The 56,424-nt window shown below is 37.9% G+C and overlaps 6 protein-coding genes across 6 annotated transcripts in view; 3 read left to right on the plus strand and 3 right to left on the minus strand.

Moving 5' to 3' along the window:
- The window catches only part of LOC135764984 (uncharacterized), a 5,707-nt gene extending 3,698 nt beyond the window's left edge, over positions 1-2,009 (plus strand). The window contains exon 5 of the mRNA XM_065275658.2: positions 307-2,009. Within this exon, the coding sequence (XP_065131730.1) occupies positions 307-1,511 (1,205 nt within the window). The 3' untranslated portion in view covers positions 1,512-2,009. The remainder of the gene's footprint in view (positions 1-306) is intronic.
- Positions 2,010-2,721: 712 nt separating this feature from the next.
- slc10a7 (solute carrier family 10 member 7) lies at positions 2,722-8,115 on the minus strand. Its single transcript, XM_065275692.1, has 12 exons — positions 7,926-8,115; positions 7,235-7,317; positions 6,946-7,082; positions 6,470-6,545; positions 5,159-5,197; positions 5,042-5,077; positions 4,806-4,889; positions 4,258-4,423; positions 4,113-4,164; positions 3,921-3,994; positions 3,681-3,826; positions 2,722-3,260 (listed from the first exon to the last, which is right to left on the minus strand). The coding sequence occupies exons 1-12, from the start codon at positions 8,023-8,025 to the stop codon at positions 3,243-3,245; spliced, it is 1,011 nt and encodes a 336-aa protein (XP_065131764.1). The 5' UTR covers positions 8,026-8,115; the 3' UTR covers positions 2,722-3,242.
- Positions 8,116-9,707: 1,592 nt separating this feature from the next.
- Positions 9,708-11,569, minus strand: LOC135764992 (nuclear protein AMMECR1-like). Its single transcript, XM_065275667.1, has 2 exons — positions 11,427-11,569; positions 9,708-11,063 (listed from the first exon to the last, which is right to left on the minus strand). Exons 1-2 carry the CDS (start codon positions 11,524-11,526, stop codon positions 10,141-10,143), a joined length of 1,023 nt encoding a protein of 340 aa, XP_065131739.1. The 5' UTR covers positions 11,527-11,569; the 3' UTR covers positions 9,708-10,140.
- A 1,606-nt stretch (positions 11,570-13,175) lies between these two features.
- itchb (itchy E3 ubiquitin protein ligase b) lies at positions 13,176-34,695 on the plus strand. Its single transcript, XM_065275630.1, has 24 exons — positions 13,176-13,330; positions 15,495-15,584; positions 16,890-17,031; positions 17,334-17,458; positions 20,181-20,315; positions 20,399-20,444; positions 20,623-20,798; positions 20,904-21,099; positions 21,207-21,302; positions 23,475-23,649; positions 23,760-23,823; positions 24,137-24,221; positions 24,360-24,488; positions 28,008-28,080; positions 28,182-28,253; positions 28,338-28,426; positions 28,508-28,667; positions 28,860-28,993; positions 30,921-31,061; positions 31,460-31,580; positions 31,733-31,837; positions 31,930-32,026; positions 32,855-32,927; positions 33,171-34,695. The coding sequence occupies exons 2-24, from the start codon at positions 15,515-15,517 to the stop codon at positions 33,268-33,270; spliced, it is 2,604 nt and encodes an 867-aa protein (XP_065131702.1). The 5' UTR covers positions 13,176-13,330; positions 15,495-15,514; the 3' UTR covers positions 33,271-34,695.
- Positions 34,696-35,154: 459 nt separating this feature from the next.
- Positions 35,155-44,573, minus strand: znf341 (zinc finger protein 341). Its single transcript, XM_065275655.2, has 16 exons — positions 44,495-44,573; positions 43,356-43,463; positions 43,050-43,240; positions 42,682-42,831; positions 41,357-41,578; positions 41,067-41,229; positions 40,898-40,991; positions 40,451-40,662; positions 40,218-40,378; positions 39,846-40,054; positions 39,674-39,770; positions 38,441-38,573; positions 38,228-38,339; positions 38,086-38,156; positions 35,834-36,064; positions 35,155-35,708 (listed from the first exon to the last, which is right to left on the minus strand). The coding sequence occupies exons 1-16, from the start codon at positions 44,523-44,525 to the stop codon at positions 35,476-35,478; spliced, it is 2,418 nt and encodes an 805-aa protein (XP_065131727.1). The 5' UTR covers positions 44,526-44,573; the 3' UTR covers positions 35,155-35,475.
- A 729-nt stretch (positions 44,574-45,302) lies between these two features.
- e2f1 (E2F transcription factor 1) lies at positions 45,303-53,822 on the plus strand. The gene is made up of 7 exons (XM_073813031.1): positions 45,303-46,579; positions 49,000-49,102; positions 49,336-49,555; positions 49,792-49,942; positions 50,519-50,635; positions 50,770-50,983; positions 51,963-53,822. Exons 1-7 carry the CDS (start codon positions 46,340-46,342, stop codon positions 52,208-52,210), a joined length of 1,293 nt encoding a protein of 430 aa, XP_073669132.1. The 5' UTR covers positions 45,303-46,339; the 3' UTR covers positions 52,211-53,822.
- Positions 53,823-56,424: the final 2,602 nt, after the last annotated feature.

Here is a 56,424-nt window from a genome sequence, read left to right on the forward strand (position 1 = left end):
AATGCACGTTACTTGTAATGCGTTACCCCAAACACTGCTAATCACTTATGAAGAGTCATCATTAACTACAACATGACTCATGAATTCATTGTTAATAAATACATTAACTAACAAACATGTCATGTTCTTCTTAATGATGATTTTTCATTAGTTTATGATTAGTACATGGATTAACTCAGTATTAGTTCATGTTTAAGTAAAAATACATTTATATCTTAGTTCATTTGGACTCTTATTATAAAGTGTAACCGATTTATTTATGTATATTTATATCTGTATTGTTTTGTTTGTTTGTTTCTTGTGCAGCTTCCATATTGGAACAAAGAGTCCAAAACATCTCACTGTCCACACACACAACCACATCTACACACACAAGCACACTCGCACCATATAACACACACAACAATATACTTACAACATTTAACACCCACGGCTCTACACACTCACAATATAACACACAGACCAACACACTTGCACCATATAACACACAGACCAACACACCCCCAACCTTTAACACCCACACCTCTATACACTCACAATATAACACACACCCAACATTAAACACACACACCAACACACTTGCACCATATAACACAGAGACCAACACACACCCAACATTTAACACACACACCTCTGTGCATTCACAAAATAACACACACACTAACACACTTATACCATTTAACCCACAGACCTTAATACATGCACCATATACCACACACACAAACACACCTGAACCATATCACACACACACAATCTCACCTATTAAGATGCACACATTGATTGACACTCAAACATCTCAGTCCACTTCTACACAACCTGTCGCGGTTACTCCGTCACTCCAAAACACCTACAGCTCTCCAAACACAAAGACAACGAGTCACATTAACAACACACAAACGTTCCCCGATCTCCTGCTACACACTGACATAGACACATCATCAACCCAACAAACATTACATACTCACATCCCAAACAAACACAACGTCCAGACGTCACACAGCTCTCACACACATCCATCTATGACCTCACACACCGTTAATCCGTTCCTCCATCCCAAACCCTCTCCGGCCTCTCGCAGATTCCCGTCTGACCTCTTCCCATCACAGAAGCCTACAAAGGCTGCCGTCTCCTTATCCCACAGACCTCGAGTCTCTTTAGGTCTGCCTAGAGATCTTCTCAAACCACCAGACCGTGCCAAAGATCCGCCTGGAGCTCCAGAGAAAGGAGGAGAGAAGCCCGAGCGTGTGCCCAGCCAGAGTTCACCTGAGCTGGGTTTACTGCTGGGCCTCTCCACCGCGCTGGGTATGGCCATAGCTGTGGGTCTCAGATACCTGCAGAAGAAACACTGTCGCAAACGGACCGCCATCTCGCTTAATGACCGTAACCATGACAACAGAGGCATCATTCACGTGCAGGAGTGCGGAGACCTGGTGCAGGTGCGCAAAATCCGACAAAACAGTTTCCTGGTGCTGCAAGCCGAGTACGACCTTATAACACCGCCAGGAAACTAAAGAGATTCACATACACTGAACATGAGCTCTAGTGAGATGTCTACATGTATTTTACTCTTTATATGAATAGACAAAGAGGCAGAGAGCGCTTCTGCATTACGATCAAATATATCTGTCATGTTAAACAATCTGAAATCTATAGATTAGCAACATTAAGCAATCTGCCTGATAGGATAATGTATGTAGAAAGAAAGTGTTAAAAGTTAAACATTAATAGTTTTCATGTGTAATAACGGTAAAACAGGGTGGAATTCATTTTATGTCTATCAGAGCTTCTTATACTTTCATACGTTACTGAACTAGTTGTTAGTATACTTCACTTTAGACTTGGAATATTTGTGTGTATTCAGTACAAATGAAAAAAATCTCAAATTATGATGCATTTTCTTGAAGAGAAAAAAAATAAGTATAGTTTTTAGATAAAAAATCTAAATTTAAATTAATTTGTGCTTAAAACAACCACAAAACTTTTTTTCTAAATAATTCAAGAAAAATTTTCTTAACCCATTGGCAGATTTATTTGCTTGTTTTAAGCACATATTAACTTAATTTTTTTGTTTGTCTAAAAACTACACTTATTTTCTGCAGTCATTTTGTTCATTAAGAAAATGCATCTTAATTTACACTGCAAAAAATGATTTTCAAGATTTTTTTTTATTTTTGTCTTGTTTTCAGTAAAAATATCAAAAAAATCTTAAATTAAGATAAGCAAAATGACCCAAGAAAATAAGTCTAGTTTTTAGACCAAAAATATAAAATTTAAGTGATTTTGTGCATAAAACAAGCAAAACAAATCTGTCAATGAGGTAAGCAAATTTTTCTGTTCTTGAATTTAGTGTTTGTAAAGTATTTTTTGCTTACCTCATTGGCAGTTTTTTTGCTTGTTTTATGCACAAAATCACTTAAATTTGATATTTTTGGTCAAAAACTAGACTTATTTTCTTGGAGCGTTTTGCTCATCAAGAAAAAGCATCTTAATTTAAGAATTTTTAAATATTTAATTTTTTTTCTTGAAAATGTTTTTTGCAGTGTATATATTTGTACTGAAACAAGACTAAGTAAATACTAAGTAAGAAAGTCATTTTTTGCAGTATGAATTTTAAAACTGTATTAGATTTAGTAAAAAATGATTAAATCCATGTTTTGTGAAATGATGGCTGCAGGTGTGTGTGTACTTGTGCTTAGAATAACAAAACTCTGAAACATTGAATTGATGACAATATTTATTGTCTCTGGTAACATACCGTCGCACAGCAAGATCTGTTTGACCTTTTATTGAGGTTTACAAAGCTTTCCACCAAAATAAACACATCAATAATACTGTATTATTGTTAGGTACCGTAAATGATAAACTCTAAACATTATTTCCTTTGTATTACCAGTGCATTTAATTGACTCTCATAAGTTTTTCTACTGCAAAAATATCCCAAGACCCAATGTAGCCACATACTCAAGTTTGCATGTAAGTTTAAAAAAAACAAAAATAAACAAATTGAACAAGTCTTGAGTGCTGCTGCCGTAAGAAAGATTGTACACTTCATATAAAAATAAAAATATACATTCATTTATGTTTATATAAAACTGAAGGAATCATCAGTAATGAGGTTACTGAGGTGATAAGGCACACGTCATCCTGCGGTCTGAAGACCAGAACGGTCTGGTTTGGTCTCATTTTTACTGGTCTGGTTTGGCTCAGCCAAGTTTTTCACAACTTCTAATAAATAACGTCCTTCACATGGGTATCACGGTCTGCAAAAAAAGTACATTAAGAAAATTAAAATATGAATTTATCTCATTATTATGAGACTGTAAGAGACTGACTACTGTAAGGATTTTATTTATAGACAGTTAAAAGCTTTAATTTATCACATTTCAGATTAGGTCAGGATTTACTTTGATTTTGCGTTGAATCAAAGTCTTATTCTACTAACCCTAACCCCTTAACCCCTAATCCTAACAGTCTAAGATATTTCAGGATCTGTACACAGGCAAGTATATTTCCCTACAATAAAGGTGTGCGTCTGATGATGTGGCACCATTCTCATATCACATTTTACAGAAAACTTATTAATAAATTATTTGAATTATTTTATTTTATTAATAAGTTACTTCTGGTATATCCTCATTTCTATACAGGATAGTTGTGTGTGTTTGGCATTCGTGTGTTACCTTCTGTCTCCCAGTCATCCATGTTTTAATGGAAGGCAGTAAGATGCTACCCAGCAGGATCTGAGCGGGATGATAAATCAACAGAGGCACTGAGATCAGAGACAGGTGCTCGTACCCCTCAAAAACGATCTTCAGCATGGGGATACCTACAAATACACAACAAAACAACACACTAATACTTATCTACACAACAAATAATGATTGTACAGTAGAGTTACACTGTGTGTGTGTGTTTTATACCTAACGTGAGGGATTTGTGTGTGGCACAGAAGATAATGGCCACTGAATCAGCTGCTGTGAATCCAGAGGATTTTCTACAAACATCACAAAGCACATAAAAATTATATACAACTGTAGCAGTGACACAAAGACACATAAACACACAATGGTCACTGTCAGATTAATAAGTGTGTGTGTGAGGGTGTTTCTTACCTTGTAGACAGAATAAATATAAGAGACATGAAGCTCAACTGGATAATAAAAACTATGAGAAAGAGAGAGAGAGAGAGGGATTATTATAATCTTATTTTAGATCAAGAGCAGGAAAAACTCAAGTGTTTCATGATATGAGTCTTACTGATGAAAACAACGAGGAGCAAGCTCAGATGATCCAGATCTATGTTTGGGTTGGAGAAGGTGTCACAGAAGGTTGTGTAGATGATCATGAGAAGAACGACGCTGCTCACTGCCCCGAATGGAGGTTTCCGACGGTCCAGACACTCTCTTAGGAACCTCCTGCATATCTACACAAACAAACATCATATACTTCATATAAGAATGTATTTTGTATTACCTTGCATGCATGTCTGCTTATGACAAAACAAAATGTTTATGTTTATATATGATATAGTTTATTAATTTCCAAATAATTCCCATAAATTCAAGTTTCTAATTGGGCCCCAGATTATGTTCTCATGGAAAGTTTCTGGAATGTCAATCTGGAACTGCACAGACTTAATTGCCCAACAAACAGCCAGAATATAATTTACATTTTGTGGAAAAAAGTAATCTAGGCATGATGGTGATTAAAAAAAATAATGTGTGTATTTAAGTGTGGAGCAAAACATAAACCTGATTAACCCCATCGGGCTGATATATCTGAGTGTATATATCACACAAACTCACCTGTCCGACTATGAGTGGGACAACAACAGTCATGAAGAGCTGAGAGAAGATGGATGTGAATGGGACTGACGAGGAAGAGCCCAACTAGACATATACAGATATTACATTATTAACACATAACCAGAGATAACTCATATTATAATTTCATAGCCATACTGCATGCTTATCAGGATGTTTGGCCATTATCATGCTGAACATCATATAATAATATTAAAGAAGAAAAAGAGTTTCCTTACAAACACAAGCAGCAGCAGAGGAGTGACCACAATTCCCTGCAGACAGAGAAGACTTCCATTAGATCACATGACACATATATTCTGTCTTACATTAGTAACATCACACATCATACTCACCAGGAAGCTCCCAAACGCAGAATTAAAAATTGCTGCAGCCTATAGAGAACACAAATATTAAAATAGAACTGCAATGTTTCTCTACTGTATTTTGTTGTGGTGAGGGTAAAGCTGACATTGTGGTGATAAAATGTGTAAAGTTGTGATTGTTGTGGATTTTTTAAGTTATAATTGTTGTGATGGAGTGTGACTGTAAAGTTGTGACTGTTGTGATGGAGTGTGACTGTAAAGATGTGATTGTTGTGATGGAGTGTGACTGTAAAGATGTGATTGTTGTGAAGGCATGTGTTCGTAAAGTTGTGACTGTTGTGATGGAGTGTGACTGTAAAGTTGTGACTGTTGTGATGGAGTGTGACTGTAAAGTTGTGACTGTTGTGATGGAGTGTGACTGTAAAGATGTGATTGTTGTGAAGGCGTGTGTCTGTAAAGATGTGAATGTTGTGAAGGCATGTGTTCGTAAAGTTGTGATTGTTGTGATGGAGTGTGACTGTAAAGTTGTGATTGTTGTGATGGAGTGTGACTGTAAAGTTGTGACTGTTGTGATGGAGTGTGACTGTAAAGATGTGATTGTTGTGAAGGCGTGTGTGTGTAAAGATGTGATTGTTGTGAAGGCATGTGTTCGTAAAGTTGTGATTGTTGTGATGGAGTGTGACTGTAAAGTTGTGACTGTTGTGATGGAGTGTGACTGTAAAGATGTGATTGTTGTGATGGAGTGTGACTGTAAAGATGTGATTGTTGTGATGGAGTGTGACTCTAAAGATGTGATTGTTGTGATGGAGTGTGGCTGTAAAGATGTGATTGTTGTGATGGAGTGTGACTGTAAAGATGTGCATGTTATGATGGAGTGTGACTGTAAAATTGTTGTGATAGAATGTGACTGTACAGATGTGATTTTTGTGATGGAGTGTCACTGTAAAGTTGTGATTGTTGTGATGGAGTGTCACTGTAAAGATGTGATTGTTGTCATGGAGTGTGACTGTAAAGTTGTGATTGTTGTCATGGAGTGTGACTGTAAAGTTGTGATTGTTGTCATGGAGTGTGACTGTAAAGTTGTGACTGTTATGATGGAGTGTGACTGTAAAGTTGTGACTGTTGTGATGGAGTGTGACTGTAAAATTGTTGTGATAGAATGTGACTGTACAGATGTGATTGTTGTGATGGAGCGTGACTGAAAAGTTGTGATTGTTGTGATGGAGCGTGACTGTAAAGTTGTGACTGTTGTGATTTTATCTGGTTGTAAAGCTGTGATTATTGTGATGGAGTGTGGTTGTAGTTAAGGAGTGTATTTGAAAAGTTACTGTGATATTTCACCTCATTTCCTCCTACAGCTTTAGTTAAAATGACAGCAGAGGAGACGGGAGGAGGCATACAAGCAACAGTCTGCAACCTAACACAGAGACACATATTCACACCTTAATGAACAATATCAAACACTCACAACATTTAAACTGCCTTAATTCCTTTATTTCTCATAGTATTGACACACACTGGAGTAAAGAATGCTCTTTATAAATACTGGCCCCACCCTCCCATTCTCTGCGTCATTACGCAACTGGAAATGTGTGTTAAAGTTTAACTAAAATTAAACAAATTCGTCTGAGTTTTAAGATATTTCTTTCTCTTTTTTAGTGGAGGTGTGAGGGCTTCAGCTAAATATGACGACTCAAACACAGAGAAGCTCTGAGATCCTGCAGCCCAAAACCTTCAGTTCATTAACAGTGACTCCATTCATCTGAGCCATGAACAGGTAAAGAGAGAGTGTTTGTTTATGAACATTAGGGACGTACCCTTTCAGAAGCCAGACGTTGATCGCCGTCAGGGCCAGAACTTTGAGAAGGAGCCAAATGGCGATGGGGAAAAACACAAGTGTGAATGTCTGGACGAATAAATGCAACTTTACATGCATTAATGCACTTGCTAACTCCTGCAAGAGAAAATAAGATTAGTTTAATCAAATAAATCATCCCTAACACACACACACACACACACACACACACACACACACACACACACACACACACACACACACACACACACACACACACACACACACACACACACAGGTACCAGACTAACCTCTGTTTTCAAAGACAGACCACTGTTAAAGAAAATAACAGATACTGCAATGTAGGTAATGGTGATCTCCGGACGAAGAGGACCTAGAAGAGAACATGACCAACAGAATAAAAGCATGGGAAAAACTTAAGCATTGCATCAGATGTGAACCTGAAAGGTTGTTGTTACCAAGTTTTTACACATGGCAATAGTATTGTTTCTTAAACATGTAATAATACATTAGTGTTGTATGAATGTATTCATCAATCTTCTTAAGCATTTAAACTTGTTTTGAACTTTCAGACAAAACCAAAATTAAAAGTTTGTCTTGAACTGTGAAGCTTTTGCTCTGAACAGAAGTGACAGTGTTTACTCAGATCCGGGTGTTGCAACGTGTCACTACATCATGACAGGTAAATGACACATGAGGTTAACACAACCATCAACCTGTTACCTCCACAAACCAGATCCAAAACAACACATTTAAAAATCTAACTCAATAAATAATACCGAACAGATCATGATGTACAATGTATAAGTTACTAAGCTGAAATGTAATGAATTTCCAAAGTTTGAACCCACGCAAATCCAAATGTGTTATTCACCCACGGATGCCACTAATAATGCTTTATTATGAAGTGTATATGAACTGAATTTAGGAGTTATATCAACACTAGAAATGCATGCTGAAGTGGGGGTTTGTCAATCTCACCTCCTTTTACTCCCACGAACGGCGCGAGCTTGGCGCACGTGATCACGAGGACGATACCGATGATAAACCATTCTTTACGCGCGCGAGCGATCAGACCCATCGCCCATTAATCCGGACCGGACCCGACTCACATCCAGAACAGACGAGCATTAGAGTCCGTCAGCATACAAGCTTCATTTCCGGACACATATGCGATACCGTAACAGCTCAAGTCAATGCGCACACGACTTGGGAATCTTAGAAAATTTTAGAAATTTGCAATCAGACCAAAAAATTTTTGTTTTTACAAGAAATTTCCAGTTGGACCGTACCAGAGGTTTTCATAAAAACCATAGTAAGCGAGCTTTTCATACATTAGTATTTCATGAATGGACGATGACGAAAGGTGAAGGAACTTTTAGAATGATTTTCCGGTACCGTAACGATCCGTGTCAGAGCGCACACACAAACTGTACACATGTAAACACTAATATGACATGTTGTTTGCACTCATATTGTTCTATAACTGTGAATGACTCATTTATACATGGTTTAAAGTACATAACACACGGTGGCCTTTTCTCAATCCGAAGGCTGCTGGAGGTCGCATTCGTAGGCTGCATACGTCACCAAGTCTTATTTTAAAATATCAACAATTACAAAGTTACAAATAATTCTTAGTTAATCATAAATGGATGTATTATGCTTATGACTTGCGAATGTAATGCTCAGTTAACTTAAATAAAGCAGGCTTGATGACGTATGCAGGCTGCATATGGGACCTCCGGAGGCTGCACCCGGAGTGGTTGTTCGACTTCATGTGCGCCGCAAGAACAGACAGGCGGATGACATCACAGTACCGCGAGAGCGATTCGACAACAGATTAACCCGTATGATTCTCGAAACTATCTCGCGGTATTTTGATGTCATTCCCCTGTCAGTTCCCTAGACGCAACATGAAGTCGAACAAGCCTTATGTGTATTCATGTTATTTATGTATTACTTATATTTCTATAATGTTGTTACTTTATTTTTTGTTACTTTTGTATGGGCATGCATATGATTTATTAATGTATGTGTTTGTGATAAAAAATAATATTTTCACATTTTTATATTTATGTACGTTTTGCACACTTAGCGTCTGAATGAACCACCACTACAACCATGGGTGATCCTCTGTGCCACAGGACAAGTAGAGTCTCCACATGTATGGCAGGAATTGCTGAGTCCTGTACACATGTTGGGGCTCTTCTCTTCAAAATTGAAGCTGCAGTCAGGATACGAGGACATACTGGATGATGCCCAGCAGCATCGCTAAGGTCCAACCAGAGGTGGGATAAAACATTGACTTCACCTCTGGCGCAGCAAAAAGAAAGGCCCTTGACAGGTGCATCAGTGGGGAGAAGAGCACACCAAGAAAACACATAAGTGTTGGGTTCGCAAGGTCTTGTGGGCATCCATCAACCAACTTTTCAAAGATGTCATCACTGCTATTCAGTGGTTCCACTTCAGTTGTGTGGGACTGAATGGTGGACCTTCAGCCAGTGATTCATGGTTCTGTGACAGGTGTGCCCAGTGAAACACATCCCAAAATGTGACTTTTAGTGTTACCTGATATCACTCTGCATTTTTTATTTTATTTAATGTTCTTTAAACATTACTTCTTTTGGTTCTTTTTTAAATAGCTACTGTCACTTTTGCCTCTATTGGAGTTTGCACAAAAACGACCAGTATTTAGCTGAATAACTTGACTTTTGTGCTTGTGTTTGCACCGATGTAGCACAGCACTGTACGCATGTGTTCAGTGCTTGTACATTTTTACCTCACTTGTTGCCTTAGATTTTTGGTGTTTTTCTGTCATGGCAACTTTACATGGTTGTTTGGATTTCATCCAGTTAACACTGAATGTTTTAATTCAGTGATTTTACACGTATACATTATTTGCACTCATTGTTGCATGTGTTGTTACATCTGTATTTTACAAAGTCACTTTACCTGTTGTGCTTGTGTTTGCACCATTTAGTTCAGCACTGTATGTACTTGTTAAGTACTTGGAGGTTTACACTTCCCTTGGTGCCTTACCTGATTTTTTGTATCTTTTATTACTGATAATGTAGAGAAAATGTACATCTTTATTTGTTGTGTTTGACCGAATTACTACTGGAGGTTTAAATTTAGTAATTTTACAGTCATTCATCATTTGCACTATCTTTACTTGTGTTTTTATATCTGCATTTTACAATGCCACTTTTTCCCCAATGCCGTTCTGGTAGTGATGGTGTTGCCGGTGGGCGATGTATTCTGCGTAGCTGATTGTCATCTTTTCACTACGGTACCTGGTCAACTTAATAGTCTTCCTGAAGTCATTTGTGATGGGAGCTTTGTAACCTCCCTTTCGAAGTAAGGAATCTATGGTCTGAATGTGGTTCCATCCTCGCTCCTTCACAACCTGTGGCAGGTAGGTGGCGGTGCGCTTTAATCCGTTTTCATTCAAATATTCTATCCTAATGCCGTGAACCCCCACTTCCCAGTCTAGATAATCACCAACATCCTCGAAGTTGCTAAGCAGAGACACTGAGCAGAAGAGGCGGGTCAGCTCGTCCCTCGTCGTGGGTGGAAAGCGGCTGTCTTTAAGGGCACTGGTGAGGGTGTACTCCCTGAGTCCTGAGTTCAGGTTCTTGGCAGAAAATGTACCTTTACAACCCCTCAACCGCTTGTCCCGGCCGATTTTCCAAGTGACAAACAGTGGGTAAGGGTCGTTTGTAAACCTGGGTGTTCGAGGAGGCTGGTATCCGTATAGATGGCAATAAAGCACGTCGAAACAGAAGCAACACATCTCCGCCGAAACAACCATTTTCCTAGCCCCGCTCCCTGAGCCAGGTCCGGGACCGAGGTTCGGGGAGAGGCCGGTTGATTTATAGCCTCCTGGAGTTGGGGATAGAGCATTGGTGTTGCTACTACTACTACCCCCTGGACACCCCAGGCCGTTCACCCGATTTACGTTCCCGGCCACAACAGTCGACGACGACCTGATGCCCAATTCCGATCCACAATGTCCGGTCCCGGAAACCCCGCTTCTCGCCCCGCCGGGACCCCCCGCCCCAGGGGATCCCGACAACTTCTGCTTCTTCACCCCGCAGCACCCGGCCGCCATCCGCTCTGAACAGAAGTGACATTGTTTACTCAGATCCGGGTGTTGCAACGTGTCACTACGTCATGACAGGTAAACGACACATGAGGTTAACACAAACTGTTACCTCCACAAACCAGATCCAAAACAACACATTTAAAAATCTAACTCAATAAATAATACTGAACAGATCATGATGTATAATGTATAAGTTACTAAGCTGAAATGTAATGAATTTCCAATGCAATAAGTTTGAACCCACGCAATTCCAAATGTCTTATTCACCCACGGATGCCACTAATAATGCTTTATTATTAAGTGTTTATGAACTGTATTTAGGAGTGATATCAACACTTCAAATGCATGCTGAAGTGGGGGTTTGTCAATCTCACCTCCTTTTACTCCCACGAACGGCGCGAGCTTAGCGCACGTGATCACGAGGACGATACCGATGATAAACCATTCTTTACGCGCGCGAGCGATCAGACCCATAGCTCTTCAATCAGCTTTCATGAGCAATTTGGTCCCCCCTGGCAAATCGTCTCCCCTACGACCCCGATTGGTACCTAGCACTTATGCCTGGTCAAAAATTTGTCATTGCGATATCTCGTCTGCATTCGCAGTCTAGCAATCTAATTACGTTGTACAAAATAGAAGCATACAATTTAAATAAAAGTTAACAAAAAATAATATAATAAACTTATACTATATTATGTTATATATCATGTTACAGACACGTCAGTACTTTTGTGTCATCATCTGCTTTACAAAAACAATACTTTTATTTTTGTAAATTATTAAAATACCTCACAGAATGTATTTTTAAAAGTAAAAGTGTAATCATGACTTATAAATTATAATTTTAATGTGTGATTCAACTATGTAGTAATCATGTTTTGTATAAGTAATTTGTTAACTTTACACAGTAAAAAAGTGGAAAAGGTACAGTATATAATATCTAAATAATAAAATGACACAAGCAATGTGTAGATCTCCCACCTATAGACTCATTTATATACTACTATATGAAACATATCATTTAAAAGACATCAATTGTAATGTGAACAACGTTCTTACTACATAAATCATAATGCGATTTTGTAGGAATTATAATAAGGCGCTAAGAAAACTACCCATGAGGAGTTTTTTTCAGCCAATGGAATCATGCGAGGGTCCTAAGGGGGCAGAATTGACATCACAGTACCGCGAGAGCGATTCGAAAACAGATTACTCCGTATGACTCTGAAATGATCTCGCGGTATTTTGATGTAATGCTACTGTAGACGCAACATGAAGTCGAACAAGCCTTATATGTATTCATGTTTTTTTATGTATTGACCGAAAGATGGCGATGAGAATTGTTTCACTGTTCACACAATTTTTACCGTTTTACCTCTGTACTAACTTTAAAACATTGAAAAAAACTTAAAAACATAGGCATGACTTTAAAATAGCACTTCTTAGGAATTTCATGTGTTGTAGCAGTTAAGTCACTGTCGTGTCGCTGTCAATATAAAAGTCACTTTTGATAAAACCCTGTTAAATAAATGCATGCAGACATTTGAAGTTCTCGAGCTACATATTGACGAGCTATAATCTCTGCATATGTATATAGCATAACTAGGTTTATGGTAACTATGTTTGTTTGTGCGTGCGTGCGTTTTCTCTTATCATAGTTCAGAGAGTGGGAGGGTTTCAGAGTGGAACCTTATTAATACAGAAATATCGTGACGTGAGATGGGCGCGGTTTAATGGGAAGATGTTTAAATCTACATAATATTTTACTATCTTTAAAGTTTTAGTTTAATGATTTTTTAGTTTAATGATTGCTATAAATAGTCTCCCAGGGCCGTTATTCATATATAAATAATTATTATTCAGACCACAGCTGAAGTTGACGTCACGTGGTACTTGTTGCTTATCTCGGCGCTTACATTTTATTGAAATGACCAAGGCCGTTTTCTATATACATGCATTATAATTAAAAGGTAGAATACAAGTGTCATCAATAAGACTAAGTACGTCTATTAAAACAGCTAGCTAACAACAGCCTTGTTTTGGTAACACTGTGTAGAGCGTAGAGTGGCAGGGCTAGTTTCCGAGAGCCATGGCTGGTTTGAGAGTGGGCATGCTGGTTTCAGGCCGGTTTGAGAAGAGCTTCTTTGATGACGCGCTGTCGTGAAGATGGCGGAAGTTCGTTTCCTAAACTGAACCTAAGTCGCTCCGTGATTCTATTATAAACTATTTCAGGACGGATTAGTTCGGCTTTTCATCACAGCCTCGTCGACAGATTCGGGTAAGAGACGGATAGTTGGTAGAGAAATATATCTGTGTTGTGTTTTACTGTGTGACAGTGGGACGCACCTTGACAGCCCGATCAATCAGTCACAACGTTTTAATCTCATATAAATGACTTAAATGTGGGATTTAGAGTCACGGGATATTATCACCATCTGTCAGAAAGTGTATGTCTGGTTATTGATTATTGATTATGATCAGCTTACATTAGCAACACGTGACATGTTAAGAGGCTTTCAGGTGTTTAGAGATCAACTTCTTCATGTCATGTTTTGGTTGAATCCTTAAAATGTTTCCCAGTTGAGCAGGTATTTCCTGAATCCTTTCAAAAATGTACTATGGTACGCATAGTTTCATAGCTACAGTTACTGTAATCATTTAAAATCATAGTAAATAATGGCGCAGTTGATAAAAGCTTCATTCGTATTTGGGTAAAGTCTCTCTTCTGGTGATTTGTCGTGGTTATTATCACACACATTAATGACATTTTGAGGGAAACCGAGGGTACAGTATTATTATTGTAAATAAATCTTAATAGGATTTTCTTGAAAGATAAATGTTTCCATGTAATTTGCCAAAATAATAGCACTATAATAGTACTGCTAACTGCTATTTCGTCTAAAAAATCTTCTTGCACAGTTTAAAAGTGAATACAGTGTCATTTGAACATGGTAAATATGGTATTTTTAGGAAAACTATTACCGTAGTATAGTTTTTGTAGGTGTTACTTACATCATATTTTTGATGATCTGTTATTGAATATGTTTGTGTTTAAAGGTGTGTTGATTTGTCCCTTAAGAAAATTAACCATGGTTTTACTACAACCGAAAAACATGGTTACTAGGGGGTAACCCTACTGAAAATACCAGCTAAAACCAGCCTAAGATTGTTTGGTCAGTTTTTTAAGCTTGTCTTAGATTGTCAGGCTGGGAGACAAGCTTACCCACCAGCTTGACCAGGCCAGATGACCAGCTTAAACCAGCTAAGACTAGCCAACCAGCTTCCAGCTTGGTCAAGTTGTTTTAAACCAGTCTCCCAGCCTGACCAGCTAAAAGTGTCCGAAAGCCCCCTAAAACCAGGCTGGGAGACCAGCTTAAGCCCTATTCACACGGGATTAGTATTACCTGGTGACCTCTAGTGATTTGTAATAATTTTGGTGGTTGTCTGTGATCTACCATGTCTGTAATTTGTAAAGTAAAAATTTCCTGTGCAAATTGGCATCTCTGTAATTTGGCCAGGATTTGGTGGGGTCGTTTATCATTTTCAAGACCTTTGTTACCTGTGTGCCTTTTTATTTTTAACATGGGTTTAATTTGGATAAAAATGTGTTTTCTTTTATTTTTCTGTTGTATTTGAGTGTTGATTGAACTGGAATGTGATTTTGATATTAAAGGAATGACAGACATCACTTGTGAGAGGCAATATAACCTTCAGAAGTGTTGTGACTTGTCTTTGGGTTTCTGCTGTGTCGTCTCTGTCATGATCATTGGCCTGGAAGCTCGTTTTTGTTGCACGTGTTTATTTGTGTCTCTGGGATCGGCCGGACACACGATCACTGATGAATTATTAACCTAGAGATCAGTTCAAGTGAAAGTTTACTCCGATCTCACTGATATCTCCCTTAAACACTTGCATCAGATCATCTTTTAGATGAAGTTTTGTGAGAAGACTTGAGCTTTAATATGAAAAGCAGAGTCACAGCTAGTAGTTATGACCGATGATGATGTTAAACTAGTTCACATCATTTTAATGTTGAAGTGAATGTTTGTAGCCGATTGCTACCAGGACTTGAGTTTAAAATCAGTGAAAATATAACATTTGAACAAAGTGCAGTGAATCTGATGATGACCAGGTTTAAATCTGATATTCAGTAGACATGCGGTGTAAACAGGTTTAATATAAAAGTATAAAGACATTTGAAGTTTATGAGGTTTAAAGTGTTCAGACAAATAAGCACAGCTTTCAATTTTACTTTCAGATTTCCCAGCGTTTGACGTAACGTGTTATTCATATTCACACCGGCTCTTCCTGTTAAAGTCTAAATCTGCTGAAGTGGACCGAATAGTTTGTTAATGGTTGATGTCTAGCTTGAATGAATTTGCTGTTCTCATCTTTTTGTTCACTTTATTTTATGAAGTGCGTTTGTGTTTGTTTTGCTGTAGGTCTCTGTGTAACTCATGCGATGGCCTGCGGTGGAGTTAAAGCGGCTCCTGTTAATGGCTTCCCTATGAAAGCACAGCTTCAGATCACAGGTGTGTTATCTACATACACGCCCATAAGAAAATTAACCATGGCTTTACTACAGTAAAATCAAAAAAGTTGGTTAGTGTAGTAAAACCATGGTTTTATTGTAATCAATTAGGGCTGCATATTAAAGGGGCCATGTCACAAGATTTTTTTAAAGATATCAAATAAATCTTTGATGTCCCCAGAGTACATATGTAAAGTTTTAGCTCAAAATACCCCACAGATAATATATTATAACATGTAAAAATTGACACTTTGTAGGTATGAGCAAAAATGTGTGTTTGGATGTGTCCTTTAAAATGCAAATAAGCTGATGAAATGCAAACACTGATCGCAATGATGGTGGTTTGTTGCAATTAAAACTTAATTGTGCTGTAAATCATTTTGTTTTCTCTCTGCACTAAATGGCAGTGCTGTGGTTGGATAGTGCAGATTAAGGGGCGGTATTATTATAATAAAATCTCCTTATGACATAAGGAGAGCCAAATTTCAATGAGCACATTTTTTATGTGCCTGTAGAGAATGGTTTACCAAAACTAAGTTACTGGGTTGATCTTTTTCACATTTTCTAGGTTGATAGAAGCACTGGGGACTCAAATATAGCACTTAAACATGGAAAAAGTCAGATTTTCATGCCATGGTCCATTTTAATTGCAACCAATCATTTGCAGAATAATGTATAAATACACACACATGCATGAATATATTTAAGAAATATTTACATACATTTTTATATTTATATATAATTTATATTATATATAAATATATTTTTTCTTACAGTATACGTGTATGTGTGTGTGTATTTTTATATACAAAATTATTATATTTTATATATATATTATAATTATTATTATATAATTTTACCACAAAAAACATGGTTAATTTTCGTAAGGGGGTCTGTAACGGCCTGATTCATCCATTTACCCCTGTAAAAATAAGATAAGAAATAAGAAAACACATCTGATAAGAAAATTGTAATGGTGCCATTATAAAATCATATAAACAGAAGATAAACTAGTTATTTGATCTAATATAAAATACAAAAATTATAAAAGTATTTTTGTCAAATCTTGTTAAACTACTAAACTACATTAAATGGATGGACTACAGTTGTCAAATGGTAAATTTGTTTAATATGTAAACAGGCTTAGGAATTGTTTTGATGTGTGTGCGGTTATTTTTAGTAAAACAAAAACTTTAGTCTAGTCACCCGGTTTACTATGGTAAAGATTAGTGCTTGCAAAATCATGACATGTTGTTATACACCAATCATTGTGTGTGTGTGTGTGTGTGTGTGTGTGTGTGTGTAGTGATCTCAGCCAAACTAAAGGATAATAAGAAGAACTGGTTCGGTCCCAGTCCATATGTTGAGGTTTGTGTGGATGGTCAATCCAAGAAGACAGAGAAATGCAATAACACACATTCACCCAAATGGAAACAGCCCATCACTGTGTAAGTGTTGATTTATTTCTCATTGACTTCCAGCATCTGTTTTTATTCAACACACACAGGCTCAGTTTTCAGCCCTCTCTTCAGATTGACTTTAATCTTGACATGAAACAATGATGTCATCAGAATTCACTATTAATGTTATTATAAGTGCTGTTTGTTTAGGCACACATCACTGTTGTTATTGTCATGCTTGATTTCAGAGGGTTTTTGTAGTTAAGATGACGTCTGAGCAGAATATCAGTGTGCTGTGATCTCTCTCTTGTATGTTTCTAATAGTTTTGTATGTTGTGTTTGTCGGTCAGGATTGTTACTCCATTCAGCAAACTGATCTTCCGTGTTTGGAGTCATCAGACATTAAAATCTGACAGTCTGCTGGGCGTGGCTACGCTTGATATCAGCGAGACGCTCAAAGCTCATGACATGAAGAGTGAGTTTCTTTAAATAAACCTCAATGCATAATTATACTCACTACACCTTTAGTTTTGTTGAATCAGCATTTCTAAATAATCACAGAGAAAGAGATTAGTTAAGCACTGTATGTTTGAACACAGATATGACCTGGTTGACATCTGTGATGTCACATACACATGAAAATAAGTTTACAGACACGCCATCACAAACACAACCACACCTTTAGAGTCAAAGACAGGCGTCAGTGAAGCCCAGGGCCATTGAGTTTCAGGCCTGAACAGTCACATTGTGAACGCTGCATTGATTCTTACTTACATAAAAAAATCACAGTAAAGGATTAGTTCATTTTCTAAAAAAAAAAAATCCAGATTATTTACTCATCACCATGTCATCCAAAATGTTGATTTCTTTCTTTGTTCAGTCCAGAAGAAATTATGTTTTTTCAGGAAAACATTCTAGGATTTTTCTTATTTTAATGGACTTTAATGGACCCCAACACTTAACAGTTTTAATGCACTTTAAAATTGCAGTTTCAAAGGACTCTAAACGATCCCAAAAGAGGCATAAGGGTCTTATCTAGCGAAACGATTGTCATTTTTGGCAAGAAAAATAATAATATGCACTTTTAAACCACACCTTCTCATCTATCTCCGGTCCTGTGACGCACCAGTGCGACCTCACATTATTGCGTAGTGACAAAGAAAGGTCACGTGTTACATATATGAAATGCACATTTGTGGACTATTGTAAACAATAAACTGACACAAAGACATTAATTAGTATCACTCCACATACAACAACGTCAGAATGGTCCTCTTTCTCCACACTTGTAAACACTGGGGCGTAGTTTGCATACATCATCCGTGACCTCTTGACGTGATGACGTATTATAAGAGGTCGCATTGGTGCATCACAGGACCGGAGATAGACAAGAAATTGTGGTTTAATAGTGCATTTTTTTTTCTTGTCAAAAATGACAATCGTTTCACTAGATAAGACCCTTATGCCTCATTTGAGATGTCTCCTTTGAAACTCTGTTGAAAAAAAACTGTCAAGTGTTGGGGTCCATTAAAGTCCATTAAAATGAGAAAATCTTGGAATGTTTTCCTCAAAAAACATAATTTCCTCTCCACTGAACAAAGAAAGACATCAGCATTTTGGATGACATGGTGGTAGTAAATTATCTGGATTTTTTCAAGAAAATTGACTAATCCTTTAAATGTAAAATGTAACTTTTGTCCTGATCAGTAGAAAAACATTTAACAGTGGTTGATGAATAAAACACACACCTGTACATCAATCACGTCAACGACATCTTTTTTTTGTTTCATTCCTATTTTCCATCATTGGGGTTGGGGTTAGAATTACTATCTGTTACATTTAAGACATCCAAACCTCAAATCTAAACCCAAAAATGGTACAAAAATTTGGAGGTGTAAAATTACAAATATAGTAATTTATTACTTTGTCACAACCCCCTTTTCCATCCTGTACCATCTGCATTCCTGTGCTTACTGATAGTGATCAAAGACTATTGTCAGAGCTGTTTATCCAATACAGTGGGGGTTAAAGGTGGTCTTCTGATTGGTTATGGTTAGTTTGAATGTATCATGTTAGGCTTAGTCACATGGTCAAGAGATAAAGGATAAAGGTCACGGTTTTCATGAGCTCTGGGCTTTTGACTTTTGTTTTCTGCCCTCTGCTTTTCTTCTTCACCTGAGTTCTTGGGTTTAAAGGTGCAGTGTGTAATTTTAAGAAGGATCTCTTGACAGAAATGCAAAATAATATACAAAACTATATTATCAGGGGTGTATAAAGACCTCTCATAATGAACCGTTATGTGTTTATTACCTTAGAACGAGAACTTTTTATCTACATGCACTGAGGGTCCCCTTACATGGAAGTCGCCATTTTATGCCGCCATTTTTGTACAGAAGCCATTAACGGACACATTTTTTTACCAAGTTGTCTCTGACGATGACATGTTTGTCCAGTGCCGGCTACCATAGCTTCTCTATGTGTTTCAAAAGCGAGGGGTGAGCAGTGGACTGAGCCGTTGGTTGCAGTTCGCGACCTCACCACTAGATGCCGCTAAAAATTACACACTGCACCTTTAAGCCATTAGACCAAGATTCCAGTTCTTAATGGTGATTCTCTTTCTTCTAAACTTTCTTTCTTTCTCTGTTCTCTATACTATCAGGTAATATCTCACATACATTGGAAACAGATAATTGAACTATGTATTATTGACCATTTCATGCATTTATAGTGTAACCATTTCAATTGTAACTTTAAGTCAGTACTGTTATTAAACCTTTTCATTTACAATGCTGTTGTTTAGTTTTGATTTAGTGTTAATACTTAAACGCTACATATTGTAATTCAATATATTTATATTCTAGCAATGCTCTCCCACATATTTTGCTATTATAACTGCACTTATTTCCGTCGTTGGTATAAGTTACAGATATAAATATAGGAAAAGCCAATACATAAAATGACACAAAAAGAAAGTCGTGGTAAACATTTGTGCTGAGTGACACAAAAAAAGCAGAAAATCGTGCCCATGAACACAAAATGAATAACTATATCACGAAATGCCTTGAGGAGGTAGGGTTGTCTCTACATACAGCAAACTCTTTCTCAGATGAGTTAAAGACAGGTTAAACTAAAGTTTGATGTTTAAATCAGAGATTGTTATGTTTCTAAAGCATCCCTGGGTTTTTGTTTCCCATCAGTTTGTGAGGTCGTGCAGACGCTGCAGCTGTGCGCAGACAGAGATCAGACGGATATCGTTGGTGATCTGTCAGTGTTATTAGACGGTCTGCAGGTGGATGAAGAGATGTTCCTCTCAGCAGAAGCCAACAACCAAAGTCAGTCTCATAATTAAAGTTAAATAATAATAAGATGATTGACTTTTTCTTTAAAGATATTCATGATGCTGTTTATTTTCCAGGCACTTTAAATGGGGATTCAGATCATGCAGATGACATAAGTCAGAGGTACGCTCAAGATAATCTCACAAATGAAGAAATTGCATGTATATCTCAATGGCAGATCACCTGTCAATCATGTTCTAACTTGATTTATTTTTGTAGTAGTTTAGGGTTAGGGTTAGTGGCAAGTCACATGATATGTTGTTTAAGATATGTCTTACAATACATTGGATTCTCTCCATAGGAGCCGAGATTCTTCTCCATCGGTGACAGACGCTCCCGAACCACCGTCTGCTCCAAACGGGCGAGTGAATGGCATGGACTCGCCTTCGGGATCATCCAGAGGGTCACGACCACCGAGACCACCCAGACCCTCTCGACCTCCACCTCTAGCCCCACGCAGACCTGCGTCTTCACCAGGTACCATACACTTGTTATGTGATCAGTAACTCTTCTCTAATTGCATTTATAGGTTACATTTTGTTAAGTAGCTGAGAACCGTAACAATATTTGATTCTTTTGCAGCTCTTTCTACTCGCTCAATTCCCGACAGCAGTGATTCATCTCGCTCAGACACTCCGGTTCGTAACCCATCGGGGGGCGGAGCCTCTGACTCTGGTCCGCCCCCCACACAGGAGCAGCCCGGTAGTGCAGCTTTCAGCATAGGCCCCGCCTCCAGCAGGATTCCCAGCATGGTCAACCCTGGACCTTTGCCCCCAGGGTAAGTTATTCAAATTATTGAACAAATATTGTGATTCATTATTCGTTTTGAGATTTAGCTTTATATCAGCGTGGTAAAGCCGTATCATTCACTGTTTGGGTTTGTAGTTGGGAGCAGCGTGTGGATCAGAGCGGGCGTGTGTATTTTGTCGACCATGTGGAAAAAAAGACAACATGGGAGAGACCAGAAGCTTTACCACCAGGGTAAGAATAGCACTATATTACTTTGGATACCTGGACGTGTGCCTTTATGCTCCCCGTGAGGTCGCTTTCGACGCTTTCTCATGTTGCACAGGTTTATTGCCGTTGTCCTCCATTTTCTTTGCAAATTGAAATCGTGAAACTACAGTATATGCACGTAAAATAAAAAAAATAATATTCTGTATGGCTTTCGCAATGCCTACTGCACTTTCAAAATATTTATTTTCTTTTTATGCTTGTTTGTGAGTTTTGTCACATCTATATTTTTTAATTGTTTAATTCTTTTAAAATGAATAGTGTACATATTTGATTAAAATCGATTCCCTATTTTCGTTTTCTAAACTTTTTTGTCTGATCGAGTGTTCAATCTATTTTCGAACGAAAAGTGACAGCTCTACGACTTATAGTCCGGAAAATACAGTATTAGAAAAAATGATGTTTGTGTTTCACTTTTAGTGGTTTTACCAACAACGGCCACTAGATGTCAATGGTGTACGACATACTCTTGTCACAAATTAATAAATGACTGTCACTGCATTATTATTATAACTGCTAAAATGGTTTGAAATATAAAAACTACATTCTTAGACCTTTCCAACCATATATAGTTAACTCAGGTGTCCTGCTCACAGGACAATGCCAGTTAAGGGGTTAAAGAATATACTTTGCATAGTTTGCATGTGTGTGTTTAAATCGTAACAGATCTCTGACCTCTCTGTCATGCAATATGCTGGATCTCTCTCTCTCTCTCTCTCTCTCTCTCTAAGAGGTGTTTTCGACTAAGGATTTTCATAGTCGAATCTGATTCGTTAGATTTTGCCAAGTCATTGTCTTTCCCATTATAAGAAAAAGATTAACAAGCTATACTACAGCTAAATATTTTTTTTAAACAAAAAAAAATTAAAGAACAATTTCTCAACAAGAAGGCTTTTTAAGTGCAAATTTACAGAGCATGGGTAAATACAGAACAAAGCCGTGTTTTAAAGAAATTAAAAGTAAGCAGAGAAGTAGAGAAGGCAATGAATATTTATGTATGGCATTTTCAATAGTATATTAGGAGATCAATTAATGTGTATCTATAAAGTATGAAAACAAATAAATCATTATTTTGGCTAAATTAAGCTGGATAGATCATTTTTAGTCAGAAAGATTTGTCATCATTTCAGAACAAGTTAAAATGAACTTACATTACAAAACAACCTACATTATATCTGAGTGTTACTTGGTCAAAAATATGTAGAAATATAGCCTATGCGAGTAAATAATTACAGAATAAAAATGTTTGTTCTGACTGAACAAAAAGCCGTTAATTAATCGGACTCTCTGCAACATAGTGGACGTGCTTAAACAGTCGAGTCGCAGGTGATCATCAATGTTTCTAATGTTTCACGCAGATACTGTTGATGAAAAACTTTCATATCTTAATGTCCAGGTAAGAGTTAAGTGTTCAGTCAGTTAATAATAAAGCCACCGGCGTTTTGGGCTGCAGCTCTGGAGTGGACGCTGTATACTAAGAAAAAACCTATAAAGGTTTTTATTTTAAGTGGTTTTGATGCTGGTAAGCAATCAGTTATATTATGGCGCTTTGTATTTGTGTTGATCAGTTAAATTAAAGTAATTTTATTCTTTAAAACTTTTAATCTTTAAAACTCTACACTAGATGCAGACGACGCTACAGTTATTCTATCATCTTAGTTTCACTTCTGCATAGTATTACATTTTGAATAGAAATGTACGAAAAACAAGTTACTCTCTTAACTCTTGACAATCTATTTTACCTCTATTTTAAGTATGATGTGAAAAACAAGAAGGTATTATAGCCATATAGGCATGGCTATATATGAATTTAACGTGAAAAGCGCGGATGTTGCAGTTACTTGTTATCCATGCAGTTAAACTTCTCAGTGCTGCTGCTCATTGGTTACATAACACTTCCCTACTATTCGACTATGAGGTGCATAGTTGAATCAGACGTCTCTGAATTGAATCGTCGAATCCTCGACTATAAGAAGTCATATATATACAGTATATCATGGACTAGAAATAACTTTTGTTGCAATTTTATGAAACTATTTAACAAATCCTGTGATGAGAGTAATTCATCGATTAAATGATTTTTGACAGAATCGGTAATAACTGTTAGTTTCTCTAATCATCCCTGTCACTCTTTTGCAGTTGGGAGCGTCGAGTGGACCCTATGGGTCGGGTTTATTTTGTGGATCACATCACCAGGAGCACGACGTGGCAGCAGCCCACAATGGAGACGGTTCGTAACTATGAGCAGTGGCAGCACCAACGCAGTCAGCTGCAGGGAGCCATGCAACAATTTAACCAGAGATTCATTGTTGGGGTGAGGAAAAGCAAATTCAACACATAAACAAGCCATGTTATGTTATTTTATGCTTAATTGTGAAATATGTCATGTTGTTAATGAACATTAAAGCAAATGTGTTGTTACAGGACCAGGCTACAATCAATCAGAATAAAGAGTTTGATCCTTTGGGTCCTCTGCCACATGGATGGGGTGAGAGACCACCATATTTTACTTTCTCTATAAACTGAGGCTTTTTTAGAGTAGCGGACACACTTTTATTATTCTGGTAACCTTATTATCTGCACCTGCGACTAAAATTAACCACTACATCCTTCAGTGTCCCAATTTAATAAATGAGAAAGACGCTCTGTCTGTGTAAACCAGCCGCTGAAAATGTCTCGCCTGCTGAAAATAGCTGAGGATGATTTGCTGGAGACCACGTTTGCAAAAGTTTAATCTTGCTTTTATTATTTCCTAAAGTCATCCTGATAATCTTTCCTCCTTCTCTCTATCTCTCTTATAGAAAAGAGAACAGACTCGACTGGTAGAGTTTATTTTGTTCATCACGCGACCCGGTCGACACAGTGGGAAGATCCACGCACTCAAGGGTCAGAACCGTGCTTTCTTCTTTCTGTGTGTTGTTTAGTCTATTACCCGCTCTATTGGGTCACACCATGACAAAAGACCTCCAGGTGTGACTGATGACCCTTATTAAAGTCTGATAATGGCTGTGTTTCTCTGTGCAGTCTGCTAAATGAGAAGCCCCTGCCTGAGGGGTGGGAGATGAGGTTCACGGTCGATGGAATTCCTTATTTTGTAGATCACAATCGGAGAGCCACCACCTACATTGATCCACGGACTGGAAAATCCTCTCTGTGAGTGTAAAACACAACACACCCACACATGTATCATTCCCTTCTTAGAGTGATGTTATCAGTAGGTTATTTAGGGGCTGTTTACACTTGGTATTAAGATGTGTTTTCATCGATCGGATCACAAGTGGACGAGAGAGACACATTACGTTTACACCTGGTATTTAAATCCGTCTCTTTTGTCCACTTTCGACCGCATCTGTCCTGAATACTGTGAGGGGGTGGTCTGTGAGACGGTGGGCGAGTCTCTCTGCTGTCATTCAAACGCGAGCGGGAGTAATTATGAGTTTATATGGACGCAAACTTATATTATGTCGGAGTCCGCTGCTTGTTTAGCAAGTATACTTGCTGCACAGTGTTTTGTACGTTTATTTGTTGGAGCTTTCTCTGAATTTTCAGCGCAATTGATGAAATAAGATCGCGCAACTTTCACGCTTTCAAAACGAAACTACGGAGAACACCCCGCAGTAGTTTTATCAATGAAAGGCTAAAAATAGCGCTTTCACCGTATGTTCACGGCAGAAGTCAAAAAAGACGTAAAATTAGTGTTTAATACCTCAGATTAGATAAATGGGCGGAGAGAAGGCGGTCGCGTGTGGCTGTTCGAGCGCATTCAACCACATTGCGTTCCGCAACTCCAAAGCGATCCGATCGAAAGTGGTTTCGACTACCTCTGAATGTGGTTGAAAGTGGTCGAAAGTGGACGCGTTCAAAACGTTTTGAACACCGTTTACACCTGGCATTAACGTCGTCCACTTGTGATCCGATCGACGAAAACGCATGTTAATGCCAAGTGTAAACAGCCTCTTAGTGTTTGCATCATGATGACATCAGAGGTTCTGTGGGATTAGAAAGTAGTATGTGCTGTGTCAAATTCAGTGTCACATCAGGTCGAAATTCAGTGGCACACTCTCAAATTTTGGTGGCAGTCTGGAGCCCTGAGCTATGTGTTTCTGTGGCATTATGATGTCATCATCTGTGAGGTTCTTTAGTGTTTGAATTATGATGACATCAGCTGTGAGGTTTGATCGCATTATGTCATCAGCAGTGAGGTTTTTTAGTGTTGCATCATGATGACATCAGCTGTGAGGTTCGATCGCATTATGATGTCATGAGCAGTAGGGGTGTGCAAAAAAATCGATTCACATTTGAATCACGATTCAAGCTTTGCCGATTCAGAATCGATTCATAGAATCCCAAAAATCGATTCATATTTTTTTGTAATGCCGTGTTACTATTGTCCGGAAATGAGTTTATCTCAGTATTCCCATAGATGGCGCTGCGTCGTATTCAATCTGACGCCTGCACACTCTTGTCACAGTGTTTCCCACACATTGACTTTACTTATGGGCACGCTGCCCAGTTATATTAACAAGTGCCCAAGTATTTCTGGCGTCAAATTTTGTCTTTATTGTTTTTCCGTGATCATGACACTCTTTAATAATGACATTTTGTGTGCGACATGATGAGTTCGGTGTGCGTTCACGTGCTCTCTGTTTCTCAATGAATTATGCGACTGCGATGCGAACAAGCTCGTGTCACATTGTATCCTTCATGTTTCTGAACTTGAGCAGATTTTTACCATTAGAGGATTTGACCGAGCACCTGTGGACCATATGGTTCTGGGTTTTTATTTGAAATGGTCAGTCGGGTCTGGGTCAGTCATAGTTAAATTACTTCGGGTCCCAAGTCTGATTAATATTGTGTGTAAAACCCGAGTCGCACAGAGAATGGCCGTGAGTGCTACCGCGCTAAAGCTCGCGTGCAGTTTCAGCGTGCCGACGGTTTCTATGGCGATAACAACTGGCTCTTGTTTTGAAAGTCACGACCACGCGCTGGATGCTAATGTTAAGCCTATTGCACTGAACAGGTAAAACTAAAGCTGACTCAAGAATTACAAAACGCAAAGCTGTAATGTAAAGTCCCCTGTCATTGGGACAGCAAGCAGACTTTTGAATCTGAAATAATGAGTGGATTTAGCCTTTTTTAATCGGCAAGAGAGAAATAGAAAGAGAGGCACTTTTCCTGCTTCTGCTCTATCTAATAGACATAATAACCATTATAACACCAGTCACATTTATAATCTATAGACCTGCATGTCTATCATTTATATACTATATTATTGTATTTAATAGAGTTTGATAAAAGGGGTCATCTAATTGCTTCATAACAGTTTTTATTTTTCCATAAAGACATAAAGTAATATCAAACTACATTTAATTTGTTGTGTTTCTTTTCTTTAAAATTGTATATCTACTGCAATCAGTCACATAGGAAACAGTAAACTACATTTACATACTGTGAATCGTTTTTGAATCGAAAATCGATTTTGAATCAAATCTTGAGCCTAAAAATTGGAATCAAATCGTGAAATTTTCTGAATCGTGCACCCCTAATGAGCAGTGAGGTTCTTTAGTGTTTGAATCATGATGACATCAGCTATAAAGGTGCTTTAATGTTTGAATTATGATGTCATCAGTTAGATTCTGTCTCGTTTATAATTTCCTGTCATATTATGATGTCATCAGTGGTGATAGGACAATATTTTGCAGAGGCTGATATATCAGCGGAGTTTTGGACTTTTTTAATTTTTTCAATCGGCCAGTAAATTTCTCTATTACTTAAATTTGATTTAGTGTCACTTAGTGTCATTTAATGTAAAGCCAAAGTCTGACAGAGAGTAAAATGACCAATCATTATTCACATTTTAACATGACATCATGTTGTGTCACACACAACACCACAGTAGTTCAACACACAAACAGTACTGTGAGATGTCAGACATTAATTATGTCTTGTAAATATGTTTGAAGTACTTTAAAAGGGTATGTTTATATATGTTATGCATAACAAATGTTTATTTAGTTTCACTAATTTCCTGTTTGTCTTTTATTTATTGTAATAACATTTGTGTTATATCAGCCATAAGCTTTCTTAATATTGGTTGGGTTTCTTAATGACACCGGCCATACCCCCCCCCCATATCGGTCGACCACTAATCATCATCAGCTGTGAGGTTGTGTCTTCTTATGATGTCATCATGACTTCTCTGATATAACACTTGTTGGCTGATGGCATCATTGTTTAAATCATCTCGTTAATTATTTCATGAATAATTCCGGACCTGAGTGATGCATGTTGATTTATTTTGTGCTTTGAGACCCAGATGAAATCTCTTTCAGACAGTCAGCATGTGTTAACACACAGTGAGTTATCAGATGTATAGCAGGTAAAACCGGTTTGTTTGTGTCAGAGGAGCGAAACTGCTGTGGACTGCTCAGGAAAGACAACACGCCTCTTACTGTTGAGTCAGGAAATGTTTTCATTGATCTACATTAAAGTGTTTTGATGAAAGATAATCCTCCACGTCAGAAGAATGTTCATGTGAAAACAATATCAGCTGAAATCCATCACAAATAAACATCTGAACTCATATCTTATATAATAAATACTCAGGGTGGGTTAGATTAAATGATGTTTGGATTGTGTTTTTAACCTGAGATTTGTTTTGCTGTTTCTCAGTGAGAACGGCCCTCAGATCACATACGTACGAGACTTTAAAGCCAAAGTTCAATACTTCAGATTCTGGTGTCAGGTGAGCACCGCCTATGATTCATTCAGTCATTATCAATGTCAATGATTGTTTTTGATGATGTTTTATTTCAAATGTCTTCTCTTTGTTTTTTATTTCTATAGCAATTAGCAATGCCACAGCACATAAAGATCACAGTCACTCGTAAGACTCTGTTTGAAGACTCATTCCAGCAGGTGCTCTTAGATTTTATTATCCACGTGAATCTCTACATCAGCACAATCCGTACGGTGAAATAATGCTCTCGTGTGTCTCTACAGATCATGAGCTTCAGTGCACAAGATCTCCGCAGAAGACTGTGGATCGTCTTCCCTGGAGAGGAGGGGCTTGATTATGGGGGCGTGGCCAGGTAGATCCAGATCACACCACAAACATCGCTCCATTTTTCACAGTTTTAACAGGTTTGACAGTAATTGTGTGTTTGCTGCAGGGAATGGTTTTTCCTGTTATCCCACGAGGTGTTGAACCCCATGTACTGTCTCTTCGAGTACGCCGGGAAAGACAACTACTGCCTCCAGATAAACCCCGCCTCCTCCATCAACCCTGACCACCTCAAATACTTCAAGTTCATTGGTCGTTTCATTGCAATGGTAATCTTTTCTCTTCATGTCTCTTCTGTGCTCTTTGTCAGATTGAATTCAGGATAAGACCGATATAAGTCATTTCATCTTTACAGTCTTTTCATTGTGGTCACTGTGTAACATAAACATTATAATGGCTGAAATATATCTGCATATGTCTTTGGATGTTAGACTTTTTGTTTTTCTATGTGATTCCCGCAGGCATTGTTTCACGGGAAGTTTATCGACACGGGCTTCTCTTTACCGTTCTACAAGCGGATCTTGAATAAACCTTTGGCTCTGAAAGATCTCGAGTCCATTGATCCAGAGTTTTACAACTCACTCATCTGGATCAAGTCAGTTTATCTGCTTGCCTTGTTTCCTTGTTTTGAAACTACTGCCCTGTTTAGTGAAGCTTGTGTTAATAATATCAACTACATAGTTTATTTACATAATCATTTATCAGCTCAGTGTTTGTGTCTCTGTATTGCCATTCAAGGTTTTATTTTGCTTTAACTTCGTTTTGCTTTGCAGATTTACTCCAAACAGCCTCTCTACTAAAAACAAAGTTATTTAAATGTATTGAAATGGAGCTGTTATATAAAACTAAGATCTTCCTGTTATACACTAGTCAACATTTGAAGTGGATCAAAACCTTTCCTTAAAGTTGTCTCAAAACCAATACCCAATACTCGTTCTGGTCTTGGGACAAATTTGATGAACGTTTTTTATCCACTTCAAATATTGACTAGTATATTTAGGGCCCTATGATTTCAGCGCCGCAGAAAACACAGATGAATATAAAATATAAAATTTACTCTATAGAGCTGAATTTGGCACATTTTGTATAAACAAACTTTTAAAAGCCATTATAACTTATTTGCAAATATCAGTTTGTTGAAGTGGTATTCTTAACCAGCAAATAAAAGATACCCGGTGACATGATTACACACTGTCAACTATAAACATTCATTCTGAATAGAGAAAACCATGTCGAAGAGACCCTCTGATACCACAAAGTCTTAAAAAAACTAAGAAATTAAAATGAAGACCCTCCTCACATACAGAGGCTGTCTCTAATAATGGCCATCAAGCAGTTTTTGATCTCTCTTTTTATTTTTACTGTTCACTTAATTTGACAACACTTTGACTGACAATAAGATTCAGTGATGGATTATTTTGTAAGCATTACCAAAATATTAAAACATTACAAAAATTTACTTTTAATGGAAACCATTAATAAACTACGGAGCCCCTAAGGGGACATGGAGCAAAAATTAAATAAAGTTTAGTTTCATGTGCTCACGTGAAACTTTCATGTGCAGATTTTTTTTTTAAGTTTAGTTTCGCGTGCTCGCGTGAAACTATCGCGTGCTCGCATGAAACTATCGCGGGCTCGCGTGAAACTATCGCGTGCTCGCATGAAACTATCGCGGGCTCGCGTGAAACTATCGCGTGCTCGCGTGAAACTATCGCGTGCTCGCATGAAACTATCGCGGGCTCGCGTGAAACTATCGCGCGCGCACATGAAACTTTCGCTTTCACATGCGCGCGCGATAGTTTCACGTGCTTGCGCGATAGCTTCATGTGAGCACGCAAAACTAAACTTTAAAAAAAAAATCTGCACATGAAAGTTTCACGTGAGCACATGAAACTAAACTATAGATTTTTTTTACTCCAATGTCACCTTAGGGGCTCGGTAATAAACTGTTGTTGAATTGTATAAGTTTAATAATTCTGATAACTTACATTTAATTAATTAATTTACTCAATCTCAAAACAATTCAACGAAAACTGAATTCAGAAAAAATAAAATCGAATTTAAGAATAAATTGAACAGAATTTGAGAAAAAATAATACGGAATTTGAAAAAAAAAATAAAACCAGAATTTGAGAAAAAAATTAAACAAAATTTGAGAAAAAATAAAACTGAATTCAGAAAAAATGTATCAAAATTTGAGAGAAAATAAAACGGAATTTGAGAAAAAATAAAACAAAATTTGAAAATAAATAAAACTGAATTTAAGAAAAATAAAACCGAATTTGAGAAAACCAAAATCGGAATTTGCGAAAAAATAAAAAAGGATTTATAAAAACATAAATTGGAATTTGGGAAAAAATTAAACGAAATTTTAGATAAAAATAAAAATTAATTTGAGAAAAAATAAAACTGAATTTGAGAGAGTAATGTTTAGCACCTAGCAATTTAATATGTAACACCTGTCATACAGTAATATAGCTCACCTGTGATTAAATACCTGTAAACGTGTGTGTGTGTTTTAGGGATAATAACATTGAGGAGTGCGGGCTGGAGATGTTTTTCTCCGTGGATAAGGAGATCCTGGGTGAGGTGACGACTCACGACCTGAAACCAGACGGAGGGAACATCCAGGTCACAGAGGAGAACAAAGAGGAGTACATCAGGTAACACAACCCATCTAACACATACAAAACACTTCAATGGTTTTCACGTTTCTCACTCAGTCACATGTTTATACATCTGAGAATATAGTCTGGCTGTACTTTTAGTCATTACTTTGATGTAAAAACATTACACATTTGTCATCGTCCTGTTCATCATCAAGTTGTTAGACATCATCACATATATCTGATGCTCTGTACCGCTTGCTGTATTAATGTTGACTTTTGTGACGGGTCTCCTCGCTGTTGGGATGGGGCGGTGGGCGAGTGATGATGTCACCGATCAAACTAATCAATAATGGCATCCGTGGAACGCTGTTTTCATTATGGATTATTTTGGTCTGTAGACTCTGATTACAGCCACATGAAGTTAGTTTGTCTTTAAATCGTCTTGTGTTCAGACTGGTAGCAGAATGGAGATTATCTCGTGGAGTAGAGGAACAGACTCAAGCGTTCTTCGAAGGCTTTAATGAAGTTCTTCCACAGCAGTACCTGCAGTATTTTGATGCCAAAGAGCTGGAGGTGACTGCACATAAACTTTCATCAAATACATCTTTTATATCATTTACTTGATTTACTTTTTTAAGATACTGCTTGGGTCTTTTCTGTTACACAGTAAACGCAGGATTGTCAGAAGTCATGAAAGTGTTTTTGTGTTGTTGTTGTTGTTGTAGGTGATGTTGTGTGGAATGCAGGAAATTGATTTGATTGACTGGCAGAGAAACACTATTTACAGACATTACACGGGTAACAGTAAACAGATCCTCTGGTTCTGGCAGGTAACTTCAGCTTCTTTACCATAGTAAATCAAATGTTTTACCCAGACTCCTGAATACAACTTTGTAATTTCTCTCTCGTTCTCTCTGTGTAGTTCATTAAAGAGATGGATAATGAGAAGCGTATGAGACTATTGCAGTTTGTTACTGGTACCTGTCGTCTGCCCGTCGGAGGGTTTGCTGATCTGATGGGTGAGTGTCTCTCTCTCTCGCGCACACACACAAGTGTATCTGTCACCAGGCCTTCATGAGTCACATGTCAAACCTCTTTTTTTGGCTATAACATGCACATGGCTGTAGCAGACACACACGGGCTATGACACATCTCTAAAGCATCAGGTCTGACTCTTAGGGGCTGTGCACACCAAAACTTTTAAACGCGGCTGAAAACGCCTGGAGGACGCCATATGTCAGCTGTTTTTTTCAGCTGAGTGTCAGCTTTCTTCAACTGAGCGCTTTGGTAGCTGTGATACTTCAGCTGTGAGCCGGTTGGTTGCTGTGGTAATGTCCTGCCTCTTCTCCACTGTGATTGGACAGCCGTGTGAGAACTGACATTGACAAGCGGAGATTTTCACCCAAAGTTGAATATTGTTCAACTCTCGGTGCTGAGAGCGGAAAAACCGACGAGCGGCGGTTTTCAGCACGGAAAAAAAAACTTCTAGCTGCTGGCTTATTTGAACAACGCAGAGCTTCCATTGGAATCAATTGAAAACATGCGCCGGCCGCGGGCGTAAAAGCTTCGGTGTGCACGCCCCCTTAACCCCTGCCTACAGCTTAGTATATTTGTCTCTTTCTCTTCATCCTATGGGAATATCACTACGACACAGCGTGTTAACCCCTCTTTCATTAACTGATTCTCATCCAGAATTAAATAATTTTTATCAGATCGGTCACAGGACAGCAGATCTGACCTGCTGGCTTACCGGTCGAGTGTCCAACACACATTTCACAAGTTAATCATTACACTAAAGTTTATCTGATAATGGCTGATGATGTCATAAGTGTGGTGTTTGTTTATAGGAAGTAACGGGCCGCAGAAGTTCTGTATTGAGAAGGTCGGGAAGGAGAATTGGCTTCCCCGTAGTCACACATGGTAAACTTCTCTCTTCTATTCTTTCATCTGAGTGATCTTTATAAGTTAGTCTTTGCTGAGGATTAGTTATACAGGTGATATTTTTAGGGGGATAGATTGACTGCCATTCAGTTTCTATTTTTATTGATGCACAGTAATATTTCATTAACTACTAAGCTGTCAATTAAATGTCAAATGTTTAACTTTTTGTGCTTGTAATGTCAGTAATAATCCCATTTAACCTGTCTGTCTGTCTGTCTGTAGTTTTAATCGTCTGGATCTGCCGCCGTACAGAAGTTATGAGCAGATGAAGGAGAAGCTGATGTTTGCTATAGAGGAGACTGAAGGTTTTGGACAGGAGTGAGACACACAAACACACAACAGAGAGGACGGCCGGAGCGATGTCAAATCTCATGATTATAAACTCACACGTCATCGTGTGCTCGTGAGAGAACAATACATCCCTCAATGATCCAGCACACCGGTGCATTATGGGAAACTGGGGTTTTCTTCACTCACCTGTCACTTATTCATTTCTACATGACCGGTGAGATGATGGGATTGAAATAAGCATGTAAGATACGTGACTCTGATGTTTTTATTAATCCAGCGAGCTGTTTCTCGTATCTAAAACTCCTGAAGACCAGACATTGTGAAGTGTGTGTGTGATTTATGTTATGAACCCTAGTAGAGGGTCTACTTGTGCCTTTATTTCCACCATCATGCAGAAGATTCAAATCTCATCCAGTCATTCAGCACAGCAATATAAAAGTGTAGCTTTCTTAAACGGCCACGATTCCTAGTTCAAAACTGACCAAAATACTTCATGTTAGAGCTTTAAAAGAGCGAAACTCACAGAAACTGTCTCAATAATAGTTGTTTTATACAATCATGAGATTCTGGCTGATAGAAACTGAGACAGGATTTTAGATTTATTGCATATATTCAAGTACTGAATCATTTATTTCAAATAAATAGAAATCGTGTTATTTTAGATGCAAATGTGACCTTAAATGTGAGTTTATTTGAGACTAAAGTTTAAAAAGAGAGGTTTTATTAGAGATGCATGCATAAACATGATCTAGTTAACCCTAGTTATATAGGGCAACTGATTTATAAAAGCATTCATTGAAATACTGTGAGAGCCCTCCGGCCGTCCAGCGAGTCATTGTGTTTATTGAGGGGCGGTTTCACGGACAGGGTTTAGATTAAGCCTTAGTTACATTTAAGTAGTTTTACAAACAAACCTTACCAAAAACACTACAGGTGTGCATCCTAAGACAAAACGATGACACTGATATTTGTTAAGATGCATTTTAGTCTGGGATTAGGATAAACCCTGTCTGGGAAACCACCCTTTAGAGTCTAAACCACTGGAGATGACCCATAAGACGCACAGTAGTTTAGTGCATTATGGGTAATAATGGCATGGCTTATGTGAATGACTGTTCAGGATCTTTATGATTTTTAGGTTATAACATCATCTATATTTATTTAAAGTTATTTAACCCATAACTATAGTTTAACCAATTCTGGGAAGATGGTTCATAAAGTAATCATTTCTTCTTCTTCTTCATCATGTAAACTGAAGCGCTTTCTCGCTCTGTATATGAACTGAAAACTGTACATGGTGTGAATACTCGATCTCCTCTATATTAAAACTACAATTAAATGATTTAAGTATTAAGTAGAAGCGACCGCTTTCATGGTTGTTTCAGAAATTATTTCCTAGAGTTGATTTGTATGTATAGTAAAATCATCTTCAGTTGAATAAATAATTAAATTGAAATGTCCCGTTTTCATTTGTAATGCAAAAAGATGCCAAAACGCATCTGGATGACAACAATCGGATATGAAAGGTTTGAAATGTGTGAAAATCATCAGCTGGTTGTCCATCTGTGTCCCCCTGACAACATCAAATCAGTACACACAGTATGGCTGAAATTTATCTAAGACTAGTTAATATTCATAAACAACTAGTAGATGTAGAATTGAAAGGAACACATGTTATTTGTGTGTATATACACCAATAAAATGATGCATGTGTGTGTGTGAAGCCATATTAAAGGGATAGATCGCCTGGTCCCCACCCACTCCCATAATAACCAACATCTGCATTTGGTTCTGGAGAACAAAGACATGAGGGGGAATAAATACAACTTTTGTGTAAACTGTCTTGTACGTGGAAGGAACTTTTCAGTGATGTTTCTTAACCTTTACCCAACAGAGAAAGTAAACACTGCAGAAATTCGATTGAGCGGTTTATTTTTCCAAAAAATGCAGTCACCGTCTCAGAGTTCATTGCATCAAATGCGAGAAAACTGAACATAAATTTCATAATGTTTTAATATAAAACACTTTAGAATTACAATGAGCCTTTTGATTGGAAACATCATAAAGATGACTTTCTATTGGTGCCTGAGGGTGATGAAGCTCCTCCCACTACAGATTTATAAATAAGATGACAGAGAGCTTGTATAGATTCTTCAGTATGTTTGGCTAATACGTTACATCTAATTTTTTTATTCTAAATAGTTTTGTGCCTGCAAATCGGCAGTCCATGTGTTCATCAAGTACTCTTGACACCCTCATCCATCCACTGTTTGAAAGCACATGGGTGCCCGACGGCTCCGACTCCCTCTTGCATATCATCCAACCCTGTCCCATCATCCCTCCCCTCTTCTTCTCTCATCTGCTTCTCTCCTCCACCCATCATTCTGTCCTGTACATCATCATCTTCTTCTTCCTCTGTGTTTTCTGGAGGTTCATCCGGCTCCACCGCAGGAGATCCGTCCCCTGTTCCTGAGAACCAAACATAACGTCAGCTTTCACAGATAAGCTGAGAGGTTCAGCCTCAAATCCCAAAACAAACAAACTTTTATTTTAATTTTAAAAAGGTGCTATGATTTGTCTCTGTGTGCATTTACCCTCACTGGCGTCTCCGTGCCCTTTCAACCCTCCGGGTCCCTCTGTGTCCCCTGCTGCGGCCCCTGCCATCGGGCACTTGTGATCTCTGTAGTATTTCTGGCGAGTGAAGCCTTTGTTACAGGAGGAACAGCGATAGCGGTAATCACCTGTGTGCGAGCGCTGATGTTCCAGCATGTGTGCGTGACGACTGAAAGATTTCTGACAAAACTGACACTTGTATGGCTTAATACCTGAAAAAGAGAATAAAATAAAGGCACAATATGTAAGTTTTTTCCGGACTATAAGCCACACCGGGGTATAAGCCGCATCATTAAAAAATGCGTAAGATTAAATAACACATATAAGTAACAGTGTTGCGTTTATTTAGAAAATTATTTCACAAAATCCAAGCCGAAGAACAGACATTTAATCTGGTAAGGCGAGTTATTCAACTTAACAATAGCAGACAGAACAGCAGGCTGAATAGATGTCTGTATGTTAAAGTAATATTATCAGTTATTTATAGGGATGCGCCGATACCACTTTTTTGGAATACGAGTACGAGTACGAGTACTTGCATTTCAGTACTTGCCGATACCGATACCGAGTACTTAATAAAAAAACATGATTTAAATTTACAGGTAACAGCTTTAGTCATATAATTTAACAAAAAAACAAGGGACTAGTTTTCCAGTTTGTTGTAAACTCTGCCTCTTTGGACAACACAAGAGGCATTAACCCCTTACACGCCGCTCAAACATAGACATTTCTCAAACCGTGGTATCGATCCCTGGTATCGGGGGACTTTTAACGAGTACGAGTACTTTAGAAAATGTGGTATCGAGGCCGATACCCGATACCAGTATCGGTATCGCTGCATCTCTAGTTATTTAAACGATACACCATAGCATACAGAACTTACCTGGAAGGTTGAATAGTCTAAATTAACCGAACAAGACAACTAGCGTGAAGTTCACATACTCGTCATTCCACATCACTGAATCCATTGAATTACATAAATACAGAAGCAGCATAAAGCGGACTCTCACGGCTGTAGACGGTAATGAGGTCTCTTGCTTCGTAAATGTCAAAATTAATTCATACTGACTTACAAGCCGCACCTGACTGTAAGACGCAGAACCAGCTAAGTTATGAAAAAAAACACGGCTTATAGACCAAAAAATACAGTAACTTCACAATGTATATATAAAATAAATCTCTATTTTAATAGTGCACTGTTCATAGCATCACTTGGTGTCATGTCCGAGTTATCCTCGGTTTCTGATTTAACTACCATAGAAACCATCAGTGTTTGACTTAACGTGTCACTGCGCAGATCGATCAGCCAATGACATTAAAGACAATAACAACTTAACTCTTTAACAGCGTCATCAAGCTGTAGCCTTTGTTGCTGTTTAGCGACCTCTTGTGGCAAAAATTACATAGTGCATTAAGTCACCACAAAACGGAAGTAGCGATTGTCTTATTTTCCCCGTGGTGACGTATATCTGAATGAAACATCTGCTGAAATTATAAAACATGTAGGGCTGGACTTGAATTTGTCCATTGAGAAATGATTGGATTGTTTGAAAGTTGGGTCATGTTGTGATTTGCTAATCACTGCAATCTTTTCCCAGACCCCGCCCACCTGCTGTACCACAAGACCGGAAGTAAAGAGAGATCGTTTTGAGGAGGAGAGGAGATTTGCGTTTTTGATTAAAGGTGCAGTGTGTTATTTTTAAAAAGATCTTTTGATAAAATTGCAAAATAATATACAAAACTATATTATCAGTGGTGTATAAAGACCTTTTATAATGAACCGTTATGCGTTTATTACCTTAAAATGAGACATTTTTATCTACATATACCGAGGGTCCCCTTAGATTGAAGTCGCCATTTTGTGCCACCACGTTTCTACAGAAGCCCAAACTTTTTTACTAAGTTGTCTCTGAAGATGACATGTTTGTCCGGTGGTGGCTACCGTAGCTTCTCTATGTGTTTCAAAAGCGAGAGGTGAGCAGTGGACTGAGCCATTGGTTGCAATTCGCAACCTCACCACAAGATGCCGCTACAATTTACACACTGCACCTTTAAAGATTATGAGGGCACATGAATAAAAAAAATAAAAAAGCTCATAGATAAGTCTATGTTTTTCATTTGAATTTCATTGTGAGCAATAGTCAATCTGGGCTGTAATAAAAGCAATGGTGCCTGAGCTCATAGATGAACAGTTGAAATCATTAATTCACCTTTAAAACATCTTTAATCTCACCTGAATGAGAGAGAATATGAGCTTTGAGTTTGTCAGGCCGGTTAAACTCTTTGGTGCAGCCCACATGAGTCCTGTGACAGGAGAAATAAAGATATGACCGTAGACATCGACAGACTGATGTTATTATCTCTCCATCACTCACCTGAACGGACATTTGTATTTCTTGAAGGGCTCGTGGATCAACATGTGTCTCTTAACTTTGTCTTTTCTGTTGAACGTGGCCTCACACACAGAACATTTAAATGGTTTCTCTCCTGGAAAATAAACACGCAAAGGTTAAGAGTGCACACAAACTAAACTTGTTGATTGATGTGTTATCTGCTTTATTTCCTCTGCATGCGGTCGTGTGACGTACCCGAGTGGATCTGTGTGTGTAGTTTAAGGTAGTGCTCAGTTTTGAAGAACTTCTTACAGATGGGACATTTAAATTTCCCGCCCGCTCCGTGAGTGATCAGATGTCTGCGGAAATACCTTTCACAGGGAAACACCTGAGGAAACAACCAAACCGCTTATTCATCTCTTGGATTAAAAAAATAAACTTGTATGACTACACTGCATGTGACACGCCGACCGTACGTGATGTATTTCAGTGTATGTCCAATGAAAACGCTGTGTGTAAGGTGAAAATTATTCATCCTTTTTTAAATTTCATAAGTAACACATTTAAAAATGATGTATTACTGATGAGTAAATGATTAAGTATAAATATATTGGTAGATTAAAGGCTCTTGTGCTGGAATGAGCTTCTTTCCTATGTTGACACGGATTAATGATTAAACTGAAATTTCATTACGACTGTCACTAGGGGGCGAACTCTGACAATCGTGTCCGAATGTAGTGCACAATGGAATGGCGGTTTAGTCTTTATATCTTTAAAATATTAAAAAGAAAACATGAAGTGCACTTAAAAAAAATGTAGGAAAAGTTTTGATCCACTTCAAATGTTCACTAGTGTATTAAAAAAGAAAATTAATTTTCAGTGATTAAAGGCAAAATGACGGAGCCCCTAAGGGGACATGGAGCAAAAACTAAATAAAGTTTAGTTTCACGTGGGCGCGAGAAAGTTATGTGCGCACGCTAAACTAAACTTTAAAAAAAAAATCTGCACATGAAGGTTTTGCGTGACCAAGGAAAAGTTTTTATGTGACCACGCGAAAGTTTTTAAGTGAGCATATGAAACTAAACTTTAGAATTTTTTACTCCAATTTCACCTTAGGGGCTCGGTACAAAATATTGGATGTGTGGATCTTTTTTTAAATGCATGTTCTTTAATATATGACCTATAACAAAAAATAACAAAAACAACATAAGTTATAACATATATAATAATAATAATAATAATAATATGTAATAGGTATAAAAATAGGGGTAAAAGTTTGGCCCGCATCACATTTAAATTTTTAAAGTCTGGCCCTCGAAGAAGAGAAGGTAAAGCCCCCCGGATATAAGTCATTATTTTTTCATAACTTACTGTTATGAACGAGAGAAAAAAAGTAAGAACGTTTTCAAGTTTAAGTCTCAATGAAAGATCTTCTGAAGTATATTTTGAGAGCAAAAGATGTGAATGTGATGATGTGTATTTTCAGACCTTCTGGCAGTGAGGACACGGGTAGTTATGTGTGGCGTTTAGTAAATGTTGCTCCAGGGCTTCTTGTGTGGAGTATTTGCTCTGACATTTATTACATCTGTACAAAGCAAACACAAGCAGGTTTAGATGAAAGGAAAGCATCTGTATGACGTGATTGCTTACTGATATTCACCTGTAGTAGTTAGTCTCTTTGCGCTGGTTCTGCTGAGGACAGAAGCTATGGGAGTACTGGTGTAAACCCAGTTCAAAGAGCGATGGAAAGACTTTAGCACACTGATGACAGCGGTACGTCAGCTGTTCCTGATGCGTCTGGATGTGCTCGAGAAACTGATCCAACTTCTGGAAGGTCTGAGAGCAGCTCTTCACGACACAGCGGTAAACCTGAACAGATGAATCATGGTATCGTAACAATATATCAGTGTCGACAGTACATGCAAATAAATCAACTTGTGCTTTAAAAAGTCAAGCGTTCCACTAAATTTACATGAGATTTGATTACTGAAGCTAACTGAAGCGTGGTGTGAAATGGCCTCTGGTGTCGTACCTGTTCGTTCTTGTGTTGGGTCATGTGAGACTTCAGCTGGAAGTAGGTGCTGAATTTGCCTGAGCAGAACTGACATTGGTACGAGCTGTCGATCAGGAGAACCTGTTTGTTCTGTTTCCTCTCCGCCGAGCCCTGCGTCTCCACACCGTTTCTCTCCTCTACTGTTGGTTGATATATAAGTTAACACCTGACAAACTAACAAAAAAAATCATTCAAGTTTAAGAAGTCCCTACAGGCATCACTTTGCTCTTGGTGCTCTTCGTCCATCTGCTGTGAGGTCTCATTGTTCAGCTGAAGAACCTGGACGGTGATGGGCATCCTGGAGACGCTGCTGTGGACACCGGCGGGCCAAACCTTGTGCGTCTGCATGTGTTTCTTCACGTTAGACTTCTGAGCGAAGGCTCGACCGCACACGATACACTGAAAGGGTTTTTCACCCGTGTGACTGCAGAACATCACCGTTAGTTAGTATTACCATGAACTTGGTGAGTACTGTTTCTAGAATACATCATATAGAGTAAACGGTCTTCATGTTTAATAAGGATACAAGAGCAATCATATAAAAACATACATTTATATATATAAATAAAAATAAATAAATATATAAAAATAAATAGATTGAATTATGTATCACACACGTTTAATGTCACGACCCGAATACAAACCCAGAACAGTTTTACCTTCTCATGTGTTGTTGAAGGTCAAAGTTCTTGGTAAAGACTTTATCGCAGTAACTGCACTTTAGTTTCTGTGCTTTTCCTTTGACTTGACCTGCTGGAAGAAAACACTTTCAGTATTCACATAATTTCTGCTGGTCTGTCTCTATGTGTTCTGTACCGTATGAAGTACCGTCTTGTGTTTTCTTGGATGTTCTGGCTCTTTTGGGAATGATGACTTTGTTGTATTCTCCCAGTTCAGAGAGCGTGCAGGTCTTGTTTTTTGTGCTTTGTTTTCCAGGGCTGTACACTGGAGCCGTATTAAACCCCTGACCATCCACACACTGACTGGGGACCTGACAAACAACAACATATCGACTTACGTTTCTTTAGAAAAGTATACTACTCTAGTTTACATAAATTACAACAACCCATCCTTTTTCACTTTTAAAGTGTATTAATAACTACAGAAAGCCACTGTACCTGCACAGACTGAAATGACTGCAGGCCCAGAGCCGAGACTTCTGCAGTACCGCCTCCAGCCATAGAGGGCAGTGTGCTGTACACCTGCACTATAGAGTTACTGTGGCTGGAGGGCACCTGTGAGGAAAGGGGCGTGGCCTGACTGGGTGGGAGGGGCTGTGGAGGCTGCTGCTGCTGATGGTGCTGCAGATACGAGGTTCCTGCGTGCATGCTGAGATTATTCTGTAAAAAACAACAGATGAGCAGGGACGCAAAATGAACTTTTCTTACTGTATCACCCAAATACTAATTTCTTTTTTCCTGATTTACTATTTGCAGAAAACGTAAGAAAAGAGCACTTGTTATAAATTTGTAAATAATAAGTAAAACAAATCATTTTTGTTATCTGTATCACTCTATGATCATGAGGAAGCAGAGTTCACCTCTTTAAATCTCTGCATGTTTGGTTAATGGGGCGTACACACCAAATGCAAATTCAACGATATGTGTGAGTAGATTACATAAAATGACGCAAACTTGCATGGGGTGATGTGAATTACACAAATTGGGCAGTGTGATTGCCGCGAAAACACGCACTATTCGCCTCAAGCGTGTTTTTTGCGCAAGAAAAATATTCTACTCAAGAGAAATATTTTTCGTTACATGAAGTTAAATCCCACGAGTAATCTAGAGCAGTGGTTCTTAAACTTTTTCAGCGTCAGCCCCCCCTTGTGTACGGTGCATTCCTTCGTGGCCCCCCCAAAGAAAATTTATGACAAAAAATTTCTAATGCTGCATTTACACCAGCCATCTAGTTTGCGCAAATTGAGCGTTGCCGCAGCAAGTGCGCAAGTTGAAAAATTTTAACTTTGCCGGAAAAACAAGCCATGTTAACCAATCCGGAGATTGCTCTAGTAGTGACTTGATTACAGGAAGCGAGTAGAGTCGCAGAAGCCCCTCCCATGACCTGAATTTCCGCGTTAATGTCTCGAAGACTAGAATTTCACGCGCGAATGAAGCGAGTAAACTTAAAATGATCAGGCGGCAAACTAGATGCGGAAGAAGCGAATTTGACGCCTCAAATGCGGCTGGTGTGAACCAGCGGTAAAATTTAACATTTTAATAAAACAAAACATTAAATTTTACAAAGTGCTGTTGGTTAGTAGCCTTATTTTTTTAGGTTTAATTACACAGAATTTATGATAAATATATACAATGTATTTTATAAACTGGGGCCCCCCAGGCACCATCTCCTGACCCCCCAGTTTGAGAACCTCTGATCTAGAGCGAGAAAGGAACGCGATGCTTCACGTTTGGTGTGTACACAGCATAAGGTGACGGTTTACCTGCACAGATCCCTGCATGACTGCCATTGGCTGATCCAGAGAGCTGAATGCTGATATCGCCGACATCAGAGCTTCATCGCTGACCAACACGTTACCCTGGACCAGTGTGTGCGTCAGAGGAGATTGCGGTACGGTGATATACGTGGACACCTTAAGGTAATAAATGATATAAACACAAATAAAACTGCAGCGAGTACCGATATATATTTCTGTTTCTTAAAATAGTCTAACAAACAATCATTATTCACTTTGTGTTACACAAAACAAAACTTTGATGTGCAGTAAAGTCTTATTCAAACAGTAACGTGGAAGACCAGATGTACTACGGTGTGTGTGGTTGATCTCCAGCAGGATCAGGTGATCTTTACCTGTCTGTTCACGGGTAGTTGTGGTCCAGTGCTGATGGACGGGACGGAGGTGTAAGTGTTGTTAGAGGCGAGCGATACGGTGGCCAGTGATGGGGTGTTGGATTGACACTGTTCACGCTTGTGGGTCATGAACGCCGGTAAAGAGTTAAACTGCTTCTTACATTTACCACAGAGAAAAACGTCGTCATCGTCTACAAATATAATGTAACAAAGAGATTATTATGGGTTATATAGTGGCACAGACTGAATATAATGTAACATGATGAGTTCTTTTGTTTCAGATAAAGTATCAGAAATAATCATCACCCATCGGGTGGATGGTCGTTCCTGAGACGTTCTGTGTGCTGGGGTCCAAAACACCACCTTGACCATCTAATAGTGATTGAACATTCAGGACCGTCTGATTGTCCATGCCTAGACATAAACATGATCTGATATCAGTTTATGATGAGCTGGTTTAGTGAGACAAGCAGCAAGATTATTGCTTATACTAACTAATAGTGATTTAAACCTCACTGTACTGTAACTGTAAAACACCATTAACACATTTAGTCCAATCTATCAATATGGTACTGTACTTATGTTAAAAACAGCTAAACCAGCATAAGCTGGTAAGTTGGTTTTGGCTGGTCTCCCAGCTTGGTATTAACTGGTTTTAATGGTGTAGCAAGCTGCTCTAGCTGCGTTTTTGACACTTTTTAAGATTGGTTAGCTGAACTTAGCTGGCCAGGCTGGAAGACCTTCGGCCTGGGAGGACCAGTTTAAACCAGCTACCAGCTTATGCTGGTCTTAGCTGGATTTGGCATTGTAACAGTAAAATGTCACTTCAAAAACATATTAACATTAGTGTATAAGGAATAAATACACAAATAAATCAAGAAACTGTGAACATAAGACCAATATGTAGTTCATTATAGTGTAAAATAGGTTTACAGTTTAAACCAATCTAGTTAGACTAATCCAACTGATCTTCCTGAAAACTGACCAACCCCTCTATAATATATATTATCATATTTAAAGTATATGGTTACATCTAATGTACAAAAACAGATTAAAAGTATTAAATTCAATGTATATTTTCAGATAAGGTATTTGATTAGATTGAGTTTATATGCTGCTTTTCCAATGGGGTCTCGCGCACCCTCCGCCATTAGGCTGTTATTTCAATCTCTCTTCCGCCCTCCTCTACATCAATTTGTGCTCAGGTGCATTACAGTAAATGAATAAACACACATAAATAAACACACTGATCGCGAAGAAAATACCCATATTCATCCTTATGTGATTCGTACTGTTAACATTTATAGAAACCTGAACAACTGTGTAAACATGTATTTATGGTGTTTTCTTGTCGAGCGTGCATGCGTTTTTGTTATCAAAATAAAATAATAACTTAAAGCTTGTCTATATGCTCGAGAATTATGAAATAAAGTATGAATTTATACCTTCCAGAACCTCAAATATTGCCTGCGCCATTTTGTTGCTCCTCTATGGCCGTTTCTCAATCGGAAGGCTGCAGCCTCCGGAGGTCGCATATGCAGGCTGCATACGTCATTAAGCTTGATTTATTTAAATTAAATGAGCATTACATTCGCAAGTCATAAGCATAGTGCAACAATTTACGATTAACTACGAATAACAGTCAACTTTATTATTATTAATATTCTGAAGTAAAACGGTCTTGATGACGTATGCAGCCTGCAAATACGACCTTTGGAGGCTGCAGCCTTTGGATTGAGAAACGGCCTAGTGTAATGCAAGCGGTAGGCGGAGTTTATTACAATGATTCACGTTTAAAAAAATATTTATTAGGGGGGTTTCATTAAATAATTTATTTTTGCACATCTTTTGTGAAATGCTCAGACTAATTTGTATTTAGACTAATTTGAAACTAAGCTGATTAACATTTACTGTTACAGGTTAGTTTCACAAATTGACTCCATTCATGTAGCAAATACACTTTCTAATTTAGCTGTTTTCATTACATCATTTTATATTTGTGTTTTTGGATCTTAAATTCATCAATGAATTTTGCATCTGCTCGGAACCGAAGCTTATAATAAGACAAAAATAACATTGTAATAACATAACCAGCACAAAACACGTATTGTAATATTCTATACAAATAAACGAGTTAATATAGAGTACAGTAGATGTGTTTTCATGAAAATAATGTCTGATCAAAGTCCGTTTAGTAACGACACTGTTTTCATCGCAATTAATCATTAAACACATGAAATAAATCCAAAAGCACGATTTTATTTAATCAACAACTAAAAACAACAAAAACACAAAATAATGCGACGCTAATGAGTGACAGCCGCTCCATCCAATCGCACTTCAGAAAATGCTGACGTCAACGGCGTAGGAGGCAAGCTCTCCACCAAACAGCGCGCAGCACGCCGGCACGTGCCAGTTTCGCGGCAAAAAAGATTTGGCGCGTAAATCTTTGAGCAAGTTCCGATCAGCTGGAACAAAAAACAACAATAACAAAAGTGACTCCGGCCGCACCGGCTCGCGAGGACACTCCCGACGACATCTGTTAGACTTTCAATGGATTTATGCATTTAAAATAAACATCTTAAAGGAATTTGATATTATTTTGAGGTGCTTTTTGTAAACTTCCTGGGTGGATTGATTCAAGAGGACACAAGCGGAGGATATTTTGGATTACATTGTCACATAAGACGGGAAACTGCACTTTGGCTTTGTTCTTCAGACGGAACGGGTTTTATTATTATATTTACCTTTTCTAAAGTTGTGTAATTCTACACATATCGATAAGTTTACTAATGCTGATGTAATGCATACATCGAAATACTTGTTTATTACAAAAAACGCCCCAACTACATTAGAATGGACAAATAAGGGTTTAATCTGAACTATTTGATGTTTTAAGGCACTTTAGAGTTAAATGTTGTTTTGCATTTTTATTATACGGTCCTCATTTATAAAAGACTGCTTTTTAGTTGTTTTCAATCGCAGTTTTCTAAACAATGGATTAATAACGCAGAACTGATCACGCATGCGCCTGTAATGTATTATATGTTTATGAATGACGTGTTTGGGATCACTTTTAACGTCAAGTTTTAGGGTAAAGTGGTTGTTTTTGTTTTGCAAGAGGACCTTGACCCAGAAATTGGCCTTGTCGTTTCAGAGACTCGCCCATATGTTTGAACATGGCTGATTCAGTCGTGCCCAGTTTAATCCTCACTATTGTGTGCGTTTTTTGTTCACCCAATCATCCTTTAGTTTACATGCACTGAGTTTAAGGGTTAAGGTTTGAGACCATGTCTGAGAGTTATATATCGGGTCAGACATCAGAGGAGTTGCTGGCTGATTTCGAGTCTCTTTTCAACAATGGCAGTATTGATCTCAGTAAGGACCATCAGATTGTCATCATATCGACCCCAAGCACGGGCAGCACTTCTGCGGGAGACATCCTGCTGTTCGCCACCCCACACAACACCGCGACCACCGCCGTCAACACCCAACCCGAACACCGGAGAGCGACACTGGGCAGACCGCCGGTATGATATCATCTCATCTCCTTTGAAGGGGTTTAAATGTATCATTCTGTAACATATGTAACGTGCCACTTCCTTTTGACCTTTAACCTTTGGTTGACTGCCCAACTTAAATATGTAACAGGGGATATCGTAAATGTAATATTACAAATAAAGGGGTATTCTAAAAGGGGTCATATTATGAGATTTGTTTTTAAGATGTCAAAACAATTTTTGGTACACATGTGAAGTTTTAGCTCAAAATACCCAACAGATAATTTATTATAGCCTGTTAAAATTACTCCTTAGTAGGTGTGAGCAAAAATGTGCTGGTTTTGGGTGTGTCCTTTAAAATGCAAATGAGCAGATGAAATGCAAACACTGATCACCATAATGGTGGTTTGTTAAAAAAAAATTGAAACACAATTGTGCTGTCAATTTTCTCTCTGCACCAGGACTCGAAAGTGTGACCAATTTGGTTGCACATGCGAACTAATTTCTCAATGGTGCGACTTAAAAAAATCTCAGCTCGCACCGGTGCGACCGGGCGTTCAAGGGAAAAAGCCGTGGTCCAGATGTACGTGTGTACTTTCAAAAATACGTGTGCGCTCCTGTCAGACAGAGAGAGGTGAGTAGCCTTGGTCCGTCAGATAAACAGAGTGGATGTAGCCGCGAATGATAAGAAAAGAGGAAAAGAATGATTGACAACTTTTTCGTTAAAAATGGTAAGTTAAGGCCTGATCCGTCCGAAGATTATAACTGGTCTGGTCGCAGTCTTTGTCAAACGGGCGGGTATGAAATAAATTGATGCTGATGTCGGATAACGGGCCAAGTATTATTTTAATCGTGTGGATGCGGGTTATCAAACAGGACTGTGCGTAACTTATATAAGGAAAATGGAAAGACAGCATGAAAATGATAAAATAGCCTACATGTTTATATTCTGCACATTAAACCACCATGGGCGCTAAACTACAGTTTTAAAGGGACAGTTTACCCAAAAATTCTGTCATCATAAAATGTTCCTAATTTTGTTACAAACCTGTAGAAATGTTTTTGTTCTGATGAACACAAAGCAAGATATTTTGAGGGATGTTTGTAACCAAACCTAGCATGAGCCCCATTCACAACATGAGAGTAAGAAAATTATGACACAATTTTCATTTTTGGGTGAACTATAAATGCGATGCGGTCAAAAATTTGGGTGCACCTAACTTTTGTGCTGGTGCACCCAAAAAAAAAAGTTAGGCCCACCAGTGCAACCAGTTTAGCTCTGCACTAAATGTGAGTGCCGTGATTGGATAGTGCAGATTAACTCTTTCCTCGCCAGGGTTTTTAATGTTTGTCACAAAAGTTTAATGCCTTCCAGAAAATGTTCTTCTAATATATAAACAAACAATATATCAAAGATCAGTCCCTCTGCTTTCAAAAAAAAAACGTTTCATCCTACCTTCATTAGTTCTCTTTTATCACCTCTTAAATATGGGTACGTTTCTTCAAAAACACCTAATTGTGAGCAAAAAGCTGAGATAATTCCATTTTTGTAAAGGACTTTTGATAGAGATCAGATCAGAGCGATCTATAAAACATACACGGAGTTCTTTCACGTGAAGCGCTTATTCTGGGTTGTATAAGTTGCGGAAGTGCGCCACCTGGTGGATAATAGCGGTATTGCGGAATGCCAGAAGTTCTCAGGGAAGTGTGTTCTCTTAATTGATGAGTTATCTCGTCAATGGCGGGGAAAAAGTTAAGGGGAGGTATTATTATAATAAGATCCCCTTCTGACATCACAAGGGGAGCCAAATTTCAATGAACAATTTTTTCACATGCTTGCAGAGAATGGTTTACCAAAACTAAGTTGCTGGGTTGATCTTTTTCACATTTTCTAGGTTGATAGAAACACTGAGGACCCAATCATAGCACTTAAACATGGAAAAAGTCTGATTTTCATGATATGCCCCCTTTAAAGGGTTCTTTGTAGAGTTGTTATATCAGAACCATTTCCCTCAAACTATTTTTAGCTGCAAGGATTAAATAACCAAAAATTACAATTTTAATAACAAATTCTTTGTTTTTATAGTCTATGGAAGTTGTATGTACTACAGCGTATCTTTAATAAAAACAGAAAGGACCTGTGGATGTGAGAGGTTTTGGTAAACTCACACCGTTTAAAAGAACATTTTACAAAAACAAGTGTTTAATGAATCGCTATGAAGAACCTTTTAGCACTATTGTTTATATGAGTGTATAAGATGGGATGTTTCATTCATTAACCATAGGTTATTTAAGGTTTCTATGTGTAAAGTGCATTACAGTTAAAACATTTGGTTAGCTGATGGTTTGTTTATGGATGTATGTTGATTTTATTCAGACTGGATGTTTCGTAAGCTGTGTAATGTCTCTTATGTTGAAGTCATGACTTCTGATTTCTTTTGTGAATTTAGGTAAAGAGGAAGTTGGATTTGGACAGTGATCATCAGTACATTTGTACTTCCAGAAGTCCTTCACATGGACCTGCACCTCCAGCCACGCCCGCACCACCCAGAGGTACACATCTATCACACATTTATAGTTTAGGAAAACCTTTTTTGTGCCAGGAAAGTCAGAAATGTCAGTAGTGTTTTCATGCTTAACTCTAGTAAGTTTCAGCCACTTGAAATATTTGACATCTGTCTCTCCTTTTTTCTTTTTAGTGTAGAAACCCTGAAATGTATTATTATTATACGTTATGCACTTCATGTGTAAATGTAATGTTTTTTTCCTTTTTTTTATTTCTGTAGTGCCCAGATTGTCCACAGAGAAGTCTCGCTACGACACGTCTCTCAACCTGACCACCAAACGTTTTCTGGATCTGCTGGCTCAGTCTCCAGATGGTGTGGTTGATCTGAACCGGGCCTCTCAGGTGCTTGACGTCCAGAAACGACGCATCTATGACATCACCAACGTCCTGGAGGGAATTCGGCTGATCTCCAAGAAGTCCAAGAACAACATTCAGTGGTTGTAAGTGTTTGTGGTTTCTGTAGATCCTTCAGCGATAAACCAAAACACCAGGAGCTCTCCTCCTCTCGGCAGGGATCTTAATACATGTCAGCTGTGTGATTTGTGTTAGTCTTGGAAATCTTTGATGTTACATGAAATCAGATCAAGTCTCTTTTGGTTTTATAAGGAGAGGTAGCAAGACCTCTGCTGATGTTAAAATGATTTACTGACTCCCGTGTTTTGTCTTTGTGTTTCAGGGGGAATCGTATAGACGGAGCATCGGTGGCGAGGTTTCAGGAGCTTCAGAGAGAGTTGTCTGAATTGACGGACACTGAGGAGAAACTTGATGATCTGATTGAAAAAAGCAGCCTGCAACTACGACTGCTCACAGAAGACTCGCATAACAAAAAATATCCTTTATCTGTGTCCGTGTGTTTGTGTGTGTAGGATGCTTTTTTAGCATTTTACTCTTTCCACACCATTGACAAGTTAACTCGTCATTGACAAGATTTTACGGCAATCCATATTTCCAATATTATCAACTGGGTGGCGCTCTTACCCAACTTATAAAACACTGCAGCATCCACTGATCAAAAAACAGTTTAAAGTCTGTGTATGTTTTGATCAGCGCTCTGAATCTGATCTCTTATCAAAAGTCCTTTACAAAAATGCAATTAATTTGAGAGGTGATAAAAAGAGAATGAAACTTTTTTGTTGTTGTTGTTTGAAAAGCAGAGGGTTTGATCTTTCATTTGATATATTGTATGTTTATATATTTAAAGAACATTTGAATATGTAAGGCTTTGGTGAAAATCATAAAAAATTCTGGTGCTGGCAACTTTTTCAGGGAAAAAGTTCCTGTCTGCATGAAAATGCAAAAGCTCACCCATTTAAACCGGAAGTCCTAAAATGAAGTCTTAATGTGGCACAGGAATAGAAAAAACTGCATACATGTGAATCTTGTTAATCTTTAATGATAAATTCAAGCTGGGGTACATTAGATGTCAGGACCTTCGTGAGACCGTGGATCCTCCGGATCAGATCGTCATGGTGATTCGAGCACCACCTGAAACACAGATGCAGGTGTCAGAACCATGTGAGGTGAGCAAACGCATGAAGAACACAAAGATGAAATGCTTTGATTTTTGTCTTTGCTAGAAGCAACTGTGTCCTTGTCCCTACTCGACACCAACATGAGGTGAAATAAATGATTTTGAAATGTCTCCATGATGCAGGGCTACCAGATTTCTCTAAAGAGCTCCAGAGGTCCAATTGATGTGTTCCTGTGCCCTGAGGACAGTTCTGGGGTTTGTAGTCCTGTAACAGATTGTAGTCCAGCTAAATCATCCAGTCAGAGCCCTCCGCAGTCTGAACCCACCCCACAGGAAGTGACATCAACACCAACGACACTCCCGAGCTCCTCCCCTCTGCCTCTGGGTAATGACTCCGGTTAGTATGATGCTGACGTTTTTTTTTAAATCATTCTTTTTATGGGTCAGGTTTTCATTCATTATGAGTGGATATAAAATAAAGCACATTATTAAAACTAGCCAGTTGATTTACCTAAATAAACTTTCAAAAGGATTATTTTGTGCATTTACTGTATGGTTTAAAGGTGCAGTGTGTAAATTTTAGCGGCATCTAGTGATGAGGTTGCGAATTGCAACCAACGGCTCAGCCCACTGCTCACCCCTCGCGTTTGAAACGCATAGAGAAGCTACAGTAGTTGCCACCGGAAAAACATATCGTCGGAGACAAAAAAGTTTGTCTGTTCAGGGCTTCCGTAGAAACGTGGCGGCACAAACTGGCGACTTCCACGTAAGGGGACCCTCGTGTGTGTAGATAAAAACATCTCATTCTAAAATAATAAAAACATAATTCATTATTAAAAGGTCTTTATACACCCCTGATAATATAGTTTTGTATATTATATTGCATTTCTGTCAAGAGATCCTTCTAAACACTACACACTGCACCTTTAATACATACATATAATCTAAATTTTTATCTTAAAGGGATAGTTCACCAAAAATCAGTCATTATTTACTCTCAAGTTTTTGAAAACCTGCATACATTTCTTTCTTCTGAGGCCTCATTCACTTCCATAGAAAGAAGAAAAGAATACTATAGAAGTGAATGGGGCTTCTGATCAGTTTGGTTACAGACATCCCTCAAAATATATTTGTGTTCATCAGAACAAAGAAATGTATTTATGTTTGTAACAACATGATGACAGAATTTTCATTTTTGGTGAACTACCTTTAAGAAAATGATATGTAGATGTTGAAGTGATTTCAGTCTTGACTATAAATGTTACATCAAAATCTAAAAGATAGATTTATATCTAAATAAAGATCTCCTTTATATCTAAAAGTTGATTTGAATATAAATCATAATGGCTTAAAAACAATGTCTCATGTTTCCTTAGAGCCTTTTCTGGACTCCGATCCGTTTTCTGGCAATTGTTTGATGCCAGATTTTGATTTGTCTCCCCTGGACTCTGACTTCCTACTTGAGCGGAGCGACGGTGTGGACGGCATCGGCCTCCCATTGGACAGTTTCATCTGCTTGTCTCCTCCACACAATCAGGATTATCACTTTGGCCTGGAGGAGCACGAGGGCGTCAGCGAGCTGTTCGACTGCGACTTCAGTGACCTCGGCCCTTTGGAGTTTTAAAAGACAGATTTAAGTATTCCTTTCCTTTCCTTTCCTGCTCTCGATTCCTGGTGTGATTTCACATTGATTCCCTTTTCAATCCGGATCTAAAACACCCCTGAATCAGGGTCCAGATTCAGCACTCGAGTGCTCGCGAGCACTGCCATTTAATTTATTGATAGAATGAATAAGTCACCTTTAATCTCTGTTAGTTTGTGTTTGATTTTATTGTATTGTGTTCATGTTGTGAAGGTTTTAGGATGTTGTGATCTTACCGGATAGAGGTATGAATATAAACTGACGAGGTTTTAATGGAATATTTCTCAGGAATATTTCGGGAGTGATGATGTGCTAGTTACCGGATGTATTTACGGTCTTGTACCGCATGCTGCATGATAATCGATTGGGTTTTCTTTCAAGTGGTTTGTAGGTCTCGGCTTCACAAACATCAACACACAAACTTACAGGGAAACAACAACTGATGTGTATTCAGCATTTATTCACAGTTGTTTAGTTCACATCAATATTCAGTTTCTAATCATTAATATTATTATATTCAGGTTCATTCACACACAAATACATATTTCCTAATGTTTATCATGTCGCAGATTTAAGTGCATTCAGTTCTGCATCTTTTTAAAGTTTGTTGTTTGTTCTTCTACATTTAGTGATCATTACAGGAAGACTTATGAAGCTTTTTGCAACTTAATTTATATCTGATGCAGTAAACACGCAAACATTACAGTCCTGCTTTAAAACCTTAAAACTCATCTGTCTTGTGTTGTATAATGTATTTGTGTGTGTGTGTGTGTGTGTGTGTGTGTGTGTGTGTGTGTGTGTGTGTGCGCGCATATGTGTGTGTAAATGTTTCCAACTTGTCTTTAATATTAACTTTAATATTTAAAAAGCACTATATATAAATAGAAGTGTATATATTTAGTTTTCTTGATCTGATTGGTTTCTCTTCACACCTCTCTCTTTAAATATGTTGTATTAGTTACAGTCAATCAGATGGGTTATAAAGATATAATATCATTGTTTTTGGATATTTAAAAGTGCTTTGTTAGGATATTTAATAGGTAGATATAAAGGGATCCAATATTTGATCAGATTAAATGTGTAGATTTATTGGCTTGTTCTGTTTTCTGAAGGCAGCTTTTATTGTTTGGTTGATGAAATGTGTTTGTTTGTTGTTTGGTTTGTGTTTATAAGCTGAGTTGTCTGAGACAATTCTCCTCCGACCAGTTTGGTTAGCGTTTCACTTCATTTAGTTGTATAACAGCAAAGTGAGACTTTCTTCAGCGTTTACTTTAAGCACTTGAGTGACAAAAGCTAAGCTTAACAAACACGCATGCGTTTACTTTCAAGAGGAAATACAATCTGAATTCGAGTCATTTAACATTAAATGAGGATTATGACTTTTATTCCTTTTGGAGTTTTCTTGTTCTAAAGTTTTAAAATGTAAAAGCATTAACACATTTGTGTGTTTGGGGTTCTTGTGATGTTTTATTGCTGTAATACTCTTAGAAAAGCAATGGATGTTAGTCATCTTTATTCATGTCAATCTTTCAGATGTTATTGATCACCTGTCATTCAAAACTCTTCTTGATTGTGTCTTTGTTCTGATGACATTTTCAATAAATATCTGTAATTGCCATTTTAAACTTTGCACTTTGATTTTACTGAAAACTCTATTAAGAGCCCGATTCATATTATGTTTGTAAGGAATTTTTTTTGCATTTGGCCTGTGATGTACATTAGCTGTGTTTCCATTGTCATTTAACTCATTCCCTGACAGCCTTTTTGAAAAAAGTTGCCTGCTAGCATTTTTTGTGATGATTTTTTTTTTTTTTTGAAGTTCACAAAATGCCTTCCAGGAAAATGTTCTTCTATACACGGTTTCAGCAGTAACAACATAAACAAGCAGCAGTTGTGGTCCGCATGTAACTTCCGGTAAACGGTAAATAACAAAAAAGTTCTTTAAATGTAGTTTATTTATATAACAAGCAAAAACAACAACACATAGATTACCTAGGAAACCAAAACATTTGTTATTTTCGACAAGGTATTTCTTCAAGAGATCAGTTTAGCAACTAGTCAGACCATTAAAAAAAAACAAAATCGGAAGTAAAGTTCGGATCCAGATGTATATCGCGTCAGCGCACGTGCGTTCGATGAAACCTTCTATAAATATATAAACATACAAATATATCAAATGAAAGAACAGACTCTCTGCTTTCGTACGAATGAACAAGCAAACAAAACTGAAAAAAATCATCCTATTTTCATTTGTTCTCTTAAATATGGGTGGGTTTCTTCAAAAGTACAAAATTTTGAGCAAAAAGCTGAAATACTTGTATTTTTGTAAAGGAATTTTGTTGGAGATCAAAGTCAGAACGATTATCAAAACATACGTGGAGTTTAAAATGATGGTAAATTAGTTTTGTTTGTTTTTGATAAACTGGGTAAGAGAAGAAAAGCATCATTGACTGGCAAATGTTTTCTCTTAATTGACAAAATAACTCGTCAATGGCAGGGAACAAGAATTAACATTGCACATTGGAAAAACAGCCAATGAGAACACGTACATTTCCATTGGTTGTATTTTCAATTCAATGTTAATTTGTGGAATTTAAAGGGTAATGGAAACACAGCTACTGATGTGCATTAGAAACATTCTTCATCAAAACCATTTTGTGTACATTTATAAACTGATGTGTTACTTTATTCGTTACTTCAGAAAATATTATTACGTGATGCACGTTACTTGTACTGCGTTACAACCAATAACAAAATCTCTTACATCTCATTTACCAAACAACCATCTGTGAATGTGCCAGACATCACTTCTAACATTTCTCATTTCTGTACGTGATCCAAGGTTTGTCTTTTTAAGATGAGATTTCTGTGTTATTTGAATTAAAGACGGTGGTAAAGCAATCCATGTTTTCATAGCCCTATACACTACTGTAGGTTTAAGAAAATGAGTTTTTGCATTGGGGAGTAAATCTCAACCCTCTGAAGGCTGTCTAGTAGCATTTATACCACTGTTAAATGGATTATACCTTAACGTGTACCGCCTTCTTGCATGAAGTCAACAACGCAGTGCTGGGCCTAGAATTGATATAAAATAACTCCCATGACTGCTGGTATTCAAGTTTTAAAGTTTATTTGTATGGTACTTTTTACAATACACAACAGTGTGAAGTAAGTCATACAACAGTAATAAAATAATCTCTGTACTTAAAATATGATTTTATTTAAGAGTTGTTAGATTAAAACATCAACAGGTCAGAGGCACAGATGTACAGGATTGTGACTGTAATCCATCAAACCTTTGAAGGGAAATATTTGATGTATTTTAAACAACTTAAATAATCATACAATGTGGTCTGAAACCACTCATGTAAAGCATTATTTTGTTTGTGTACGATTGAATGATATGTGTTTGCATATATCAACTAAACATAGTATCTAAACAATACTTCACTACCCTACTGTAGATTTAAAGGGGTCCTATTAAAGGATTACTCCACTTTCTTAAAAAAAATCCAGATAATTGACTCACCCCCATGTCATCCAAGATGTTTATGTCTTTCTGTGTTCAGTCATGAAGAAATGAAGTTTCAATAAGCAAACTAACAAATACAATAGGGGTCTTCGCCCCTTCGGGGCTTGACCCCTAATTATCATTTTTGGCAAGTATGCATTTTTAAACCACAACTTCTCGTCTTGCAGTAGCTGTGTGATGCGCCAGTGTAATAACATAGAAAGATCATGCGTTACATATGTGAAACTCACACTTGCATACTACAATAAACATTTTAAACTGACACAAACATTTTAATTAGTATCATTCCTCATACAATAACGTCTGAACTAGAGTTCTCAACGGGCCTGAAAATTACAACCCGACCCGACCCGGCCCGTGGCTTTTAAAGCCCGGACCCGATGTAACCCGACACATCAACGTGAATTATCTGTCCGAACCCGACCCCGCCGACCCCCCTCCTGCCTTTTTTTTCTCAAACACGTAGGCTATTATCATGACCAGCAGATGGGAATTCAAATCAAGCTTTAATGTTCACGCCTTTTAACAATACAAACAACTGAAACAATAAACTTTAAATATAGGCTATATAAATATGACTTAAATAAAAATCACACAATAATAAATAAAAAGAACTCAAACATGTACCCAGCCAGCGGCTTTTCCTCCTGTAGTAGCAAACAAC

The sequence above is a fragment of the Paramisgurnus dabryanus genome, chromosome 21 (genome assembly GCF_030506205.2).
Source record: "Paramisgurnus dabryanus chromosome 21, PD_genome_1.1, whole genome shotgun sequence".
Classification (NCBI taxonomy): domain Eukaryota; kingdom Metazoa; phylum Chordata; class Actinopteri; order Cypriniformes; family Cobitidae; genus Paramisgurnus; species Paramisgurnus dabryanus.

Coding starts and splice junctions, on each gene's coding strand:
- slc10a7 (XM_065275692.1), bottom strand. CDS start 8,025: ATGGGTCTGATCGCTCGCGCGCGTAAAGAATGGTTTATCATCGGTATC. Junction 6,546..6,945: donor AACGTCTGGCTTCTGAAAGG/GTACGTCCCTAA, acceptor TCTCTGTGTTAG/GTTGCAGACTGTTGCTTGTA. Junction 4,165..4,257: donor GCTCCTCGTTGTTTTCATCA/GTAAGACTCATA, acceptor TCTTTCTCATAG/TTTTTATTATCCAGTTGAGC.
- LOC135764992 (XM_065275667.1), bottom strand. CDS start 11,526: ATGGGTCTGATCGCTCGCGCGCGTAAAGAATGGTTTATCATCGGTATC. Junction 11,064..11,426: donor GTTCGTGGGAGTAAAAGGAG/GTGAGATTGACA, acceptor ACTTCTGTTCAG/AGCGGATGGCGGCCGGGTGC.
- itchb (XM_065275630.1), top strand. CDS start 15,515: ATGGCCTGCGGTGGAGTTAAAGCGGCTCCTGTTAATGGCTTCCCTATG. Junction 23,650..23,759: donor ACCAGAGATTCATTGTTGGG/GTGAGGAAAAGC, acceptor GTGTTGTTACAG/GACCAGGCTACAATCAATCA. Junction 32,928..33,170: donor CTTCCCCGTAGTCACACATG/GTAAACTTCTCT, acceptor GTCTGTCTGTAG/TTTTAATCGTCTGGATCTGC.
- znf341 (XM_065275655.2), bottom strand. CDS start 44,525: ATGGCGCAGGCAATATTTGAGGTTCTGGAAG. Junction 42,832..43,049: donor AACTACCCGTGAACAGACAG/GTAAAGATCACC, acceptor TATTACCTTAAG/GTGTCCACGTATATCACCGT. Junction 36,065..38,085: donor TCATATTCTCTCTCATTCAG/GTGAGATTAAAG, acceptor TCTCTTTTTCAG/GTATTAAGCCATACAAGTGT.
- e2f1 (XM_073813031.1), top strand. CDS start 46,340: ATGTCTGAGAGTTATATATCGGGTCAGACATCAGAGGAGTTGCTGGCT. Junction 49,103..49,335: donor CACGCCCGCACCACCCAGAG/GTACACATCTAT, acceptor TTATTTCTGTAG/TGCCCAGATTGTCCACAGAG. Junction 50,984..51,962: donor GCCTCTGGGTAATGACTCCG/GTTAGTATGATG, acceptor ATGTTTCCTTAG/AGCCTTTTCTGGACTCCGAT.